This window comes from Mesocricetus auratus, unplaced genomic scaffold (genome assembly GCF_017639785.1).
Source record: "Mesocricetus auratus isolate SY011 unplaced genomic scaffold, BCM_Maur_2.0 Super-Scaffold_100003, whole genome shotgun sequence".
NCBI lineage: Eukaryota > Metazoa > Chordata > Mammalia > Rodentia > Cricetidae > Mesocricetus > Mesocricetus auratus.
Window position 1 is genome coordinate 52,601,567 of NW_024429188.1, and position 72,089 is coordinate 52,673,655.

General features: G+C 38.2%; 1 protein-coding gene and 1 non-coding gene across 2 annotated transcripts; both read right to left on the reverse strand.

The window, feature by feature from the left end:
* Positions 1-12,149: 12,149 nt before the first annotated feature.
* Positions 12,150-38,311, reverse strand: Cysltr1 (cysteinyl leukotriene receptor 1). Its single transcript, XM_005085945.4, has 3 exons — positions 37,848-38,311; positions 17,886-17,971; positions 12,150-14,523 (listed from the first exon to the last, which is right to left on the reverse strand). The coding sequence occupies exon 3, from the start codon at positions 14,495-14,497 to the stop codon at positions 13,475-13,477; it is 1,023 nt and encodes a 340-aa protein (XP_005086002.1). The 5' UTR covers positions 14,498-14,523; positions 17,886-17,971; positions 37,848-38,311; the 3' UTR covers positions 12,150-13,474.
* Positions 22,549-22,711, reverse strand: LOC121140116. The gene has a single exon (XR_005876948.1). It is a non-coding gene; the product is annotated as a U1 spliceosomal RNA (small nuclear RNA).
* Positions 38,312-72,089: the final 33,778 nt, after the last annotated feature.

Below are 72,089 nucleotides of genomic sequence, written 5' to 3' on the forward strand. Positions count from 1 at the left end.
ATTTTCATACATAAGAATTATTATGCTTTGTCCTTATTCATTCCTCTCTAACACTGATAACCTCCATGCTTCCTCTCCCTTCCAGCTAATTCTTCTCATTCCATCAGTTAGTTCAGACTTCTGCTTTCTTATTGTAGGTATTCTTTTTTTGACAAGTGTTCATTTATTGATTAGTGAGAATACAGCCCGTCAGAACACATGGCATGCATTTGGGGAAGAACTGAACCACCTGTGCGCTGTGGCCATTCAGTAAACCTGCTAGGACCCTGCGAGGCAGCGCAGCTGGGACTCAATGATGTGATAGGGGTGACTTAGTTGCCTATGGTGGTTAAGATTCCACGTGCAGATTCTTTTGGAACTATTTACTTTTTGTTACTCGGAATTACATCAGAAGAGGGAGGCTCGGCCTGAGCCCTGCTCTTAAACTGAAGGCTGAGGACTTCGTTGGAATCATTTAAATAACCATCATCCGAATCATGTTCACTGCAAATTTTAATCTAATTACCCTTCATAAATTTTTCTCTATCAATTCATACTCCCAGAATCAGAAGCATTGTGTGGATTTAGAAAAGATTAATAGTGAATGTAAAGGACTATGTATTCGATTCCAGTATCTACAACTGCTGTAATTAATACTAGATTTTTATGTCATATGGCCAATTTCTCTTTTGGACATTTGCTGTAACATGTATGTAATAAATTAAGTAATTACAGCGACATTTAAAAGGACAAAAATATAAAGTTGATGGAAAATCAGACTGTAAGTAAAAATTACATAATTATATGTGGTTGGTTTATTTAATACAGTGATTGTAACCTACAGTACGATAAAAGTCTCCCTTACTAAGGAGTGACATGCCATGTATTTTCTCAAAATTTTGTAATGAGTATTTTTATTAATGGGTCTTTGATGTCACTTGATGTTCAAGTCACATCTAGTGCTTTTTTATGGTAACAGGAAGAAAAAACATATAGACAAAAAAAGGCTACTACACCCAGTGGGGCATCAATGGATGGTTTCAGATTTTTGTTCTTTTGCAGAGGCATTCATATCTCATGATGACCTTCTTTATTTCCCACACCTTTAAGATTTCTTCATCCCCTCTCATAACCCACTTACAAGTACATACATATAAACACACATATATGGGATTTCCAATTTATGGTATATTCTTTGGAGAAAATATAAGGTATTTGTTTTTTTGGAGCCTTGTTTAAAGTAATTATTTCCAGTTGTATCTGCTTTCCTGAAAGTGCCATGATTTAATTTTTCTTAGCAGTTGCCAAAATTCCATCTTTTCCATTTACTTTTTGATGAATGTCTCAGTGGCTTCCACATTTGGCTACTCTGAATAGTGTAGCAGTAAACATGTGCATGCAAGTACTTCTGTGATGTGTTGGTTATATTCCTTTAGGTCTATATCTAAGAATGCTGTTGTTCATATAGTGGTTCTATCATTTTGTTTTTTGAGGAACTTCTATATTTATTTACATAGCAGCTAAACAAGTTTACATTCCCGTCAACAGTAAAGTTTCATCTTTCCCCACATCCTTGCTTGCATTAAGACAAATATTTGAAACAACTTTCTCCCTATTTTCAAATTATTTTTGAAGTAAACATACAATGTAATGGGTTTCATTATAGTACTTAAATTCATATATGTTATTATACTTTAAACAACGGTCTTTAAACTTCCAGAGCACTAAGAGAAAAAATACACAAAGCACTAAGAGAAAAAATATACAAAGTACTAAAGGAAATCAGGAGAATCAATTATGAGAAAAGGAAAATATAAAAATTACAAAGAAGAATCACATAAATTTTTGGAGCTGAAAATACAGTAACATAACTGAAAACACCCATAGAATTAAAAAATAGACAATAAAAATCTAACTTGAGGTACACACCAAGAAAGGAAGCTCTTGCTTGATACTGCCTAGATGTTCAGGAGCTGAAAGCTGCTTGGCCCTAGGGTAGAACCAATCATGACTGGCAAAAAAGTCAATGAAATGATTCCTAATGATATTGTGCTATACTCATAGATGTGTGTCTAGCCCAATTATTATTAGAGAGGCTTGCTCTCCCAGATGATGGGAGCAGATGCAGAGACCCACAGCCAAACATTAGGTGGAGCTATGAGAACCCCATGGAAGAGGTAGAAGGAGGAGCCAGAAGGGTCAAGGATACTAAAAGAACACAGCCCCAGAATCAGCTAAGCAGGGCTCATAGGTGCTCACAGAGACTGAAGCAGCAATCATGACATCTGCATGGGTCTGATTTAGGTCCTCTGTATGGATGTGTAGCATGGTTTTCTAGTGGGATTCCTAATAGTGAAAGTGGGGACTACTCCTAACTCTTTTGCCTGCTCTTGGGACCCTTTTCCTTCTCCTGAGTTGCCTCATTTAGCTTTGATATGAGGGCTAATGTCTAGTCTTATTGCATCTAGTCATGCTGTGTTCAGTTGATGTCCCTGGGAGGCCGGCTCTTTTCTGAGGGGAAATGCAGGAGTGGATCTGGGGGAGAAGGGAGATTGGAGGGCTGGGAGGGCTGGGAGGGCTGGGAGGGCTGGGAGGAGTGGAGCGAGGGGTGGTTGTGATCGGGATGCATTGCAGGAAAGAAGAATAATTAAAAAAAGAAGAAAAAAGCAATAAATAGGCAGTGTGAATAATTATTGAACTCAAGGTCAGATTATTTGAAACTATTATCTGAGGAGCAAAGGGTCTCTGAAGGAGAAAAAATGGACAAAGTAGTATTTGAAGCATAAGGGATGAAAATTTCCCCAATTTAAACAAATACTAACGTGTGATTTTTGCAGATTCTGGACATTCGTTTCCTCTCTGATATGTAGCTGGCAGTTTTTTTTCTTTTTTTCTATAGGCTGTCTCTTCACCTTTCTTTGTTGTGCAGCTCAGATTTCATGTAGTCTCATTTGTTAGTTCTTGGACCTATTTCCTATGCTGTTGGTGTCTTCTTCAGAAAGTCAATGCCTATGTCTGTGTCATGAAATGCTTTACTAATGGTTTTCTCTAGCAGTTTTACAGTTGAAGGTCCCCCATTAGGTGTTTGATCTGTTTTGAATTAAATTTCTGCAGTGTGAAATAAAATATACAGTTTAACTCTTGTATGTGTGAATAACCAGTTTTCTCAACACCATTTGCTGAAGAGGCTGCTTGTTTTCCAATTTGTGTTTTGATACATTTATTGAAAATCAGGTGGCCATATATGTATGGGTTGATTTCTGGGTTCTCTGTTCTATTATATTTTTCTGCATGTTTGTTTCTGTACCATAATCTCTCCTTTGATGTCTCTGTAATATAATTTGAGATGAAATATTCCTCTTTCCACTTAGATTGCTTTGGTTATTTGGAGTATTTTGAACTTCCACATGAACTTTTGTTTTTTTCTAGTTCTATAAAGAATGTAATTGGAATGTTGGTTGAGATTTCATCGAATCTGTTAGCTGTCTTTCATAACGTATCCATTTTCACTATATTATGTTTCCAGTTAATGAGCATGGTTGCTTTTTCTATCTTCTATTATTTTTATTTCTTTCCTTCTTCAGTGTCTTTTAGTATAAATTGTAGAGGTTTTTCAACCTCCTTTGTTAGGTTTATCATAGGTATTTCACTCTATTATTTTAAAAGACATATTGAAGTTTTAAAATCACTTGTATGTGTGCATGTGTAGGTGGGTGGGGCATGTACTTATGACTGTGGATGCCTATAGATGCCAGAAGAGGTCATTGGACTTCCTATAGTTAGGGTTAGAGGTGGCTTTGATCCACCAAACATGGGTGCTGGGAACTAAATTTGGGTCCTCTAGAAGAGCAATATACATTCCTAAACATGGAGCCATCTCTCCTGCCCTTTTATTGCATTTTTGAAGTTATAATGAGTAGAATTGTTTCCCCTAATTGAATGTTTGACAAATTCATTATTAGTATACAGTAAGACAACTGATTTACAACTGATTTTTGCATGTTGATCTTAAATTTACATTATTTATTTATTTGTGTATGCATGTATACATGTGCCACTGCTTACATGTGTGTGTTGGAGGACAGCTTGTGAAAGTTGGTACTGTTTTCTACTATGTAAATTCCAGGGATCAAATTCAGATCATCAAGCTTGGCAGCAGGCATCTTCACATACTTAGCTAGTTTGTATGTTGATACTGTATCCTGCTACTTTGATGTCACTATTTTCTTTTTGAAAAACAATATTTGTTTTATTTTATGTGTATGTGCGTGTGCCAGAGTGAATGTGTAGGTACCATGCATGTGTGTACAGGAGCCTGCAGAAGCCAGAGGAAGAACCAAATCCTGTGAAATTGGAGTTACTGATAATTGTGAGCCACAGTGTGGGTGCTGGGGACCAATCAGGCACTTTTAAAGAGCTGTCCTTTTTTTAAAAAATGTTTTTGCCTTTTGAATTAATTATTTTAATATTGTTAAATTGAAATAGACTTCTATTCCTTCCTTCTTTTCTTTCCTCCTTCTAGTTCTTCCCAATTTGCTTCCCTCAAACCCTTCATGTATTCCCCATCTCACATTAATATAGCCTCTTTTATTGCAATCATTATATGCATATGCACGTGTATACACAAATATATCTGTACATTCAGCCTGCTGAGTTAGCTTTTACTGTTTGTGTGCATATTTTTTCAAGGCTGACCACTCTGTATTGAATAACCAATAAGAGGACTCATCCCTGGAAAAGGCTAATTCTCCTCCTAGTAGTCATTGGTTGCCTATAGTTCTTTGTCTAGAAGTGCGATCTGGTAAAAATTTCACCCTTCCATATTAACATGTCCATTGATATTGACATTGCTCTGGTCTTATTTATGTGTCTGTTTCTAAGTTAGTCAGTTTCACAGTAGACTTTCAGATATTTTGACTCTTACAATTATAGATGCAGGAGCTATGATAAAGATGCATCCATTAGGACTGGGCTTCCCATGATCTGTTGACCAGCTGTGGTTTCCTGTGGTGGTTTACATTTGTTGTGAAGAGAGTGTGGTGGTTTGAATGAGAGAAACCCCCATAATCTCATATATTTGAATATTTGATCCCTAGCTGGTATTTGGGAAAGATTAAGAGATCTGGCTTTGTTGGATGAGGTGTGTTACTGAGGGGTGATATTTGAGACTTTAAAAAGACCATGACACTCTTAGTTAGCTCTCTGCCTCATGCTTGTGGATTAGATGTAGACTCCCAGCTACTGCTGCAACACACTTTCCTGCCTGCTACCATGCTCCCTGCCATGATGGTCATGGACTAATAACCCTTTTCCTTTATAAGTTGCCTTGGTCGTGGTGGTTTTTTTTTTTTACATCAATAGAAAAGAAACTAAGGCCGGGCGGTGGTGGCGCACGCCTTTAATCCCAGCACTCGGGAGGCAGAGGCAGGCGGGTCTCTGTGAGTTCGAGGCTGGGCTGGACTGACAGCCTCCAAAACAATACAGAGAAACCCTGTCTCATAAAAACCAAAAAAAAAAAGAAAAGTAACTAAGACAGAGAGACTTTTATGAGGGGTTGTGGCTACACTTATCAATGAGGAAAAGATTTGGAATGTGGCAAGGGGTTGTGCTGGTATAACAAATTGGAAGAGTAGATTCTTTTTTAAGGTCCATTATGCCATTAGGGTAGATAGTTGGATAACTTTGCAGTACTAGACATGCTCTTCCTCTTGTTGAGTGGGCCTTTAGTCCAATTAGATGCTATTGATTGCCACCAACATATGAGTGACACTCATTGAACTTTTATACATTTCTTATCATGCTTGTCATTATAGTTGTTCATAGGTGTTGCAGATGGGTAAGATAGCAAAAGCAACCCTGAGCAAAATGAAAAATACTGGAGAAATCACTATTATAGACATCAAGAAATGTACTAGAACTATAGTAATGAAGACAATATGGTACTGGCACAAAAACAGACATGTAAAACAGTGGAATTAAATAGAAGAACCTAATGTGAATACTTAGTAACCACAGTCATCTGATATTTGACAAAACCACAAAAACAATAACATATACTGTAGGAAAGATAGCATCTTCAACAAGTTGTACTTGGAAAACTGCATGTCCACATGTAAAAAATTAAATTAGATCCATATTCTATAACCTTACACAAAAATTAGATCCAAGTGGATTGAAGACCTCAATTTGAAACCTGAAACACTGAAACTGCTAGAAGAAGGCATAGGTAGTACTCCACAAGATGCAGATATAGGAAGGGACTTTATGAATAGGATTCCATTAGCCAAAGAGTTAAGGCCAACAACTGACAAATTGGCCTCCGTAAGTGCTCTTATCCTTTCTGTTAGAGTCTTTAGTCTTTTAAGCACAAGATCATGTCACCTTCAAGTAGGGATACTTCAGTTTCATTCTCACTTATTTGTATCTCTTTGGGAAAGAAAATTCTTTTTTCTTATTGATCTAGCTGAGGCCTTGAATAGTAAATTGTGTAAGAATGATGAGAGTGGGTACCTGTTTCTTGTTTCTGACTTTAAAGAAAGAGATTTTAATCCCCCCATTTATCATAAGGTTAGCTATTGATTTATAATTTATTATGTTGAGGCATATTTCATTTACTCTTAGTTTCTTCAGGGATTTCATCATGAAGTGATGGTGCAATTTGCCAGAGGCTTTTCTTGCATCTATGTAATTTCCATCCTTGACTATATGTATGTGTTATAATGCAGCAATTGATGTATTATGGTCCAAACTTGCATTCCTTTGATGAAAACAACTTAGTTAAGAGATTCCCAAAACAGTATAGGGGCTAATGCTATTACCCCTGGCTATCCACTAGAGATAGAGGATTAGTCCTAATTGCTGAAGACACCATGCACTTCAGATGTAGGTCTCATTTCCCTGAGGACTTCCAAATGAGGGGAGCAAATTACAGTCTTATACAGCTATGCCTATGAACCAAAACAACAACTAGCATAGCACTGTAACCCTAAGGGTACAGTAGTGTCACACATACCCTGTTGGTAACAAATAGCTAATTAATTGGATTTAGGACATGCTGAGCAAGAGGGAAATCATGCCTGCTTTTGGAAACCTAGTCAGCTACCCAGGGATACTGAAGAAGTCATGGATATTAGAAGAGAATCTATAACCATCACTTTAAGAAACCTGCATAATCCTTAACTACATTCTAAATACTTATCATTATATCCACAGATAAATGTAGTTCTTACCTCTCATCAAAGAAACTTCCTTTTCAACAGATGGAGACTATTAAATAAAACCACAATCAATCAAAATACAGAGCTGTAGAGCAAATCCCACACCTAAGGCTCAGGGGACATTGTGGAAGAGGGACCAGAAAGACTGTAAGATTGTAAGATCTAGGAGCTGCCTGTGAGATTATGTCTTCTAGGAATGTTAGAAGTTACACCCAGATAGTCTCATCAACATGACTCCCTAAGCATGAGCTGAACAAGGATGACAAGAGTAGACATGATAAAATAGAAAGGAGAAGGCCCATGCAAGGTCTCAAACATACCAGCAACTAAGGAATGGTGAGAGCAGTAGAAAAGTCTTCCCTAGGGAAGAGCACACCAGTTGGTTATTCAATACCAAATAGTAAGCTCTGAAAACATATATAGAAGTGACATTATACAGACTAATCAGGTTGCATTTATATGTGCATGCACATATGTGTGTGTATGTATGTATGTATGTATGTATTTATATCAACACATAATGAAAAAAGAGGCCATGAATTAGAAAGCAAACATGGAGAAATATTCAGGAAGGTTTGGAGAGAGGAAAGGGGTAGGGGAAGTGATGTAATTCTAATATCAAACCAAAAAGAAATCATTTAAAAACACAGGAAATAAAACTTTAGTGAGATGTGTCAGACTTTGTTGACTCCCCATAGGAAGCCTTACTCTCTCTCAGGATTGGATGGGGTGGGGTTGGGAGAAGGTGGGGAGAGTGGGAGGCGGGAGGGAGTGGGAACTGGGATTGGTATGTAAAATGAGAAAAGATTGCTTTAAAATAAAAAATGATGTAAAATAAAACCCCCAAATCTTTAGCATCTAAATCCCACACCAATAAACATAAAAAGAACCAAATCTCCTGACAAGTTATTATAACCTTCACCCTAGAAAAAGGAAAACTTGTTTGAAGAGTGAGAGCAGTTTTCTTTGTAATTGTTTGAAGCCATTTTTTAAAAAGAAAATTAAAAGTAGATATTAATTTGCATTGTTCTTTCTTAAAGTTGTAGAAGGCATAATCTGCTTTTATGGAATGGAAGATTTTATTTCTATGTTCAATGGTATTTTTAATAGTTAACATTCATGTCTGCCCATGTTATTTACAATCATTATTTAAAAAAACATGAAACCCACATAGTCATTGGTATTCAGGAAAGAGTATTATGAATTTTGTTTTCCTACAGTGCAGAGAAAGTGAGCAATAACAGATGCTAATATTTCCCATTCAGCCTTCAACAATATAATTTTCTGTATCAAAAGGCAACTTTGTATCAGGACAGTTAGATTGTATTAAATACTGAATTTCCAAGATAACAATAGTGACACGCAATGAATTTCCTAGATAAATTGACTAACTATTAGGAGAAATTATAAAGATCAGGTACTTGGAATTTAAATGTATTTTTATTGAGAAAAAAAACAACTTTTTGATATTTTCCCTCTCTCTCAAGTCCTCTTAGCTCCTTCTCACCTCTCTCCCCATCCAAACTTGTATTCTTTTTCTTTCTCTTAAAAACACGAACGAAAAAAAAATTCCCAAAACCCAAGAAACACACACACAAAACAGAATAAACAAAAAACTAAAATAAAAATAAACACGCAAAAGACAAATTCAACAAAAGACACTCTAGCAAAGCAAAATGAGACAAAAAGTCTACAAAAATGCCATTAAATTTGTTTTGTGTTGACCAACTACTCCTAGATGTGGGAAGTAGTTGATAATATACAAAGTGAGACCGCATCGGAAACATTGATTTTTCCTTTGCCAGTGGGTTTTCACTTGTAGATACCTCCTTGGTTAGGTATGAGAGTTTGCATCCACTTCCCCATCAAATGTTATCTTGAGAAGGTATTTTACATAAATCTCAATTAAAAAATTAGGTCATACCTTTGTTATTTGTGATAGCAATATATTCTTATGAGTTAGCATCATCAGATGGAAGAAGTTATATAAAGGGACTATATACAATGCAGAGAAAGTGAAACAATGAGCAAACAAATGAGAAGTTAGGAATTGTCTTTGGTTTTCACACTTGATCTTAGCCAAAAGATGGAGAACAATTTGTCTTTTGTTTTTTTATCTACAGTAACAGAGTTTTGGGATGTGTCAAAAGACACCTTTCTGTTTTTGTATTAGGCAAAGACAATAGAACCCAGGTTTTACACATGAAGTAGAATAGAATAATTTCCTACTGTCTAGTGTGATGATGCTTACTGAAATGTATCCCTTGAGTTTATATTGCTGTGATACCACCCTCACCTTTCTAGCATCTATATTTTCCACAGTTGAGTCACTAATGTTTTAGTAAGAGAAAGTTATTGAAAGATAAATTTTATCATCTTTAAAAGCCAATTAAAATGATAATTGCATAATCATTTTGCTTTCCTGTAAACTCAGGAGACTCCATAATCAAGAAAACCAGCCCACAGTCTAAGAGGAACACACAAAACGAATTATGTTTATTCTGAAAACTAAAACACAGAATATTTATTTAGGATCAGAAATGATTTTTAAGAATACAGTAGCGATACTTGATGAATGAAATAATAAGTATGTGTATAAAGAGAGCTAATATGGCTAGCTTATGAGATTTGAAAGGGTTACTGGTGGCCAAAGGGATGTGTGTGAAGACTGGAATGTTAATGGCACAGGTTATTATTATTTTGCCATTAGGATATGCAAATATGAATCTCTTTCTAATTTCAATATTCCAAGTGATTCTATAATATTCTCATGACATTTTCAGACTAAATTGCAGGCATGTGTTCATATCATTTATACACTTAAGTATATACTTCAATGTGTCATCTGTCAATCATCATCATCTCTCTCATTTGTCTACCATTTACCTCTCACCAATTTTTGGTAAGGGCATAACATACCTCTTCTATTAAAAAATTAAAGGCACAGCAATATTGTTAATTAAAGACATAGCTCTATATAATAAATCCCTCCTAGAGATTTGTCATGTGTATCTATTTGTCATGTATACCTGAAACTTTGTACCTGAAAGTGGTGGCACAGATATCTAGCAAATTAAGAACATGGATTCTGGCAACAGAATGCCTTGAGTTGAACCTTGGTTCTGAAACTTGCTGGCAAAATAAGGATGGTAATGGTACTTACTCTAAAGGGCATATATTAATGTATTTATACAAGTAAAGCATTTAAAAACAGAGTATAGTGATAGGGGTCTCCGTGATCTGCTTCGTTATCATCTAGAACCAAGCAGGCAAGATGCTCCTGGCCTAGTGATGATGAGAATCAGAAGGTGATCGAGATGGTGCATGCCGTGGACACCATTCCACTATTCGGGATACCAAGCACAACCACTTTGTTGAGCTCCGGAAGTTCAAGATCATCTACCTATGCTACTCTGACTTCTGCTTCTGCATCTGTGTGGAAATCAAGGTAAAAAATCTGGCCTAACTCGAGGTCATTCACAATTTTGTGGAAGTGTTAAATTAATATTTCCACAACGTCTGTGAACTTGACCTGGTGTTCAACTTCTATAACGTTTACACAATGTAGATAAGATGTTCCTGGCAGGTGAAATCTGAGAGATCAGCCAGATGAAGGTGTTGAAGCAGCTTCTGATGTTGCAGTCCCTGGAGTGAGGTGGCCTTTGCCCAGCCCAGTGTGCTGTACCAACTTACTTGCTCCCTCCCTGTTGGGGCTGGAGGACCACCCCAGCAGCCCTCTCCCTTCCTCAGCTGCCCCAGAAGAAGGACCCAGCAGGGTTTACGCTGCATGAGAGGAGGCTGCAACCCACTACCTCTGGGCCCTACTTTGATAGCAGAAGCCACTTTGATGTCCCAAGTAACTGTGCCATTGTGTGTTGATGTGAGTGCATGTGTGCAGCCTCCGATAAAACAAACAAAGAAACAAACAAACCCATTGAAAAAAACCAACAAAACAAAGTAAAAAAAAAGCAAAAAACCCCTCACATCAGAGTATAATACATAGAGTTCATTAAATGTTAGATACTTCCATGTAATGATGTAATTTGTAACCTCAAAGAGTTGATAAATATACACAGAGCACTTTCCTTTGGGAGAAAATACTGGGAAATACATGGAGAAAACTGGGAAAAGTAGTAAGAAGTGAGTTGTATGGTATAGCCAATTAAGACATAATTCACGAAAGAATAATACTGTGAGTTTGCAGGTGACTGAAGGCTTTGTGACATATCTATATGTTATTCATGGGTACAGATGTGAGTGTAATTGCCAACATAGACAAAAGCTTGGATGTAGGAATAAATAAGCAACATGGTTATTTATATGTAAAATAATTTAACTGTGGCCATATTTTGTTCTAATTATTCCAAAATTGAGAATTGATACAATAAATACGAATCAGCATACTTTAAAATGACATCTTACTATGTATTTTAGGATAAGATTTTAGCATATCCAGGTGTGTTTGAATCCCGAAAATGCCCACAAGAAAGGCAAAACAAGTGCCATTCTTATCATACAGCCGAGGAAGTTGAGGTTCTGTGTTTATGGGACTTGGTTAAAGTTGCATAACTACTTTTTTTTGTTTTTACGAGACAGGGTTTCTCTGTGTTGTTTTGGAGGCTATCAGTCCAGCCCAGCCTCGAACTCACAGAGTTCCGCCTGCCTCTGCCTCCCGAGTGCTGGGATTAAAGGCGTGCGCCACCACCGCCAGGCTAAAGTTACATAGCTATTAATAGAGTCATGCTTAGCATGCAGGTGTCCTGGCTTCCAGCGTTGTGTCCTTCTACTACACTATGCTGATTGTGCCAAAGCAGAGATGTATAAAATGAGACCTGATGCCATTTGACAAATATATTTGATATTTGTCTCAAGCAAGAGAAAACAATATAGAGCAAAAGTATAGGTATTGCTAGTTTTCAGATATGTTAAATAGAAATCAATGAGTTCCAGTTATTTCTGATCCTTAGAGGTCTCTCTTCATTGTGTACTTTTTTATTTCCCCAGGGGTTGTAGTAGTAGATGTGAACTAGAAAAGCTCACACATGGCAGATGCAGACAGAACTCCACTCATGATTTTCCTTTTTTCGATCTCTATTATTATTTATTTCTCCTGAGGTAATGTGAATTTTGAAACTCAGAGTTAAGAAAAGAACAAACTCCTGCAAAACTTTGCTGATGAGTATCATATTTTAGTCACAACCAAGCTGTTTTCAATGGTTTGTTTTAAGAACAAAGCTTCTGCTATAATATAAAAATCACTGCAAATAAATGCTATTATGTTCAACATGCTAATAAAAAACAGAAAATATAAAACAATAAATCTCATAATTGACTAACTATAAATGCATATCATAGAACAAGATAGATTACATATATTTATATACATATACATAAATGTACTTCTTAAGAGAATGATATAGATATTAAATTTTTTCCTCTGGTATCTTATACAGCAAATTTTGATCACAATAAAGCTCATATAGAGAAGAAGGCCTCTTTCCTTTTCTTCAGATGAATTTTGATTGTTTCTGTTCATACATGGGAATACCAATTGTCTTACTCATTAAGGAAGAATTATATTTTGGGTCAGGATGGAACTCCTAATAGGAACTTCAGTGAGCAAGAAAAACACTATTCTCTTTTGGGGACTTAAGTCAAGCAAGGGCAGAAGAGAACTGGAGACAAGCGGGCTTTTGAACATATTTACTTTCCTTAATTTCCAGATAGTAAATTGCATGCAGCCTATATGGCTATTTGGCTGAATACTGGTCTTTTCTAGCGCTTGAACATTGTCTTCCGGAAGATAGGGCTCTACTTTGCCTCGCTTGTCAGTACTACAAAGGAAAAGGCTGACAGTACATTTCTGTAGCTTCTGGGTCATCTCCAGGTTTCATCTGATGGCATGCATGCAAAGGCACATGTTGGGATGACTGATGGCTATTTGCTAATTCTAAAGCTATATTTAAAAGCTGGACTCAAAATCCTAGTTCATATCCTTTGTAACCCTTTTATTTGAAGAGGAAAAATCTTGATTTCACATTCAGTTTTGTAGTTTAGAACCACAAATACTTTCCACCTTCTGGTGAATAGTAAAAAAAACCCTCACAGTGATAAACTAAATGTTGAACACTTTACATTTTGAATGCTAGAATTTGTAAATGAGATATATTTAATAGTTTCCAAGATATTAATGGGAAACTTTATCTTTTAATTGTGATTTAGGAAAATACTTGTTAGGGAAATTCTTTTCATTGTTCTGCAATGGAGATGGATTTGAATTATTCTTTACATATTTCTTCTCCTTTCTCTGGCAAGGAAGCTTTCTTCTTGGGTATGTAAGTCATACTGGACAAAGAATGCTTTCTAAATGTGGACAGTCTTCTCCTAAAATTTCCGCCTGAAAAGAAATATAGCAGAGGGTCAAAGCAACAATTCAGTGCAGCTAGAGATAAGGTTATGACCACTGACTTCTGCATCCTTAGCACAGAATCACAGGGTCTATTTTCACTGTGTAGAAAGTGAAGGTGGATAGTTCGTTGAATATGATATGGCATGAAGCTAATTAAAAAGGCAGCTGTCACAACTATGATCATTCCTATAGCCTTCCTACGACTTGGCAGATTTTTCTTCATTGAATTTTTTAGTAAGGTCAAAATGATCATTGTGTAACAGACAATTATGATGACAAAAGGGATAATGAAGCCAAAGAGTAATGATACATAATGCAAGACCAAGACATACTTTTTACCTTGATTGTCCTGTGGAGGCTCAAAGCATTTAGTATTGTTTTTGTCATCTTGGTAAGATTTGGACATTAAAAATGGAGAACTAGTCAAAATCACAAAAATCCAAATTCCAATACACACAAACCTGGCTTTTTTCTGTGTAACCAAATTAATGTTCTGGACTGGAAAAACAATTGCAACACACCGAAAAAAGCTCATGGCTGTCATAAAAAAGATGCTACAATAGAGATTAACATACAAGGCATAGGTGGTGAGGCGGCACAAAATGTCACCAAAGAGCCACTTGCCTTTGTGAACATAATAGACCACACGGAGAGGTAATGTGCACACACACAGTAGATCTGCTATGGCTAGATTAATCATGTATACTTGGAAGGCTGATTTCTCATGATATGTTTTTATGAGGACATAGAGCACAAAGCTATTGCCAAAGAAACCCACAACAGAGATCATAGAATACATTGTGGAGTACACTTGATTGCGGAACTCGTCGATCGTATCATGGCATATGTTATTACTGGCAGAAGATACTGTCAGATTTTCAACGCCATCCATGTTCTCCAGGAATCCCTGCTTTATGCCTACAACATATGAAAAAGATCTTGTCAATTAAGCTAGACCTTTAAACTGTTGGGCACGTCAATTCATTTCCCATACTTTCATGTGTAATTAAAATATTGAATAGATTTTTATATTCTTTGAAAATTTCATACATATATGCAGTGTATTTTGATCATGCCCAGCCTTCACCTCATCCTCCAGGATCCTCTCAGCATGTCTCCTTTCAAACTTGATGTTCATTCTCTCTCTCTCTCTCTCTCTCTCTCTCTCTCTCTCTCTCTCTCTCTCTCTCTCCCTCCCTCCCTCCCTCCCTCCCTCCCTCCCTCCCTCTCTCTCTCTCTCTCTCTCTCTCTCTCTCTCTCTCTCTCTCTCTGTCTTTCTCTCTCTGTCTCTCTCTCCTCCCCTCTCTCTCGTAACCCACAGAGTCCAATTAGTGCTGCTCACATGCACATCCACCACAGCTGGAAGCAATTGTCAGGTTATGAGGAGAGAGTCAGTTGAACTTTGCCCCAGAAGGAAGGCTAGGTCCTCCAGACCTGAAGAAAACTTTTTCCTCCTTTCTCATCTATGTACCCTGAAAGAATTCTTAATTCCCAAGACCTAGGCAAAATATCCCCCTCATATGGTAAATTGTACTGCTGTAGTACTATTCCATAAAATTTCCCTTCAAATCAATTTGCTTTTTTACTTACAGAAAACAACTTTAAATATACTAGTTTTACATATGTGAGTGTTTATGTGTGTATCTATTATCAGTCATCATCATCTAATTCCCAATGTATTGCTTTACAAGAGCTTCAAGTTCAGTTAGTGGTTAAAATCTGCACAAACTTCTTGATTTTCTCTAAAAGAGAACTATGTAACATCTTCTGAATGCAAGTCATATCCAGGGAAAATAATTTAGTTCATTTTGGTAAAACTCACTCCTGTAGGAGAGATTCTTAATCTGGTACTAACTATTTAGAACCATACAACACCACAGCAGGAGAAACATAGTGGCTATAAAGTTATAATAATGATAAAAAAGTTCCAGAGTGGTGAAATTTACAGTTGAAAAATCTGTACCATAATTTAAGGCTTTGAGGAAAGATGTGGTATAATAAGTCTGAATACACTTGTCAGATGAGGAAATTGTTGTAGCTTTTTCATTCCTGTTCTCTTCTCAAACTTGTATTCAAAGCTTTGAGTTTAGAGATACAGAGTTCTTTCATAGCAAAAGATTATTATTTGGTCTATCCAATGGCATTCCAGCAGCTAGTAACCTGATTAGCAACAGCTAGAGATGAGATATCATAGACATAGTCATTTCGTCAATGTTCTTTTGCATACTTATCAAAGAGGAAGCAATTCAATACTTAGTCTTTTATTGATTTGTTGACTTTTATATAGCTCGTGCTCTCTGGTAAACAAGGTGTCTGGAAGAATGCTCAAGAATTCATGAACTACTAGTGTGGAATAGGATGAATCTTGTCTATATAGTGGAGATAAGAGAGCAGGCAGCTCTGGTACTTGCTGTAGGTGGATAGAACTTGACAGGTTCCTAGCCAGGAACAGTTTCATCTGCCGTTCGTCTGTCAATCTTGCCATTCATCTATTTATATTTTCTAGCATTTAAAATGCCATTTTCACCAAAAACTATTGATATAAGATTTTTAACAATGAAGAGGAATAATTCTAAGGCTATAGAGAAAAACAGCCCACCATTCCTAATGTCTGCATCAGTTTTCAATTTGTGCTCCAGGTTTTTTCCCTGTTGGTTCTCTGAATTCTGGTAAAGGAAAGGAGAGTTCCCCAAATTAATCCAGTCTTTTTTGCTGTACTGTTTTAGGTATTTTCTTCAAACTGAACCATTTTATGCTATGAGGCACTAGATGGTGCTATTGAGATTTTTGAGATAGTTTTCTCCTTTTTAGTTTTATTCACAATATTTGAAAAAAAAACAGCATGCTTTTAAATATGTGTCTATAGTACGATATACAACACCATGAATGATGATTTGATATCTGTATATACTGTAAAATGACTGCCACTACACTAGGAAGTTAGTTAACATTTCCCTCTTAAGCTCATCTTGGTGGCACATTTCTGTAATTCCGGCATTTGAAAAGCTGACTCAGGGAGATGGTGGATTTGAAATCAGCTTGGGCCACATAGGGAGACCTTGACTCAATCAATATGCAGACCAAATCAAAAACACACCCACCACCCCATTTCCATCCTGTTTTATTGTTCAGACTGAATTGCACCTTCTCTCATTGTCCATCTAAAGACATTTCTATCTTTGGAGAACTCCTAGAGAATTTTCTTTCTGTTTGCGTATCACCGATGTGTTATCTTCTCTTCCAGACTCTCTGGTTGATAAATAAAGCAGCACCTTATATGGGACCAGTTACTCATCTTTGTCCATAAAAGCTTAATGTTAACTGGAATGATAGAAACCTTACCATTTGAAAGTACAACTATCCATTTGAAATCGCTTAGCGTGACCACACATTGCACTACAATTTAAAGTATTTTCAACCTTACAGACTAAAGATGCTGATGTAGACAAATTGCTACCTAAAGTACTAAGATACCAAATTATAAAGCTTAATTATAAGGGTTAAAATACCCATACTGTGGATACATAAATTATTTGTTTGTCCATTGCACATTACAAATATGTTTGAAATTCTCAGCTGCTTGAACAAAAGATGCCAAATAGAGCTGATAACATTTAAGAGTACACAAAGAAATGAATGGCATTCAATTCCATTAATAACCAGCAGAGCTCTTTGAAACAGAATAAACTTATTTATAAATTTCAGTATTCTGGTTTGATTCTTTTATATATATATTATTTTTAAATTTAAATTTAAATTAGAAACAAGGTTGCTGGTTTGATTCTTATTTACATACAAATAAAGATAATTATAGACATTAAGCCATAAAAAGAAAATTGTGGAATCTTCAAACAAGGGGCAGAGATCATTTAGTGTAAAGCAGCCATTTCATATATAATGACATGAAATGTCAGAGCAGCATTTAATTAGGTTTTATATAATTTACTGTGATTTTCCTAATGATCTGACCCCCTAGGAGATGGGCACAGAAAGTTCCTTTGGAAGCCTATGATTTCTTAAGACCCAAGTCTGCCTTCAAACAGCTCACAGTTGGGGAAGGAAATGGGTGCTGAGGAGTAATAACTCAGTGTTTGGAGAGGTTGTGATAAGTTTAGTAAAAGCCACCTTAGCCCAAAGCAAATGAATCACAAATTGATTAATGGAAGAAAGCAGTAAGCACAAAAGGTGTCGACTTTTATTTCAGTACAGATGATGAGGAACATTACTTCCCTGAGAAAACTGAAAATTGAACAGGGTTCATTCTGAAACTGGAGCCATACCTCTTTCTGGCACCGCAGTACCTTCACAAAGTTTCCTTCTTATTGTGGCCACTGTTCTTATGTTGCAACGTCAGAGTATGCTCACGCTGAAATCATAGATTGCAAATAGGAGTTAGTGACCTCAAAAGCACTCCGGAAGGGTCATGGGAACTTAGCAGCCTTAAATACAGGTCCAGAGTGCACATCAAAGCTACACCGACAGATTTAGGGCTGCCCATTGGCTTCCATGGCTCCTTGTTTTCCCTTCATCCTTTTTACATTCCCAAGGGGAGGGGTACTTGGAATAGGGACCATGAGTGGTTACAGATGTTTGCTGATGTCTGCATTCACCTTTTGCACCTAAAGATGAACATAATGTTATAAAACATTTCTTCTTATGAAATCATATTTTCTCTATAAAGATTTAATTATAAAGTTCAAAGAGGGAATAATTTGAAAATTCTCATCCAAGGACTTAGTTTACTAGGAATAGGAGTTAGAATATTAAACAAAAATTTCTTAATTTGCTTGGAGCATAATGTTGTTTGAAAGAAATGGCTTAACGGAGCTTGAACTAGCTCCTCAGAGTCATAACAGTACTTGTATTTGGTCATTAACTTCACATATATACTTCTGGAGAGCAATAATTTTAGAGTCTTGAACACTTGAACTTTAGAGGTATGTGTCCTTTCCACATAATTACTGCTGCGAATCAAAGAGACACAACAAATATGTCATAAAGTAGTAAAGAAAGACTTTCCTGAGGAAGTAGCATCCTGACACTTCTCAATCTTTGTTGTGTTATAGTGACCCTTATTCTTGTCTGCTACTAAGATTCCCCAGAGGCTGTCACTTTTTCTTTATGTGTGGTCCCAGTGTTAATAAAATAAACACCTTCAATAAACACCTTCTTCCAGTTTATTTTTATAAAGTAGACACAGGCTGGAACTTTCCAAAGGAAATCTACTGACAAAAAAATGAAAGTAAAAAAATGGAAGTAAAACAGAAAATAAAGGAAATTCAAAGATATAAAATATGTTCACCCTGTACTTAGATAGCCACTTTTCAGAGCGTCTCCAGCTTTCTCTCCCTCTTCCATTGTCTCCGTTCTCCAGGTAAGGAATCAACCCTCGAACCTGCTATAGTCTAGGTCAAGTGTCTGTTGCTGATTGAGAATTACTTGGAGTTGGCTCTAAGATTTTGTTAATCAGGTGGTAACTGTTTTTTTTTCTTTTTTGTATTTTCCATGTCTTAACACACTGATAAAGATACACTAAATGAATGTTAAACATATAAAATAGTTTCTGTCCTAAAATTATGTAATTCCACTCACCTGATCTAGAAAGAAAATTAATTTCGATGCTATCAGATTTTTGTTTAAACAAATCTAGAGTTTCTCCTTAGATTGCTTCAAAAAGGAAGCTTATGAATTTCTAAAATGCATATATGAGAAGTATAATCTTACAAATCGAGCATATTAAGGAGTTATTCATTTCTGTAATGGTTGTGCAATTATAATCTAGCCTAGCATTTATATGCACAAATGAGTAAGTGTCACATTGTCTGGGACATAGTGTAGTTTTTTTCCCCTCAAGTTCACAATTGCGAGGCAATCCATGTTCTTTGAATCCCATAATTTAAAGAAACTGGAATTGCCTCAAAATTCTTTGCTTTGCATATAGCAGCCATTCGGTACTCAGTGACCCCACAACCTGCCACACTTTCCCTTTTAGTTTGCCTGCAGACTCCTGTTTCTGATAGCCAATATTAGATGCTGCCGTTTTTAACCATATGCAGGAGACGTGTTTAAGTAAAAGAATAATTGTGTGTGTGTGTGTGTGTGTGTGTGTGTGTGTGTGTGTGTGTGCTGGGTATTAAACTCAGGCCCTTATCAATGCTAGGCATGTATTCTACCAGCAACCTCAACAGTATCTCTCTCTCTCTCTCTCTCTCTCTCTCTCTCTCTCTCTCTCTCTCTCTCTCTCTCTCTCTCTCTCTCTCTCTCCTCTGTGTAGTATATACAAATGCTGTATGTGTGATGTATGTTTGGAGATCAGAGGAGGATACCAGGTGTCTTCTATCAATCTCTGCTTCATTCTGTTAAGGCAGGGTCTCTCACTGAACCTGGGGATGTCCTTTTTTGACTGTACTGACTGACCAGCAAACTCAGACAATCTTTATCCGTCTGTCCCCAGTGCTGGTGTTATAGACATGTGTGGCTATGCCTGAGGTTTTACATGGGTGCAGAGGATTTGAACTCAGGTTCTGATGGTTGTGTAAATGCTCTTACCCAATGAGCTGCACTTCCTAGCCCGGAATATATGATTCCAATCAAATAATTTAATTTTTTTACTTGTCTCATGTTTAGTCAACAAAATTTATGGAGCCCCTATTCTTATAAAGGAAAAGGTATTTTCCTACAAGGGAGAGAGTAATTGCTTGTTAGACTTTGAATACATTAAAAGCAAATAACAGAATAAATTAACAGAGTAAATAAGAGAGCTCAGAAATATTGAAGAATACAAGGGCCCAACTTACGGGCTTAGCATTTTGTAGATGTGACACACACACAGGGTGTGTGTGTGTGTGTGTGTGTGTGTGTGTGTGCGCGCACACGCGCGTGTGTGCATGTGTGTATGTATGAGTCAATTATGTATTATTTTGACCTAAGTAGTCCCGAGGGTGGTATTTTCTACTAAATGAAATGGGTGCCTTTTTTGTTTTTAGTAAAACAAAAAGTCATTGACCATCTTAACACAATCTAATATTTCTCTCCTCTGATGTGGGTATGATGCGATATGCGGTTTGTGCTTTTTTGATGAGATTTATTTATTGCTTTGTCTTAGTCATCTGTGATCACTCAATATAATTCTCATTATTATTCTTGCTTGAGTTCCACTAGCACAGAGCAGCACGCAAATCTTATTAATTTTATATTTCCTGCTGGACATAGTAGATAGTGCATTTTAAATATTGGTTGATTTGAGATAATACATTTTACATAAAATTTTATTATGAGTGTTGAAAATGAGAAGGAATTCTTGTATGGAGAAAGACCACGATTGGAAATTTGAAGGTCTGTGTGCTCACGGACCTGGATCATACCTCAGGCTCTGGTGGGTGATTAATTAGGTGAGCTTTGGAAAATCACTTCCTCTCTGTCAAAATGTTACTTGTTTGCAATACAATAGGGTTAGATTTTATGACCTCTAAAGTTCCTTCTAATTTATTATTCAATATATCTGTAAAGATCAGGGCTATTTTTTTCTGGAGAGCATGTAATATAAGTGATTTATAACTGCAATGAAGAACACGGACATGAATTGTTTGCAATCTTGGTTGTATTTAGAATGTACCAGCTTTCTAAAGTCATCACACTAGTTCTAGATATGTTGTGTTTTTTAGACTAAGCGATAACTATTATGATGAGAAGTTGCTCTACTTGCCAGGCCTCACAGATCCCCTCTCTGTGCTTACCCCTTTTAAAGTTACACTTCTGGTTCTGCTAGTATGAAAATAGCTTTAATAACTCGTACTTGTATATACGTTGTCTATGTCTATACACTGAGCTTTCTAAAATATACTGCAAGATTACATACATTCACTCTATAAACTTGAAGATAATTCTGTAAAGCAAATGTCATTGACAGCCCAGTTTCACAGTTGGGAATACCGAGGCAAGGAGAAAAAATTAGCTTTGGAGTTCATTAAGCTCTGAAGTTATTGTTGTTTGTTCCTTTTTATCATCTCCTGTATCAGGTGGCCATCTTGCTTAATAACATGGCTCCAGGGTTCTAGGACCAGTTATTTTATCTACCAAGATCTTAGCAGTTGCTTGAAATCTACTTTGCACAGTTTATAAGAAAGAGGTTTGGGTTTCTGGAAAAGTATGTCTTTTCATTAATGTGGGCAATATTTGTTCCTGGGCCTTTAAAACCTAGATAAACAAGTCATTTTCTTTCCATGTAAAAAAAAGGTTTTTTAATTTGTTTTATTTGAACTAAGTGGAATCAGTGATGTAAAGATCCAAAATTTCACTTAAGACAACTGTTATTTCCTGTGTGTTTCTGGAAAAATTCTTAATCTTCTGGGATCCAAAGTGCAGAATCAGGTCATCCTTTTTAGATAATTTTTGAGTTCACATGCTTAGAAGCAAGCAAACTTGCTCTTTTCTTCTGAGTGATCAAAGTTGCCTCTGACATCTTTGCTGGTTGTCAGCTGTATCTGACTACCTTTGGATATGTTTCTTATAAGAAAGCAAAACTACTTTGATGAAATAAATACGATCAAAATAAACATTTTTGTGTTAAAAATGGTCATGCAATGTATTTAGCTTGCTTAATTGAAACAATACATTTGTTGACTAGTATCTTCTTGTACCCCATTCCCCCATTCCATGACAATTTCTTTCTACCCTGTGAATGTGACTGTTTTTGGCAATTTGTGTAAGTGGAATGATACAGTGTTTGTTTTCTGTGACTAGCTTACTTTACTTAGCCTAATGTCCTCAGTATAGGTCCATGCTGTTAAAAGTTCCTTTTTTTCTAAGGCTGAAGTTTACTCTGTTTAATGTTTACACTGTCTTTTAGTTATCCATTCTTTTGTTAATGGAGGCTTTCAGTTATATTCTATATAACTGAAAAGTTCCTTGCTTTATGAAGGAAGGCTGTTCTTTTTATCCTTACTGGGAAGAATGCCAACACAGTCTCCCACTACCACAAATTATGCAGTTGAGTTTCCCATATTGGGGAAATCACAGGGGTCAGAACATCTGGACTGCAACGGATGAGTCTAGCCCTGGAAAGATAACCTTTTTGATCACTGTATCTTCCTTGTCAGGTAAGTATGAAGACTACTTCTTACAGATAAGACAAACCACTCTTTTTTCAAGAAAATAGAAAACAAACCTTAAATTTCTAAGTAGGTAAGACAAATAGGCATGGGGGTAAAATTATAGTAGTTTTTGCATAAGAATAGTTCTACATTTGAATCATAGTTGCATCTATGCTTAGTTGTGTGATCTTGGGAAAGTTATCTAATCTTTCTGATATCCTGTTGTTACTTATGCAAAAATAAGATAACATAACCAAAGACAAAGGATTCTCTCTCTCTCTCTCTCTCTCTCTCTCTCTCTGTGTGTGTGTGTGTGTGTAAATGAGTATAAGTTGGGTCAAGTCTAAGAAGCTAGGAAGGAGATCAAAAGTGTAAAATAGGCAATGAGGAAGCAGGGGAGATTGGCAAAAGGATATATGGAACATCATCAAAGAGACAGGGAGGAGGGACTACAATTAGCGAAGGGGTAGTGAGGGATATGAGTGGGAAGAGAATCACTGAAACACCCTTTGACAATGTCATAATGATATTTAATATCTTTTACAGTCATTAAAAATAAACATTTAAAATATGACAAAGGAGCCCAAATAGTAGCAAAACCTGAGAATGTAGCTGCAGGTTACAAGGTGAAGGCAAGGTTTTGTGGTGTTGAAAGAAGCTATTGATAAAAGTAACAAGGTTCCACTAAAGAAGAACCCAAGAGGGAAGCTCACCATCCCTGCTCATGACAAACAGGTCACTGCTCATCTGAAGAAGTGAACTGTGCCATATGTCCCCGAGCGTGACAAACAAAGTAGTACAAGTAATGTGTCTCTCAGGTACACTTAAAACCAGTTAGCTGTTCTTAGTGGATAGGGTAAATTGGAATTTAGCCCTGTGGCTATGTAAAGAAATGGCACATGAAAGTTAAAAATTGCATTAACATGCATTGGACTTGATTGGCTTTGCCCTCACAATTAAAACTGTGTGGTCTAATTATAAACAGAGTAAGATGAAATGCCTGTTGAAGCTTATCTAAATTACTCCAAACTACTAGTTTTATTAGTTTTACTAAATGTACTGAGATCCAACTAAGTTTATAATGGCTAGGGTTTGATACTGATTCTCTAAATTCAGCTTTATTCTAGAAAGAGGTTTATACATAGTCACAAGATAAGTTATGCTAAATGCTAAAGCGTCCTAACTAGAAATAAGTTTTATACAGACAAAGCAATTATCTTGGTTTAAAACTCTTCCTCTGCATAACAAAGCATTGATATCTGGTTCTTATTGGTCCAGGAATAACACAGCAACTGGGTTATCCCTAGCTACCTCTTGGATAAAAGAAAAGAAAGGAAATTACCTAGATGTTATCAACTGGTTGGTGGGGTTAGAATTCTGAATAACTTTGAAAAACTTAAATGAATTACTAAGACTGTTACTAAGACTACTAGCAAGCACATTTATGCAATTTGTTAAATAGTCAAGAATGTGCTGATTAGAGGAAGGAGGATAGGAAGGAAAAGGAAGAAAGACAGCGAAGAGGATATGAGGAGGAGGCAAGTGAGAGGAGAGAGGGGAAGGAGAGGAGCATGAGAAGGAGGCGGGTAGGTATGGAATGCAAACTTCAATTTGTTCATAAATCAGAAATTCAAAATTAGTTGTGATTAACACCATACTCATCACAGGTTCCCTAATATCAGAATCTTTTGATAGTCTACAGCAAGAGTATAAGTCTCCCTCGGTGATAATTTTTGAAAGAATTATAAATGTGTTATCATAATATCAAACTTGCTTCTCTAATGCATATTCTACTATAAAATTCTACTCAAAGAGTAACTGAATAGTGTGTCATGCTTTAGGAATTCATGAGAATACAAGACCAGACATGATCACAGAATGAAACACAAGGAACATAGCAATAGCAATAAAATGATCCCTAATGACATGTTGCTATACCTATAGACCAGTGCATTGCTCAACGTTCATGAAAGAAACTTCTTTCAACTAGATAGCGACAGAGGGTGAGAGACTTTGAGAAACTCAGCCTTAAAAGGATATCTTTATCAAAACCTCCTTTTCAAGGGTTAAAGATCTGTGCAAAAGAGATTATAAGCATGTAAGAGCCAGTAATGCCTGGGAATCCAGCATGGGACTGATCAAGACCCCCTGAATGTGGGTGTCAGTGAGGAGGCCTAGGTAATCTATTGAGCCTTGGGTAGTAGATCAGTATTTATCCCGGGTATACAAATGGACTTTGGACTCCCATCCAACAATGAGAGATGCACTCTCACCCTGGACCCTTGTGGGAGGGTCCAGGCCCTGCCCTGGATGAAATGACAGACTATGGACACCCCCATGGAGGGCCTCACCCTCCCTGGGGAAATGAGGGGATATTGGAGGGGTTGGTGGGAGGGCACGGGAGGAGGGGAGGGAAAGGGAGAGTGACCTGGAATTGACATGTGAAGCAACCTTGTTTCTAATTTAAATTTAAATTTAAAAATAAAAAAAGAGGGGCTGGAGAGATGGCTCAGAGGTTAAGAGCACTGACTGCTCTTCCAGAGGTCCTGAGTTCAATTCCCAGCACCCACATGGTGGCTCACAACCATCTACAATTCAATCTGGTGCCCTCTTCTGGTATGCAGGCAGAATACACACATATGTATGTAATAAATAAATAAATCTTAAAAAAAAATAAAAAAATAAAAAAGAATGTAAAAGCCAGAAGTGGTGGATGACTCCAAGGACACAACTTTTCGAGACAGAACAGGACAGATACACATATGAACTTGCAGAAACTATGACAACATGCACAGGACCTGCACAGTTCAAATCAGAAAAAGTCCCATCCCTGAGAAAGGGAAGTGGACACAAAATCACACCCATAGCCAAGGAACTATTTGGAATTGATGCCTGCTGGGAAAGGGGAGATCAGTTTTGTCCAATGGAGTGTCACTGTGATGTCAACCATAACCAGGAGTAGCACAAAACAGACTTGGTTTAGTTTTTAGCCAACTTCCTGATTTACATTGGTATTTTAACCCCCCAAAGAACATTAAAGTTAACAGAAAGGGTCTGTAAGGAGTTATGGGAGAGGGAAGAATATGATATGACAATATTGTGTGAAAAATTTTAAACAGAAAAGAAAAGGCATGAAAATTATGTTTCCACACATTGCAAGGTGAATGAGATCACTAAAAAGCCAAAGAAAAAGAAACACATGTTAGAATATTGAAAATAATCTCAGCTACTGAGTGAAAAGGAAGCTACTGGAAGAGGCTGTAAAAGATGATTTGATATCTATGAATGTGGAAAAGAGACTGGAGTGGGGGAGTTACAAGTGGGGGACTCAGAGTAGTAGTAGGGTGGGGGGAGATATGTGGAGGGAAAGGAGGATCACTAATTTATAGTTTGTTCCAAAATGTCATAATAATATTTAAAACTTTATATGGTAATTAAAAATTAACAATTAAAATTGTTTGTTTGGAATTATGTGGCCAGAGAGTCTAAATTGGGTTCCTTCCCTAGGAGTTTGGGGAGTCCTGTGGAAGATGGGGAGGAACATTGTTGGTGTCAGAGGGGATGGAGGACACCAAGAGAACATGGCCCACCGTATCAACTACGCAGGGCTCATATGGGCCCACAGAGACTGAGTTGGCAAGCATGGGACCTGCATGGGTCTGCTCTAGGCTCTCTGGGATGTATTGTGGCTGTTAGCTTGGTGTACGGTGGGACTTAACAGTGAGACTGCATGTGACAATGACTCTTTTGCCTGCTCTTGGGAGTCTTCCTCCTGTTGGGCTGTCTTGTCCTGCCTCAATATGAAGGCTTTGCCATGTCTTATTGTATCTTGCTTTGTCATACTTGGTTGTTGTCTCTTGGAGGCCTGCTTTTTTTTCAGATGGGAGACAGAGGGGGGGTGAATCTGGGGAGGAGCAGAGAAAGGGGAAACCGTGGTTGAGGTGTATTGTATGAGAGAAGAATCTATTTTCAATTAAAAACATCTGTTTGGAATGAATTCATTTTTATTCTTGATTAGAGATAGAAGAGCATCCAGAGAACATCTAATTGAACCCCATTTTCTTTTTATTTATTTATTTGTTTATTTATTTTTCAGTTTAAAGTTAGATAAGAAACAAGGTTGCTTCACAAGTCAGTTCCAGGTCCCTCTCCCTTTCCCTCCCTTCCTCCTGTGCCCTCCCCCCAACCCCCCCATTATCCCCTCATTTCCCCAGGGAGGGTGAGGCCCTCCATGGGGGTGTCCATAGTCTGTCATTTCATATAGGGCAGGGCCTAGACCCTTCCCCAAGAGTTCAGGGTGAGAGTCCACCTCACATTGTTGGATGGGAGTCCAAAGTCCGTGTGTATACTCGGGATGGGTACTGATCTGCTGCCCAAGGCTCAATAGATTACCTAGGCCTCCTCACTGACACCCAGATTCAGGGGGTCTTGATCAGTCCCATGCTGGATTCCCATCCATCAGTCTGGGATTCAAGAGCTAACCCTTGTCAGGTCAGCTGTTTCTGGGGGTTAAACCAGCCCAGCCTTAACCACTTTGGTTATCAGTCCTCCCTCTCTGTTACTGGTTTTCTTGAGTTCAGCTCAGTACTTAGCCGAGGGAGTCTGCCTCTTCTTCGATCAGCCACTAAATGAAGTTTCTGTTTCCCAGATTCTCTGGCCATAGGATTGTAGGCTGGCACTCTCCAGATCTATGTCTAAAATCCATTTATGTGAGAGTACATGCCATGTTTCTCTTTTTGTGACTGGAACCCCATTTTCTTTATGTCCCAGAAAGACAAAAGCATTTCTGGAAGTAGCAGAAAGAATTAGTCACTAAATGTGGACACCAGAATGGTCTGGTGATCCTCTATGGCAGCACATGGTAATGTTTCAGATGCCTCAAGGTGTTGCACTAAGCACTTATGCATAAGACAAAGCCAGTACTTATCCTTTCAAGGGTGTCCACTGAGCTCTCAATTCAATTTGAAGAACTATTGAGTAGTACAAAAATATTCCATTTTAGCCTCATAGCCACTTTCCCAGTGTTTGTTATATGGACAGCTTATAAGCATGGTCTTGTGACTAGCTCCACTTGTCTTCGGATTTCTTTTCCTTTGCTCATGCCACATTGCCATATGTGAAGTATTCTTTGTCCACATCTGCATCAGATGTAATTCAAACTGCCTTTAAGCCAATCTCTTACATCATATCCTCTATAACATACTTCTCTATCCTTTGTGGTGATACACTAGTTATATTAAAAGATACTTTAAGCCTCCAAAACAATACAGAGAAACCCTGTCTCGAAAAACCAAAAAAAAAGATACTTTAATAGCCACTTAATATATATACATTCTCTGTTAGGTCTTTCAATGGAAGTATATAGATACACAGATAAACAGGGCATGCCTAAAATCCTAAAACTTGAAAAAGTGAGGAGGATTGTGAGTTCAACTCCAACATGAGCTACATAGTGACTTCCAGGCCAACCCAGGCTACATAGGAAGTCTCTGTCATAGAAGAACAAAACCCAAACAAAAGAAAATGAAACATAATAGAATACTTTATGAGCAGTGAATGCATGTTAGAAAAGGCCTTCTAAAAGAGAATGGGAGGGCAAGCAATGAAGAGAAGGTAGGACGAGTGAGGCACAACTTGTGAACCAGCCTGGCATGTTTAGAGGATATGAAAATTTGATTGAGCTGAATTGTAAGGTGGCAGGTTATTTGTATGTATGTGTGTATATTTGGAAGTATGTGGCTGTGCTCAACTGGAGTATGAGGATCAAAAGTGAGAAATCAATTTGGGGAATAATGCAGGAACTAGGTCACAGAAAATTGATAAAGGTCCTGTATACTATTCTAGAAAAGTTGAGTTCATCTTGTAGGTAATGAGAAGCTACAACGGGATGCAGACTGAAAAAGGAGTACCGACAAAAGAAAAAAATGTCTAAGTATGGCAGTTGAATTATGACTTACTGTAGCTGAAAGTGAGGCCAGTAGGTTCAACCATATTGCAAGTTCCTTAGAAACAGGGGTTGCATCTTCACATTTCCTCTTTCAACTGCTAAATTTCTCATTCTACTTCCCCAGTTTCTCTCTTGAGTGGTTAGCAAAATCCTTTGCATTTACAAAAGAAACAATGAATGGCTGCTAAGCTTCTATGCTATACCTTCAAAAGAAACGCATGTTATTATTATTATTATTATTATTATTATTATTTTGGTTTTTTGAGATAGGGTTTCTCTGTATTGCTTTGGAGCCTATCCTGGCACTCACTCTGTAGACCAGGCTGGCCTTGAACTCACGGAGATTTGCCTGCCTCTGCTTCCAGAGTGCTGGGATTAAAGGCATGAGTCACCAATGCCCGGCCCAGAAGTGTATATTATTAACTCATTTATAGACAATATACCCGTTGTTATTCTAAGAATTGTTACTAGTTTGAGTCGAAGTGGTTTTTGAGATCATGTTCCAGTGGAACATGTAGCAAAACTGAAATTTGGAGTTGGAAATAGTGTGGTGATGGTTTGCTCAAGAACACACAATTAGCCCAATGTAGTGGCACACACCTATCACCCCCAGCACTCAGGAGGCAGAGAAAGGTTGGTATATGTAGAGAGATCCAGGCCAGCCAGGGGTTACTGTAGTTTCTTTCCCACCAGGTACCGCAAATGCCTTGCTCCAACTCTGTCTTAATTATTAACCCAATACCCTGTTTCAACAAGCAATCAATCAATCAATCAAGCAAGCAACTAATGAGAAAGCCAGCATACAATGGATCAGAATCCAATGACAACCAGAGAAATTCCGCTTCCAAACTACTGCATCCATCTTTATTGTTTCTCTTAATCTCATCAGCAAAGGGTTTTGCAGATGGTCTATTGAGGTTATCACTGTGGTTAAGATCCGCAAAATGCCAACATTTGTTTTTCTGTTCTTTTTGTTTTGTTTTTGAGACAGGGTCTCACTATGTAGCCCAGGTTGGACTCAACAATCCTTCCATTTTAGCATTCTGAGTGTTGGAATTACAGGTATGCTCCACTATGCCTGGCTCAGTTTTCTGGTTTGTTTTTTTCTCCTGTGTTATTTATCAACTTTCATGTGGATGACAGAAATTTCTAAGCAGCAAACTACTTTTTTAAACTCTGGTCTCTCATTTTCAGCTGCCTATTCAGCTACTATGCATGGATCATTTGACTTTTAAAAATTTCAACCATCTCCCCTCTCAAGTTACCTCTCCAAGTGACTTTTCTGTTGTCTTTTTTCTTTATTGTATAAGTTGCTTTCTAATTATGGGTGCATAGAATCTAGTAGTCATAGTTGATACCGCCCCACCCTTATCTTTCATCAAGTCCTGTTGAGTTTTATTTTGAAATACTTGATTCTGTTTTATCACCTTGATTCAAAACATTACTCCTTGTCTCCTTGAAGACACTTGAACATTGGATCTTTTTGTATTTCCATACAGCCAGAGATGATCCTGGGAGTTTGAGACATCATTGCTTATACTTCAAGGTTTAGTTTGAAGTTGTCCCCTATGAATGCATCCATGTACATGTTCATGTATGTCATCTATCACTGTGTGATAATTATTTTTTTCTGAGTACTCTTATTTGCATGACTACTTAGGCAGATAATGAGCCCAACAATGAGAGTGAGTGTGCTTTATTCAATTTTGCTCCTTTTCCTCCCAATTGGCCAGTTTCAGAGGGGTAACTAAAGTTTTGAGTTATTTTTTCATATTAGAGTACTTAGCTTCTAAAGGTGGTATCCAGGGTTAGAGCAAGAGTCATATTTTTGGAGTGGAAAGTGGGTGACATTGTGCAGGAATATAAATAATTGTGCAACGTGGAGATGAAGTTTGGATGCCTCTAAAGGGGCAGGGGCTATTAAAATATTTGAAAATATTTAAAAACTTCAGAGAACCATGAGTTCAAAAATTGGCTAGGTCTGAGGCTGATAAGAATCTAAAGATCCAACGATGTGTTTGACTATGAGCTTGGGTGAGGCTGATGATGTGTGTTTTAAAATAAAAAACAGAAGAGATCAAAAGATTAAATCAGTAGCTGGATGCAGTTTTGTAATTGTTTTGAGTTCAATGTTTCCTCAAGACTTCCTTTACCTTTCTAGTAAATGATGGTCTGTGTGTGTGCTGTTGGAGGGTTGCCAGTGGGGTGGGGTGGCTAGGCTAGGGACAAAAGAGAAGGGGAAGTAGGGGAGGCTGGGACTCAGGGCTTAGTCCCTCAACAGATACTTCCTTCATTTCTGCTGGGCAGTTGCAAGGTCTAGGTATTATATTCTGTGAAGGTGCAGCTCAGTGCAGCCCCAATTTGTTTGAGCAAGTTCCACATGCCCTCTTCTTCTCCATGTAGCTTATTACTGTGACATGAAAAATACTGTAGTGTTGTTGAACTTGTAGATATGAGGTTAGGGATTGCAGGGATCCTGGTGTATTATTCTTTTGATAGAGCAGCCGCTCACTAATATTTGTTGGATGGATATACAAACTAATAGGAAGACCAACAAATATGAGTGTTTTATAAACTGAAAACACTATAGAAATAAAAGTCTTATTTTTTCTAATCATACAAGAATAAATTCAGGTTTTACCTTCTGATACTGATTTTGACTGCCTAACTCTCAATTCTTGCATTTTGTACTTATGTAATTATGCCTATTGTTGTAATTATTATTATTGTAACTATGCCTATTATCTACACCAATAATATAGCCATCAATATTTTAATATCACACATTTAATAATATAGGAATCTTGTGTTTCTAGTGAAATCTTCTTGGGCCGGAGAAGAAAAACAAGTTATTGTTTTCCTAAGCACTATGAGCTCAAATCCTCATTCTAGTGTTTGCATATATAAAAGTATGTAATAAAAATGCCTATTGATTGTTTGGAGCAAGATAACCCATCTTTCGTAAGGGTTTATCTACATAAAATCAAGCTATAGCTTACGATTCCATGGCTTTTCCCTGTGATAATAAAAGATCTTGTGTCAGGGACAGAATTCCAATAAGTAGTTTTTTTCCTCTTTGTATTTCCAAGGTTATAGTTAGTAGCATTTTTGCTGCTATTGAAAGCTCCAGGTATGCTGAGACTGCACTGGTGACAGCTCTCAGATGTTGCTTTAGCAAGAGCTTTTTTTCTTTAAGAAGATAGGCAGCTCTACTGATGGATAGTTGGAATGCAAACACAGGGCCCTAGGAAGCTCCAAAGAACCTTAGGTCGGGCATTCAGAGCTGAAGATACTGTGTGTCTCATTGCATACCGTAGTCAGATCATAGCTGTATGTAAGACTTAACCAGAAGGAAAATGCAAGACACAGAAAGGTTATAGAAATCTTGATGAGTGTGTAAGTGTGGGTATGTGATGGTAGTGGTGGGTACTTCTATCCCTTGAATGAATGCTAGAAATATGTTACAGAAAATCTGCATGCTTTTAAACATTTTGCCAGGACTTAAATTGTTCTGTGCCAATTAACAATAATTTGGAATCCCTTAATGCTGTGGCTACTGCTCACAGTTAGTTCTTAGTCATGCTCTTAACCTCTTAGTATTTGGACCTCTGAGTCTTGGAAGCAAAACTGTCTGTTATCACGGAAATCATTTGCGTTAAATAAAAATTCAAGTTAAGACTAAGCGTAAAGGATAATCAGCTTGGAACAAAAAGCTGCTTTTACTCGTGCACAAAACCCAGAAACTTCGTAGGAACATTGGAACAAGAACATAGGATGTGTCAGAGTTGTGTGAGTATTGTTATTGCTAGCTCAGCTTCGTTTAGCCTGTTTTCATTCATGACAGCACAAGCATAATCCTATGCAAAAACAAAGGCTGCTGATCTGATAGATGAGAAAGCTTATTCAGTCTTAGGCTTTAAAACTAAAAATTTTGATGCCAAATTATAGTTTTTACTCCTTTTTATAGATTGGGATTTTATGAAAAATCAAAAATCAAAACCCAACCAACCAAAGAAACAGAAAATTAAACAGACGAAAAAGCCCCAAGTGAACCCGAGACTCCTTAAGTCTGTATTTCAATTCCTTTTCTGCCAATTATGTTAAAGTGGAACCTCAAATGTTTGGAATATATTCATTCCGCAAGCATTAAAATAAAATAAAAAAATGACATTCTGTTCATCAGAAGGGAAACCAACCATGTTGTGATAGCATGAGGTGGAACACAACGAATAAGACTTAGTTGCAGTGCAAACTATGTTTAAATAAGAGCCCTCTACCAATCTATGAAGATTTCTGAAAAGTAAAAGTAAATGTAATTTGAGGATGTTTTAGGACTATGATTGTAATATGGATTAAAGTACTCATGATGTCTGTATTTATCTAACTGGATTAAATGGCTTCCTTTATTCCTCTATTGGATTTTTCTGGGGACAAGGATATGCCAGTACTTGCAAGGAATCTGCCAGACTTTACAGTAGTTGAATTTCCTTACTAAAGACCAACAAAGTGGCACTCTGCCTTGTAAATCAATCTCTTTTGTAAGACTGGGTAGTATGATTGTCTCAGGTGTTTGCTCATGCTAGAAAACTTTTTCTCATCAGTTCTTGAATCACACTACATAGGTGTTCACATGGCCAGAAACCCAGATGACATTGAGGCAAGGAGTAAAAGCAGCTGTAAGGTGTTTGCATTTTACTATGCAATATATTATATATATATACATATATATATATTGTATGTATTTACTTTTAGAAAATGTTTTGTATTATGACTAAATGTGGGGACACCAGACCTTGAGCAGAAACCCACTTCCCCTTCGGCCTGGGAACAGGCAGCTGTGAGATAATGTTTACTGAAAACAATTCAGTGCTATAAAGCTCTTGATAGGGCTCAGATAAGGGCTCCCTCACTGAAACACCATGACTTTGACACCCCCTACGGCTAGATGCTTCTTCCTGTCCCCCCTGCTGTTTCTCCCCCCCCCCATTCTGGGGCCGGAGATTAAACCACCAGCCAGGAGGGTGAGAAGTCTTGGAGAGTTGTTGGAGAATTGTATGTAGATGGATGGCAGAAGTCCTTAAAAAGGGAAGCGTTTTTTTTCTTGGAGAGAACTCTCCTCCTAAACTGACTTGGAAAGCATAAAGTTTTCTTAAAGCAACTGACCAGTCTCTGTGTCATCTATCCCGACCACCCCGCTACATTCTCGGATGCAGGCTGCACAGCAGGTGCGACAACTAAACTACTAGTTATACAGATGTTTTTAGGACACAGTAGTGGAGTACTTGTGTTACATTCTGAACTTAATGTAAATTTTGATACTTAGCTACTTTTTGAGACAGGGTTTCTCTGTGTAGCTTTGGATCCTATCCTGGAACTTGCTCTGTAGACCAGACTGGCCTTGAACTCACAGAGATCTGCCTACTTCTGCCTCCTGAGTGCTGGGATTAAAGTGCGTGTCACTACTACCCGGTGATACTTAGCTTTTGATTGTAAGAATCAGCAGGGTTTTTAATTTTAATTTTTTCTTTTAATTAGAAACAAGCTTGTTTTACATATCAATCCCAGTTCCTCTCCCTCCCCTCATCCTCTGCCCCCCAGCCCTCCCCTATCCCATTCCCTTTCTGCTCTCCAGGGAGGGTGAGGCCTTCCGTGGGGGATCCTTAAGACTCAGCAGGTTTAATGAAGGCAGGTTAATAAAAAGTAGTATTATCAAACAAATACTTCTTAAATGCTATTTTATTCTCAGAATTCACTCTGAAGCATACAGTTACTGGCATGAACTGCTAGTGGCAAGCCTGGGGACAGATCACACCAACAGGCCTTTGCCCTGCAGGTGTTGTATAGAGAATAGAAAGTAACTAGCTCTACACTCTCCCACATGCATTCAGTTGTGTAATGTGTTTCTGTTTCTGAATTGAATGAACTTTAAGCAAAACTTTTGGATGATGACTGGAATTGTGAAGTTGCTATCACTTTTGTCATTGTAACAGATTTGGAAAAAATACCCCTGTCTTTATCATAGGGCATTTTATACACAAAGAAACCAAGATGTGATGATATTCAGTAACTTGTTAGAAAGAACACAACTGGCTGAAAGACAAAGTCAAAGCTAGGATGAACTTTCAATTCTCTGGCCTCGATTTCCTCCTATTGAGGTTTGCCATGGGACAGTTTGGAGAATGCAAAGAACTTATGAATTCAAGCTGGATAAGACCTTGAGGCAGACATTCCCAATGTTTGTTTATGTTAGAGTATTTAATGGTCATTTTTGTGTTCATAATGTGTATGAGGCAATATGCTAGTTATTGCTGGGTGGCAGAGTTAAAAATAGACTTGTTAGGGAAGAGAGAGAGAGAGAGAGAGAGAGAGAGAGAGAGAGAGAGAGAGAGAGAGAGAGAGAGAGAGAGAGAGAGAGAGAGAAAGAGAGAGAGAGAACAATGAAGGACATATTTGAGGGGCTGCAAGGAGGAAAGGGAAATGACGTAATTTGAATTTAAAAAATAAATAAATAAACAAAAAATAACCTAGTACCTTCCCTTAAGAATCTTGCATTTTTGGGAAAAGGATAATGTTCTTTTTGTAGGTCACATTCCTGTGGACTCTCTTCTTTCTTTTGCCTGAAGATGTAGACACTGCCTATTGCAGTCTTTGACTTACTCACTGAAAATATATTTTGAGTTTTTATTACTCTTTCTTATCATACTTTATAGATTTAACATTGGGTCCCTTCTCTTTTATCTGTCATTAACATCCTGGGGCCATTAATTTCTAATAACCCATAAGACATTTCTCCTTGGATTCTTGCCATCACTTCAAACTTAAACGTCAATACAAGAACTCATCATGCCCTACATTCCCATATTTATCCCAGGTTACCTTTTGCTACAAATAGCATTAACACCAGTGCCTGCTTTCTACAGTATTAATATTTTGGAGTTGCTTCTCAGTTACTATAACAATGTCTGTAATCTAATCTCTTCCCAAGTTCCATTTAGTCTTTCTTTTACAGCGCGATTGAGTTCTTAGTCATCTCATTTTCAGTATCACCAACCTAACCTTGAACTCTTACTCAAAGTTCCTTCCTGTTATTTTCCAACCCAGTCAGTTCACTGTAGCCAGGTTAAGATTCTTGGTGCATCCCATAGGTATTAATCTCACTCCTGATGCTATTTTTGGTACCAGAATTCAGACACTGTAGTATTTTAGCCATTTACCACAGGCAAACTTATTCAGCATAGTCTCAAGTTTTGTCTTCTTTCTAAAGCTTTCTCCATGCAGTTTATATTTTACCTCTGTACTTACTGGTTTAATCATCTCACAATGTTACATCCTTTGTGTTTTATAGTCATAGTAGCATTGTAATTTCTCCTAAGCACAGGGGCTATATCTTACCTGCTTTTGATATATAGGTCTTTGTTTCTATTAGTTTGAACAATACTTGATTTATAGGATTATAATAAATTTGAGATATTTTTATAGGAACATAAGAAATAGTAAAATAGGTTAAAGTAACTTAGGAATGTAGCTCAATGGTAAAGTAGTTGCTTAAGCATGTTCAGAAGCCTGGGTTCAATTCCCAGCATTGCCCTCCCAAATACAAAAGCAGAAAGCAAGAGAGCTATGCTAATTGAGAAATTATTACAGTTGCCATTAATGTCATCAAGGCCCCAAAGTTGGGCATGTCCCTTGAGTATCAGTGTTTTTCCTTTAGAATTTCTCATTGTCAGTCCATGGTACCCCAAAGGCCATTTGTAAATCTGCGGGTCATAGACGAATTTTTCTTTCTTCTTTAGATAGAGAGTTTATAAGTGCATCAAAAGTTTGACTAAAGCTAGGAGGGAGCAGGTAATGGGGATTGAAAATGGGTAACAGTAAATTAGGAAGACATTGATATGGCAGGTTCAACCTTGCCCCAATCTGTAAAGTTTAGGTTTTGATTGGTTGGATCATGGCTTAGATTATTTTTGTAAGAACTGAATGACCAGCATAATTAGGATTTTCAGAGAATGGGAAACAGTATTTTTAAAAGAGATAGATGTAAATATATATTTAATTTGGTTTATTTCCTACATAGGCACAGATAGCTTTTAGTCACAATTGATGTATTAATTGTAAAATAATGACAGGAAATGAAATAATTTTTCAGTGATTTAAACTTGATGGCACAGATATGATAAACTTAAAATTGTGTAGGCACAAATTTTAGTTAAAATACACTGTGGTCATGGTACTTTATAAAACATTGTAGAATGTTTTGCTATCATTCTTAAAACACTCTACAAACAAATCCAAGTTATCTGCCCTCTAAATATATGGTAGCTTGGCCTCCTTGATTCCAAAACAATTGTAGAGACAGGGATTTAGATCCACTGAATTTAAAGAGGCCGTGTCTGCCTGCCTATTCAGATACCATTGAAACTGCTAAGAAGAAAAATGCTCTTGCCCCAAGTGTTTGATTAAATCCTATGATTTCTTAGCTCTGTTTTAACCTAGTGTGTTTTATTCTAAGTTACAAAGTAGATCATAAGCATTTCTTCTATTTATCTGCAGCTGAGAGTGCTTTCTTCTTGTAGTCTTCAGTCAACCTGCCAATTTCTAGCAGTGCAGTCTGCTTCAAAGAAATTTCTTAACCTATTTGAGTTTCTTTTTTCATTATTCAAAGTGAGGGGGCTGGAGGAGGGGAGAATGAGAACCAGAGTGAGACTGAGGGAGAGGAGGGAGAGGGGGAAACATCCTGCCTCAATTACAGGATACTAAAAAGTTCATAAACTTGTGAAGGTTCCTTGTGAAAAGTCTAGGTCAGCCTTCAACTGTTCTGTTTATCTGCAGCAGTCTCTGTACTCTTTCATTCCACATTAAAGGCAGCTACTACTGCACTAAGAGAAGCTCCAGTGTAGCCTTAAAATGGGAGCTTAAGGTCTATTTGCACTTCTGGCTGAAGCGTAAAAGGTGCTGGAGGCTTGGGGAGTGTTGCCTCAACAGTTTGACAGTTTGCCTTACTGCGCCAGCAGCAGAGGCAGTGAGCGACTTGTTGACAGGCTGATTCGATGATCAGATCTCTGGCCAAGAACCAAAAGCAGAAAGAATTCATATTAGCAGCCTAATTTAAAGCAGATAAGGCAGGGCAGTTACCCCCAAACTCTGAGGTGTTAGGTAGAATCTGCCATCAGTTGAACTTTACTCCAGACACCCAATTTCCTTACCTGCTGATTCCAAGCGTCACAGTTGGAGGCCCTTTCGAGTTTGCTCCCTGAAACTAGAGGCAAATCTTGAGAAAAATCCACCCTGTTAGTCCTCTGGAGAGCTAGCCCTGGATAGGGAGCTGCAGAAGAAATCTGGAGACTCTGGATGCTCCACTCCATTCACAGGGCGCCTGCTCTTCAGGAAAGTTTCTTTCAAGAGGAGAGAGGTCAGGGCATGGCACGTTTGCTAGCCAATATATACCGATTCTTCTTCCTCTTTCTGATTAGTCCTCAAACTGCTTAAACCACGCCAGAGTTTAGCTTCCCTGGTGAAAAGTGGGGGCAGGGAAGGAACAGAGAGGGAGGAAGAATAGAAACTGGAGACTTGCAGGTTATACGTATAAATGAGTGTTTATCTCTAGCCACTGCAATAGAATCCTCAGGAAGTCATGCAGCAGCTCTGAGGTGGGAAGTAAGGAGGAGGGTGTGCTGTTGAGCTTAGTTCTCTCTGATTTTTATGACTGGAGGGTGGTTAGGCTATTTGTAGGCGGGGAAAGATAATCCTAGCAGTATATGCTAATATAACTGTCATTATGTGAAACTCGATCTTTAGATAAGACATATTTCCTCTCTCTCTCCCTTTCTCTCTCTCTCTTTCCCATTCTCCCTCCCACTTTTCTTCCCTCCCTCCCTCTCTCTCTCTCTGTGTTTCCCTCCTTCATGACATTTGTGATTCTATAAAAAATTTTAAAAGTCCATTTATTTTTAGTGCCTTATGTCCTAGGAGAAAAAGGACATGCCAAACTAGTATGTGCTTATTAGAGCCTGAGGCAAGATTTTGATGTTGCAAACAAATTGATAAGACTATGAAGTAAACCAGGTAAACGAACTACTTTGAATTTTATTATGAAAGTCCTGTGTTGTAAACATAGCCTCATAATTAATAATTAGTTTGAAGGATTTGTAAATGTCTGGAAAATAGTCATAACATAACATAACATAACAGTCCCACAATGGCTTTCTGGCCTAATATTATGGGCCACAAGAAAAAAAATATCACTTAAATTTTGTCTCTTTATAGTAACTCTTCATCCTCTTCCACACAATCTTCAGATGTGGAGGTAATGATGATGCTTGAGAGAAAAGGTCATTCAAGTACATTTAAAAGAAAAGATAATATTTGGATTCAAGTCCAGGCTCTAGTCCTATCCTTGGGAAGTTTACTGACTGGTATTTTAATTAGTATTTCTTCAATGTAGTTGGGCTCCCCAGAGATTTATAAGAAATTTTGTAAGAGACATAAAATATGTACTTTTGCTTTTCCTCTAGTGTGAGTTGTTTACAAGCATTTGACATATGGCAGAAGGGGAATTTGTATTTAGGTAGTGAAGAAAAGAGCTTTAAGATAGCAAGCACCATTGTAGGTGTGGCGGTAAGGGGGTGCTCCCCTACTTGTTTCCTTCTTTAGTTGGGTCTCTGTACTTGGGTGATGGGAAGAACAGTGTTACACTCAGTCCCATGGGGCCTTACATAACTACTTGACTCCTACCGTGTTCTCTATAGTTGACTGGATTCCATTTCTCCTTTCCTCCCCTCACAATCGTTTGCTTTCTTCTCCATCCAATTTCGTCACTTCTATCTCCCTACATTGTCTGAAAATGGTGATCTGGGTAAATTGACACTTCTCTGCTGTTTTCTCCCCACTTTTTCTCATTTTCCTAGATCTTTTCAGTTCTGCCTTAAAAAATAGTAGAGAAGACCAAGTAAGGAGTGCCGAGGAAAATGGGGGCTCCCATATGTGTTATATGTGGAATCTGTTAGTAAAGCTGCACTTGGGTAGAAGGTTAAGTGGTTTTAAGTCATGTGGTATTCACCAGATCTTCTATGGAGATTACCCAAATTCAGAGCTGAGAGGGGTCTTAAGGTGATCTTGTTTAGATTTTATATTAATTTAAATTCAAACAGACATGGTGTACCTGTTTTATTATTGATTTCTTCAGGTATTAGCTCATTGCTTTGTTTGGTTTGTTTAATAAGTTATACAGTTCAGCTTTTTTCTATTGCAGATAAGAAAATAGGCCAAAGGAAAAGTGGTTCTCACAAGATGTCTCCCATAGGATCAGTTATTTTCATGCAATATATTATGATGACTGTTTCTCCTCCCCCATCTTCTTCCAGATCCTCCACAACCCCTTGTGCTTCTAAATCCATTCCTTCTTTCTCCCTTTCTTAAGAAAACAGACTAATAAAAATGACAAACAAGGATAAAAGAGAACCAAAAAAGCTAACAAAAAGAGAAAAGAAACAGAAAAAGAGCATGAGAAGTGCACATAAACATATACTATGAAGAAAATAAAAGATATCTGTGCCCCTTGCAATTTAGTTTGTCCTCCTAGTTACTTGTCCTGTGACATTGCCAACAGATTCCCTAACACACACACACACACACACACACACACACACACAGTGGGAAGGCATGATGCATCTGTGCATTTTGTTTACAGAAAATGGGAAAAATCAGTCTGGCTTTTGAAACACGGTAGCCACCAATTAAATTCTTCTTTCTGCTCCAGTACCTAGCCTGTAAGTAAACAGCAGTGTTAAATTGTTATTTCTAGTGAGTTAAGTAAGGATACTGTGACTGCATTAGAGTAAGTGAAACTGAAAATCTTGAAGAACAGAATAGCATAGACCATTAGGACAGATGATGCTGATCATCCAAACTAATTCTCCACACATTTTCTATTCTCTTCAATGTGATAGTTGCGAGCCACACGCAGTTATTTAAACTTCAATGTAAATTAATAAAACATAAAAACCTATCTTTTATCTCCCCACCCCAGCTACACTTCAGGTTCTCAGTAGCATAGCCACATGTGAATGTGACTACTGTATCTTAAAACAATAATTTAGAATAGGTGTTATAACAAATACCTGGTTTGTGGTAGAAGATATCACTAGTGTGATGTCATATATAAATAATTGGCAAAATTTCCCAAAGAACTCTGATCTTCTCCTTTCAGTCAAGTGTAAACAATTTTATTTTTAACTCACTACATATTTATTTCTATCTCAGTCCATATCTGTGAGCACTACTCAGGGCGAAGTTCGTATGAGCTTTGAAGGTTTTGATTTAGTGTGGGGAAGAGGAAGGTATTTGGGCTAGCATGATGATGGAGGTCCTTTGTATAGTTCTTTTTCTTCTCTGATAGGCCCAAAGGAAGAAATACACATTGTACTACAAAGAACAAGTTATATGAAATAGAAACTGTATTAATTATGATCTATATAATTTTACCTTCCCTTACAAAATGCTTTGTCCTTGTGTCTAGCTAGTGATCAGTAGGGGTCACAGAAATGAGCTGGTTTGTTGGGTCATTTTGGTATCTCAGTCTGTTGGGTGTATGTGGTCAGGAAACTTGCAAATAACCACCAGATTAGGAACGAGGGTGTCTTAGTTAGGGATACTGTTGCTGTGATGAAACATAACGACCAAAACCACTGGGGAGAAAAGGGTTTGTTTCATTCACAGTTCCATATCATCAAAAACAGTGAGGGCAGGCATTTAAATAGGGCAGGAACCTGGAGGCAGGAGCTGATGCAGAGACCATGGAGAATGTTGCTTACTGGCTTGGTACTCCTTGCTTTCTCAGTTTATTTTCTTATAGAACCCAGGACCACCAGCCCAGAGACTGCACCACCCACAATGCGATAGACCCTCCCACACCTATCACTAATTAAGAAAATGCCCTTCAGGCTTACGTACACCCCAATCTTAAGGAGGCATTTTCTCATTTGAGGGTCCCTCACCTCAGTTGCCTCTAGCTTTGTGTTAAGTTGACATAAAACTAGCCAGCACACAGGGCCAATTTGGACTTGTTTACATCTTAGCCTTTGCTCCAAGGGGTGACTGTAGAGCTGGAATTAGCCAAAGACTGTCTAATGACTGGGGATTTTTCTTTAACTAGAGGGATTATCTGCCGGATAACCATTTAAATTTTTGTTAAGTTTGGTTTTTTTTAAGAAAATGAAAGGAGAAAAAAGATAAATCATCCTGCTACAAATTCCTATTGAGAGTTATTTTAGGAGATTCTAAGTCTGTAACTCCTCAAATCTCTTGATATCCAACATGACTTGGCATTACTTAGATATTCCTTTTATATGTGCTTCATGGCAAAAGTCCTTTCCTAGATACCTTTAAATTCACATCCACTGAATAGAAGAAGCAGGACTGACTTTCACAGGCAACGTCACCCACTCTAGGTGGACACACTGTATGTAAAAATCGGGCTTTGGATTATGCAGTGATGGGCTGGGGAAACTGACAAGTTTATCTTCCTGGAAAGGTGGGCTCATCAAGGGGATGCAGAGAGGGAATTGTGAGGTTTCAAAGTATGTTTCCCATGGTGAATCAGCAGCTAGGTTTAGGAAACACAGAACTTGGATCTGGGTTTAACTTTCCCTGTAACTCATGAATTGTGGTCATATAAATTCCTTCGAATTGAATGCTGGTGGTACATAGAACCATAGAGGAAAGTATAATGCAAATTAGCTGTATGGTTACCTTGTCTGATTGCAGACTAAATCTAGCTCAGTGTTCTTATATGGCAGATGAAGAAATGGAGTCCTTGCATTCCCAAAATGAATTTTGTTATCCTTGGATAAGCTATTCCATCAATGCGAGTCTTAGTGTTCTTATTAGAAAAAAGGATGCTACCACTAGTTATGCCTACTTCACAGAATTTAAAATTCAACCAAGGGAGGCATGGATCTGGTAGAATGCTTACCTACCATGCTTGAAGCCCTAAGTTTGATCCTCAGCACTACATGTATGGGTGTGGTGGCATATATCTGTAATGTCAACACTGCAGAGGCAGAAGCAGAGGCAGAGGCAGAGAGAGAGAGACAGGCGGACAGGCAGAGGCGGACAGGCAGAGGCAGACAGGCAGAGGCAGAGGCAGAGGCAGAGGCAGAGGCAGAGGCAGAGGCAGAGGCAGAGGCAGAGGCAGAGGCAGAGGCAGAGGCAGAGGCAGAGGCAGAGGCAGAGGCAGAGGCAGACAGGCAGAGGCAGAGGCAGACAGGCAGAGGCAGAGGCAGAGAGGCAGAGGCAGACAGGCAGAGGCAGAGGCAGACAGGCAGAGGCAGAGGCAGACAGGCAGAGGCAGAGGCAGACAGGCAGAGGCAGAGGCAGACAGGCAGAGGCAGAGGCAGAGGCAGAGAGGCAGAGCAGAGGCAGAGAGGCAGAGGCAGAGGCAGAGGCAACAAAGTCATCCTTGGCAACATAGCAAGTTTGTGGCCAGCCTGGACTGTGTGTCTGTCTGTGTGTCTGTGTGTCTGTGTGTCTGTCTGTCTCTTCCCCAAAGGAAACAAGAGCCAGAAAGTAAAGTGCAAATAAATTTTCTTTATTTAAAAAATGTTCATCATCTTCCTACAAGGTGTCTTCTTTAACTCCAAATGTCACGTGACTTGTTATAAGGTTTTTGAAATGAGATGACTTTGGAACATGGAGAACATTACGCTGACATGGAAGGGACTGAAGAACTACTTTATCACTGCAACTATGTTTACCACAGTGTCAGCGTCTGCCAGGTGTATTTGTATATTCTCTGTCTTTCTTTGTCTCTGTCCCTCTCTCTGTCCTCTCTTCTTTGAAACTGTAGCTTAAGGACTACTGAAGCATTATTGGTAAAATTAGTGTACAAAGGTGAAATAAAGCCATTCAGTTGAGTCAAAGCTTGAGTTAAGATCAAGTTTTATTTTATCCGTTTTGTTTACCTAGGACATAATAAATAACTTAAATGGTATGATTATCAATTTCCAAATTATATGAGTAAAACTAAGGCGGAGGTAATGGTACTTCATCACTAGTATGAGAACCAAAGTGGGATAATGCATGTTAAAGGCCTCATGAACTCTAAATAGCTATAAAAATAATCTCATGATTATTTCCTAGTAGCCGGGGGAATCCCCCAGGGACGTGTTCATAAATTATCTTTGGCCTCTTTCCTTTATCTCATCAGTAACCAGTAAATTCTTTAGAAAACAAGCAACATTTGTTTAACATTTGATTTGTGGTTTAGTTCTTAACCTAGCTTCACCTCTCTTGTTAAGAAGCCCCGACTTTCAAAAAAAAATACCAACAGGATGTGATCCACTCTGTAAGGCATGGGGTTCAATTATTATGCTTGCAATTAAAAGCTTATAGTATTTTTAAAAAGAAAACCTATGCATCTACATCTTAGAGCTGGCTTTGTAGCTCCCTGTAGAATGCTTGCTTAGCATACACAACTTCTTTGTACCATCTCTAGCACCAAAATGGATACATAACTAGATTTGAGCAAAATTTTGAATTAAATCATTTTTTTCGGTGACTGTATCTTTTTTCCTTTTTAGAACTGCTCCCCCAGAGCATGGAACAGGAGATAGTAGGAAAAGAAATTATATTCCAAGAGGTTGGTTACCTTAGTGCGTGGTTAACAACTTAAACTCTGGAGGTAAATCTGGGCTGAGTTTTCTTTCCATCATTGACCGTTGACTAGCTCTGATTTTGGATAACTGACTCAACTTCTTGGCCCCTCAGATCCCTGGCTTTCAAAGTGAAGCCACCATCTTATGTTATGAGGCCTAACTGTAATAGTTTTGGTCACAAATTATATTTTGAGTAAATGTAATTTTTGGTTCACATTATGGTTCTTGCTCTATCACAATTATTTATATTCTAAAATTATCAGTCCACAATTAGATAGTGTGTTAAAGAATGACTTGTGGTTACAAGTCCTAAGATTTTTTTCACATTTTGGGCCTGCTGGCTTGGTGGTTTGAACGGGTGAACTCTCAGATAATATTGGGTATCAATTTGAATACAAAATAGGATTCTGATTTTTAGGAATATTTCCACAGTCACTTGATTTTTCAGAATATAGTTTGATTTTTGCTTGCAGATGGTCAGCAATGAGTTTTCTTTGCCATTATCTTTTAATAAATATGTGAATCTATTTTCAGAGGCATCTTACTCTTGGCCAGTTGGAGTCTAGATTGCATGACTGAGGTTTTCACCTTAATTAAAGAAAAAACCCACAAACAAAACTTGTTCTTCTTTTAGAGAACAGAAAACATGATGTGTGGCTCGAGGGGCTCAGTTGGATCTCTAGATGTATAATTGACATATGTATGAAATCTGAACCCTGTCTAGTTTCATTTTGTCTGACTTAGGACATGCCACTGTGCACCAATCTCAAATGTATTTAGTTTACAAGCTGGGTAAAACCATTTGGGTAACTGTGGTAGTTTGAAAGAAAATGGCCTCTAAATGGACTGACACTTTTAGGAGGTGTGACCTTGTTGGAGTAGGTGTGGTCTTGTTGGAGCAAGTGTGTCACTGTGGGTGTGGGATTCGAGGTCTTTTTTGCTCAAGCTTCCCTCAGTGTGGCAGTTGGTTGACTTCCTGCTGCCTTTGGGTCAAGATGTAGTTAGAACCACATCTGCCTGCATGCTACTCTCCCTGTCATGATGATAATGGACTGAACCTCTGAAACTGTAATCCACCAACTCAATTCAATGTCTTCTTTGTAAGAGTTGCTGTAGTCATGGTGTCTCTTCACAAGAATAAAAGACTCTAAGACAGTAACTAACAGATAACTAGTTTGTAGTTGAACATGTTCCTAATGAGACTAGGAAAAAAGAAAGTGAATAATGCCCAATAAGAAGTGGAAGTTTACCTGGCTGTATTTGTTAAATCTCTTGACACGGAGTCTGAACTATAACTTGTTTCTTTCTCATTGTTAACCAAATGAGGTTTGTGAAAATGTTTTGAAACTAGGAGCATATAATTCTGAGATTATTGTTTGCTGTCATCTTAGTATTGGCTATGGTAGTTTTGAACTTTCTCTTATGCACCAAAATGGCATGGGTATCTCCCTCTTCTGAAATGGTTCTTATCTGATTTGGTTTCTAAATGAAATATGTTCTTGTTTCTAATAACTATTCATTCTGTAGATTTTCTTGAGTCCAATATAATTTAAACAAGCAAACAAACAAATGAACTACAGCCATGAGCAGTCAAAATGGATGCTGTAACAGCTTGCCTTTTTGTTTCCAAGATAAAAACACCCTCTAATTAGACTCCTTTTGGGTTTTTAGCTGTCAGTCCTTCCCTTCCTTCCTGTTTTACTTGTTAAGTGCTGAGCATTCTATATAAATAAGTATCCCACATTGCATAACTGTTGCCTCCTTTCTGAGTTTGGAGAAGGCTGCAGAGAGCCTTGCTGCTGTTAGAACCCAGGCGAGCCCATGTGAATGCTTTCTTACACAAAGAAGAAAGGGAGCTAGGGCATTGCTTCCATCTGTTTGTCTGCTGGAGGGTATGTTTTGTCTAACTGCCTGACATTAACTCTAAACTCACTGGTCCAACAGGGGCAGTCCTGAGGAATTCGAGAATAAAAAGATTCTTTCTTGACTTCAATTACATATAGAGCAATCTTTTCTTTTTTTTCTCTTTTCGAATTTCCAACTATGCAGTGCTTATACTGCTTTTAATTTCGATCACTTTCAGCAATAAATATTTATTAGAAAATTACTTTTTGTGCTTAATTTACAAACTCACATTTGAAAAAAACTTTAATAATTGTTATTGAATAAATTGCACTGTTCAAGTTCAAATTTCACTTTTCATTTTGGCACATCAGAAATGAATGCAATCATTAGCTTCAATTTGTGCAATTTATTTTCTTTAGAACACTAATGCTGTATTTTACCTCTGTGATGTTGCTTATTTAAATGTTCCTTAATGCCCTTCAATAGCTCAGTTAATTGAGCAGAGTATTGTAGAGATGATACCTTAATTATTCACTGAAGCTTTAATCCCAGCACTCAGGAGTCAGAGACAGGCAGATTTCTGTGAGTTTGAAGTCAGCCTGGTCTACAAAGCAAGTTCTAGGACAGTTAAGGCTGTTACACAGAGAAACCCTGTCTTGAAAAACCAAAAAGAATTCATTGAAGGTAATAATTTATAATTTATAACAATAATAAAATTTATGCACATTAATTTAAAATGTTTTATGATAAGTTTTTACATGAACATTGAAATGATATTTTTATGTGATGGGGGAAGTCCTGTACATTTGTTAATAAAGCACTGTTGGCCAATAGGAATCTAGATGGGTGGGACTAGGAGTACAGGAGGATTCTGGGAAGGAGAAGCACAGAGAGTTCGAGATGTAACGCCATGGGGTAGGAGCCCGGAACTATTCTCCGGTAAGAGACATACTTAGATTAACAATTATGGGGTAATTATTTAAGTCAGAGCTAGCCAGTAAGAAACAAGCAAGGCCAACAGCTTCATAATTAATACAGCGTCTTGTATGTTTATTTGGGGACTACAATGCGGCAGAGCCCAGGTGGCTGGCGGGGGGGATAAACCAAAGCGGCTAGCAAAGAAAAAGCTTCTCTTTACATTTATGACTACTGATTGAAATATCCAAAAGTAAAAGAAGAGGAGGAGGAAAATAGCCAAATAGTTATGTCATATGTGTATGTAAACTGCTGTACTTTTAACTTTGGGTTATTAGAAATTTAAAAAGATAACTCTTTAAGAATATAAAACATTCTGTCTTAAAAATTTTATTTTACACACAATTAAGCACAGATCTGAACCCAAGGAACCCAGTGACAGAGGGAGAGGAGTGATGAGCAAATTGGCAAAGAATGGGCTGGCAAAACCAGCAGAGACAGCTGATCTGAACAGGGGAGAGCTCTTGGACCCCAGACTGACAGCGGGGGGAGGCCAGCATGGGACTGATCTGGACCCCCGAATGTGAGTGTCAGTGAGAAGGCCTGGGCAACCTATGGGGCCCTGAACAGTGGATCAGTGTCTATCCCTGGAATACAAACAGTCATCGTGTGCCCATAGCACAAAGAGGGATGCTCTCTCAGCCTGGACTCTTAGGGGAGTGCCTGGACCCTACCCGGAGTGAAATGACAAACTCTAGATATCCCCTATGTGGAAGGAATTGGCAATAGGGTGGGAGGCTGGGGGGGGAAGGGGAATGTGGGAGGAGGGGAGGGAGAGGGAACTGGGATTGACATGTAAAACAAGCTATTTAAAATTAAAATAAAAAATTACAAAAAAGGAAAGAGTTGCATGTGGTGCTATTTAAAATTAAAATTAAAAATTGAAAAAATTATTTTACATCTCAGTCACAGTTTCTCTTCCCTCCTCTTCTCCAAGTCCTTTCTCCCTACCACTCTCTTTTGCCACCCCACCCCCAATCCACTCCTCCTTTGTTTCTGCTCAGGAAATGGCTGGTCTTTCATGGATGTCAACAAAACATGGCTTATCAAGTTGCAGGAAGACTAAGCATCCCCCATGTATTAAGACTAAGCAAGATGACCCACTATGAGGAGTAGGGTCCCAAAAGCTAGTAAAAGAGTCAGAGACAACCCCTAATGTATTCTCTTTTCATCATGCTCCCCCTAATTCCTCCAAGATCCACACCTCATTCCAAATTTTCTTTTAAATAAAATAATAATGCTTACAAGATTGACTCCTTTCCTGAGGCTAATGGTATATATAGTTATATGAGATTTTGTATCATATTCATTAAGTTATAATTTACAATGTATTCTAATACAATATTACTGTTTAACATTAAATAGTAATAATTTAAACATTGATCAAAACAAGAAAACATGACAATATAATTTTTAGACTATTTTCTTTTTATGGCTTAAATTGTTCTTATTTCTATTTCCAAAATATTGCTTAAAAAGTAAATAAAAATTTCAAAAAATCTAGTTGAATCTTGCTTTTATTTTGTTTTGTGCAACATATTTACAATTTCTATGCTTTATTTTCAAATGTGGGCTTTCTAATTCTTCACAAACAAGTCTTATTGTCTTAACTAGTAGTTCTTCTCTTAGGCTGAATGAAATTCCAACTAAATGAAATTTGATCTGGTAAGTTACTAACTCTTCAGTGTAAATGCATATTTCAACTGTTTTTATCTGAAATGAATTCATTTTACTTCAATTATATAAAATCCTGGGAGATCATGAAAAAAATTAATAAAAACCTCCATGAGTCTACCACATTGAATTAACCCACTCTTTCGTTCTTTTTCTTTTCTTATTGAAGATAGGCTTTTTTTCATACAATATATTCTGATTTTGGTTTCTTCTCCCCCAACTCCTCCCGCATCCTTCCCAGCTCCCCTCCCATCTTACTCTCCCCTTAACAAGAGTTTAAAATTATAATAAAATAAGATAAAAGAAAACAAATTGGAATATGACATAGAACAAAACAAACAAGCAAACAAGAAAAAGAGCCAAAGAAAAAACACAAGAAACACATGTAGATACAGAGACACATACGCTTGCACACAAAGAAATCCCATAAAAACACAAAGCCTATGTGACTTCCTTAGTGAAAACAAAGTTTTCCTTTGTGAGAAATTATCAATTGTTAGATTCTGGGTTAGGGACAGGGACTTGTGTTCACTTTCCCTTTTAGCACTAGAACCCTCCTGGCTCAGTTCCATGCAAGCCCTGTGCATGCTGCCATAGTCTCTGAGTTCATATGTGCATCAGTCCTCTTGATTTAGAAGGCATGTTTCCTTGGTGTCTTTAATCCCCTCTGTCTCTTGCACTTTTTCTGCCTCCTCCTCCACATGGTTCCCTGAGCCCTGAGGGAAGGGGATTGATGAAGACTCTTATTTAAGACTGAGTACACCAAAGTCTCCCGCTCTCTGCACATTGTCCAGTTGTGGGTCTCTGTGTTTCCATCTGTTGCAGGAGAAAGATCTCTGGTGATGGCTGAGGAGGACACAGTGATCAATGAGTAGAGCAGAAGGTTGTTTGGAATCATTAGTAGAGAGCAGTAGTATTTTTTTTCTTCTAGGTCCACGCTCTATCCAGTCTCAGGTCCTTGGCCATATGGACAGTGTTGAGGATTGTTGTGGGATATTTGATTGCACTGTGAAACCCTGAGACTGTGTTAAAACCAACCTTGGATCAGAAGCACTGAGAAGCAACCAGTTGATCTTCCTTTTTGGCTGGAGACCCAGCAAAAGAGCATCTCTCCACTCCTCCCAAACCAAACAAGACCTTAAATCTTTACTCCCCCTCTACTCCTTCCTATGCATTTTCTATGAGCATTTCTGGTTCCTTTGTACTCTATAAGTCTAATTCCTGTCACCTAGTCACTGGTTCCACCCCCTGATCGAAGGTTTATTTTATTAACACAGTCTCAGGGTTTCACAGTGCGATCAAATATCCTGCAGCAGGGAATGCGTTCCATCTCATAGAATGGGCCTTACATCCAATCAGACAGTGATTAGTTACTCTCACAATCTTTGTGCCAGTACTGTACCAGCATATCTTGGAGGCAGTTCACCATTGTAGATCACAGGGTTTGTAGCTGGATTGGTGTTTTCCGTTATCAATTGGTAGTATGCAGAGTACCTTCCAGTGACATTAGTACTAGTCAGTAGGGCTGAAGACTATAGGTTGGCATCAGCTTGACTTTTCTGTGTTCAGTGAGTTATGTAGCTATGATCTTCAGCAATAGGGCCTCACCATCAGTTTGTGGAGAGTCACCAATAGCCTTGGCAATGCCCTGTGTTGTTTAAGGTGTTTCAATGGAGCCCTTTGGACAATAACTTAATTAGATGTAACCTATTCCGGGCATTGGAGGCTTCATTGGGTGATGAGAGATGTCTTGTTGGGCCTTTGTCTCTCTCATTATTTAATTACTTTATTTAGATTTCTTCCACATCTGTAAATATTTTAAGAAGCTTCTGCTGTATTAGGTTTCCATGTAACCCCTTAAATGCCCCTTAGTTTGAGCTATCTTTCCCTCTCCCCATTTGATCTATTCTAGTCCCATCATATTCATCCATAACTACCTATTTCATTTCCCTTTCCTGGGGAGCCCCATCACTTCCTCCTACTCCCTTACTCTATACCTAACCTCGGTGGTTATGTGGATTGTAGTCTGCTCATCAAAGATTTAACAGCTAACAATTATACATCGGTAACTATATACCATGCCATATTTGTTGTTTTGTAACTTCTTAGCCTTTATGTGTATAGTCTTTCATGTTTTTTCTTATATTTAAACATAGATGCATTAATCAAGTGGGATTATCTTGTACACAATGCTTTCTTATTTGACTTTAAAACATTATACTGTCAGTTTCTTACTGTAATAGTTGTTTATACTTTTTCTGTATGTCTTAATTTATTTCTTTTAAAATATTTATTTATTCTTTGTGCATGTATGTGTACCCAAATGTAGGATTGTGCATCACATGTGTAAGAACTTGCAGAAGTAGGAAGAGGATATCAGATTCCCTGGAACTGGCTGTTGGTTGCCATGTGGGGGATGGAAATTGGACCTGAATCTTCTGCAAGAACAGTATGTGCTTTTAATTCATGAGCCATTTCTCCAGGACAGACTTGCTTCCTTATTAAAAGTTTATGGTTTTTATTGTAGTAGTTTTAAGAAATAACCCAAAGTGCATACCTCATAAAGTTTATCTAATTGGTAGCATCTGAAAGTTTATAATACAATATGACAATCAGAATATTGACATTGATACAGTCAAATACACAAGATTTTTAAATTTAACTCCAGACTTTGGTTAATTGATTACTTATATGTGTATTAAACCTTAAGTGTTAATAGATCTTTTTGTTGCTTTCTGTTATTCATTTCTAGTTTGAAACCACTGTGACCAGCGGTCCTTCTATTACTTGAATTATTTTAAGTTAGCTGAAGTTTGTCCCTTTAAAATTTTTATTGTATTTTTTCGTTCAATATATTTTGATCATATTTACTCTCCCTCAACTTCTCCCAGATCCTTCCTACCTCCCTACCCACCCCACTCTGTGTTCTTTCTCTTCCTTGATCTCAAAAATCAAAAACAGGAACAACAATTCCTCGAAAAAACCTAAAAATTACCAAAAATCAAAACAGACAAACTGGGGAAAAATGAAAGTCAGTAAGATAGAAGACAAATACCAAAATAAAACAAACCACACACACACACACACACACACACACACACACACACACACACAAAACCCCTCAAAACATGGAGTCTGTTTCTGTTGGCCATCTACTCCTGGGCATGAGGCCTGCCATGGAATATGGTTGATGAATCCAGCCACACTCCGCTGGGGAAAACTGTTTTTTTTTTCTTCCTTGCAACTATCAAGGCAAATAGCTTCTTGGTTAAAGGTTGGTGCCTGTGTCTACTTCCCTTTCTCAGTATGGCTTGAACCTGTGCAGGCTCTATTCATGCTGCCACATCCTCTAAGTTCATGATTATCAGTCCTGCTATGTCCGGAGGAAGCTTTTTCCTTGAAGTCATCAACCATCTCTGTCTCTTATAGTGTTTCCACCCTCTCTTTTGTATAGATTCCTGAGCCTTGGCTGGAAGGGTTTGACAAAGACATTTCCTGTAAGACTAGTCCAAATTCTCTCACTCTCTGCCACTGTCCAGTTGTGAATCTCTTTGTTAATTACCATTTATTGCACGAAGAAACTTCTCTGTTGCAGACTGAACAATGCTTTGTTCTATAGGTGTAACAATGTCATTAGAAGTCATTTTATTATTAAGTTCCTTTAGCAGAATAACAGTAGGTTTTCCTGTATGTCTGTGAGTTATCTAGTCTCAGGTTCTTGGACAATTTAGTGATGTTACATATGGGCTTTATTTCTTGGAGTGGGCCTTAAGTCCAATAAAAATTAACTACTGGCCCTCAACAGAAGAACTATTAAAAATGTGGTACATTTGCACAAGGGAATATAACTCAGCTGTTAAAAAATGACATCGTGTAATTTGCATGTGAATGGAACTAGAAAAAAATCATCCTAAATTAGGTAATCTAGACCCAGAAAAAGAAGTATGGTATGCATTCACTTATAAGTGGATATTAATCATTAAATAAATAATAATCATAGTATAGTCCACACACTCAGAGAGGTTAGCTATAAAGGGAGGGAGTAGGGGGGACATATGGATCTCCCTGGGAGGGGGAAATAAAGTAGATTTTATGTGGTCAAGGGAGGACTGAAATGGAAGGATCATGTAGGGAGAGGAAGGGAGAGAGAGTGGTTGAAGGCAAGGATGTGGGGAGAGAAAACTGGTATTCACTTTTGAGGGATGATACAGAAATCTAGTGCAGTGGAAACTTTCTAAAATATATGAAGGCCATCCTGATGATGTCTCCTAGTAACGGGGAATATGGAATCCTAACTGGTCACTTTTCATCACCTAATGAGGCTCCTATAAGTAGGGTTGTGTTTCAATCAATTGAGTTGACCCAGGGGGTCCCATTGACATCCCTAAACAACCCAGGTTGTTGCTAAGACAATGGGTTGCTCTCTGCAACCTGACAGTGGAGTCCCATTGCTAAGAACAACACACATGTAACTCATTGGACATGGAGAAGTTGAGGTTGTGCCTGTATAGGGCCTTCACTCCAGTGTCTTTGATTTCGGAAGATATTTTGTAGGCTACCAAAGAAGAAATGTAAACATCAACCCAGTCACAAGACATATGACCTACGATCTGTCCTCCCTGCAAGTTATGTTAGAGCAACAGTGGCATAGAACTTGTGGGAGTAGCCAACCAATGTCTGATTTGACTTAAGGCCCACACAGTAAGATGGAACCCATATCCAGTACTGCTTGGGTGATTAAGAACCAGAGGTTGGATACCTTAGAGACCTAGGGTAAAATTAAAAGCCATTGGTATAAAAAAGTATCAATAAGATGATTTCTAATGATATTCTGCTATATTCATTGATCAGTGTCTTGTCCAGTCATCATAAGAGAAGAAATATGTCAACTCTTTCAGCTTCATGAACTACATAACTTTCACATATCAAACAACTAGAGAGGAAGGAGTTAAGCTGTTTTTCTTATCAAATGAGAACTAAAAGTTATTTTTCCAAAACGTGTGTTGAACCCACTAAATGTGTCTATTTTATGACTATCTTTTTGTTAAAAGTAATATTCACTCTGTTTCATTTTGCAACTCAAAGACTATTATGAGATGATCTTTCATTTGTTCACCCATTTAAAAATGGCTCAGTTTCTACTTTTCAATTATATTTGAAATAAAAGTTGTGGCCATTAACTACACATTTTGCTGTTGCTGTCTCTTAGTTTGTGCACTGGTACATACTATAGAGAGAAAGAAATACTGATTGAAATGGAGTTTTCTGCCCATTTCTGTTCAGTCACTTATAAGCTGGTGCTAATGATCATGTGGAGCCATGCGCAAAACTCCAGACTTGGAAGCTGTTCAGCTTTTCCTCAGACTCAGGTAACTGTTGGCTACTGATGTGAACAAAGGCACACTTTAATGAGCCATTCTTTTTCAAGTTCAAAGAACGATTATTTGAAGGGTCTCTTTTAAGCCTTTGCTTTCAGAAGTTCAAATATTTTTTCTGTCCCTTATAACCTGTTGCTTGTCTGTTTCAATGGTCCCTCATTACTGCTGCCTTTTCAGTTGTCTAGTCAGCATGTTCTCGTAACTCCTTTTGATTAAGTTCCAAGTGCTTGATTTGCCCTGATTAGCTTCCAGTCTATGTTTATGTGCTTCAAGGAAGACTCCTTTGGAGTTGTTACTGTATGCCATGTCAGTCTTGGATTGCTGTTATTTTAACTTCATTATTTTTTCCTTTAATTTTTAAAGTATAATTAAAAAATTTGATATGATAATTACTTCATTATTATACCTGGATCATCCTTTTTCACAGCCATTAGCAATATAGTTTAGTTATATTTATTTTTAGTTTTTTCTTATTTATTTTGTGATTATGTGTGTGTTCATATGTGCACGTGTGTGTGTGCGTGTGTGTGTGTGTGTGTGTGTGTTTGTGTGTGCATTCCTCTGTGCCACAGTATGCCTTGGAGGTCAGAAGACAACTTGTGGGAGTCAGTTATTTCCTTCCATCACATGAATTCTGAGGACTGAACTCAGGTCATCAGGTTTAGTGGCAAGCACCCTTACATCTGGAACCATCTCACCAGTCTGCCATGAATAATTTAACATTTGTCTTTGATATAGGCACAGCATCTTACAGAGGTTATACAACTCTTTGACACCCTGTTGCAATTTGTTGACTCATTTGTCTGTAGCTAATGTGGAGCATGGTTGGTATTTCATGTTTATTAAGTTTTTAGATTTCTTCTAGATACTACTTCAATGCCCTTCCTTTTTGAGTTCTGAGAGCTTTGTTCTGTTCTGAGACTCCACTGCACTGTCACTACCTCTCAGCCTTTCAAGGCAGTCTTTAGTACCAGCAATGAAGGCCCAGACCCTCTGCAAACAGGGATCTATGTACCCAAATGGAGGATGATTTGTGCCTTTGTTCCACATCCTCACTGAGCAGACACAGAGACTCAGACACAGCGGCTTTAGCTCTGTATGATCACCACCCCTTACTCAGTGATTGGCATACAGTACATTCTTAGTATGAAACTTAAATGAACAAAAGGCAGCAAAGAGGGATGCAGTTGATAAAGAACTTAGCATTTGTCCACCAAAGGCTTATATACTAAAATAAATCCAGTAACTTTGCAATACAAAAATAGAAAAGAATGCCTGCCTTGAAGGTACCATAGGAGTTGGCAAGACCACACTCATCAAAGGCGAGCTCAAAGCTCTCAGGATGAAAATTTGTTGTAGGGATTTTCATGTGTGAAGACGGCTCTGAGACATATACTCACACAGGAACTTTCAGAGAATGCCCCGTGTGCTGCCAGAGAGACACTCAGAGGCTTCAAACATCCTCAGGTATAGCTTATAAGAGCAAACCTAGACACCTTCCATGTAATGATCATTTGCAGATCTGCAAAATGATGTAGGAGTTATGGGATCATGGAAACTTCCACTAATATTTCAAAGAAAAGCCTGGCATGCCAGGTGTGTATGGCTGGATTAGAGTCCCTGAAGGAGCACGTGACAACATGATGGTGTAGCTGTGATAGTGAAGCCAAAGAAGAAGTAACTACATCCTGGGAAGCAGAGATAGAAGGAATTTGGATAATATGCTGAGGGAATATGTAGACATCACTCACAGTCAACCCGATAGAGTGTCCATATAAGCTGTACTCAGCAGTCATTGGCAGGTTGTGCAAACTCTTGGTGTTTACTTTTCCCTGCTATGGTGTTTTATAGGCATAGAGACCTAGGATTTCATGTTTTTCCTTCTGGATTTAGTCTCATATGGGTTTGGTGTCACCTTTCTATGCTTCTATTTCTCCCTTTTGTACTAGAATGTTTACTCTGGCCATTGTAGCCTGTAAATAAGGAATTTGATCTCTTAATTTCATAGGGGCTCCCAGTTGTACTTGCCTTGTGTCTGAGAGGATTGTAGTTTAGATTTGTGCTTTTGAGCAATACTGGAATAGATAAGACTGGGATTCTCAGACATGGACCAAATGAATGTTGCATTATGAGGCAAACAGGAACAGAGGGGGCCAGGATCAGAATACTGTAGTTGAGACCTGAAATGTTCCCAGTGAAAGGGAGATTGTCGAGCTTGCTCCTTCCACTTTTCCTTACTTCCTGTCCCCTTGAAGTAAGCAAATTTATTCTTTTGTGTTCCCCAGGCCTGATGTGCTGATTTGTCATAGGCAATGTCCTTCACCAGAGTGATACTTTAATTGCAGTTGTCAAACTTGGACTCATATGCCATTATCCAACATTTATAGTTTATCTTACGATTATTTTTGGAATCTGATATTCTATGGTTTGACACAAATATATAGACATTTTTCCATCATCATAATTCAATACAATGTTTTCATTATCCTGAAAATTTTCAGAGCTGTACTACCTCTTGGCAACTGCTGGTCTTTCTATTTGTGTAGTTTCTGTCTTCCAAAGTGATACACAGTTGGAATCATATCATATATAGATCATTTTGTATTGGCTTTTTTCACTTAATAATGCGATCTCAATAGTAGTGTTCTTAGCTCAAAACGCTCCTTGGATTCTTTTACAAATAACATTAGCATGCAAGTGAGTGTGGGTGTAGTATATGGGAGTATGTACATGTGTGTATACATATCAATGCATATGAATACCAGAGGTTGGTTTTGGGTGTCTTCCTTTGTTGTTTTCCTCTTGATTTTTTTTGAGACAAGGTCTCTCATTGAATCTGGAGATCACTGATTGGCTAGATACACTGGTGAGAAAACCACCCAGGATCTTCCTGTCACCATCTCCCAGCACTGGGATCACAGGTATGTGCTGCTGATCTTGGCTTATTACCTGGGTCCTAAGGATCTGGACTCAGGTCTTTGTGCTTGTAACACAAACACTTTACCCACTGAGCCATATTCTTAACCCTTACATTTTTTATACAACAGAATTAGACACATCTTAGTGTGTCTAATAAAACCAACAGCCATAAATAAACCTAACAAAACCAAAATCACAAAAATTCTCTGCTCTCACTTTTATCCTTTTAAACACAATCACACAAATACTTGTTTTCTTGTACAATTAACACAATATTTCTCTAACCTGATTTTTACTTATAAATATGCCAGGACAATTTATAATGATTTTAATTTAATAGTTTGAATGCATAACAGAGTTGCGTAGTTCAAATTCAAATGCTGTAAAATGTTGAATGTTTGGGAGACGTATCTTCTCTTTTTATCAGTGTTCCCCTAGTCACTTAGTTTCTAGTCTTTGCTTTACCTAAGGTAACTGACTACTACTTTTGTGCACATTTCCACAGATTTAAAACAAATACAAGTGCAAATATTACAAATTTACATTTTAATTTCACATTCTCTTACCTTTTAAAAAGCAAAATATGGCATTCTACATGTGTAGTTTTTTGTTTTTTTTTTGTTCACTTCACAGTAAACCTTGTGGATCTTTGTGTAGCAACAGCAGGATGGTTGCTTATAGGTGCTCACAGAACCTTTTAGTTTAGTGAATGAGTGAATGGTTATTTGACTAGTCTTTGACTGGTAAACAATTAATTATTTTTAATCTTCAAATATTAGAAATATGCTACATAATGTAATTTTAATAGTACTGTTTTATTTTGTGTTATTGATATACAATGTTTTATTTAAATAGTACCATGCTGTCCAACATTAGCTCTTTCCAATATTTTATTAAACACCATGCTGCAATGAAAATGTTTTCAGTATTATTATGCATATATCTATTGTCCTAGAATGGGTCCCTACAAGTTGTTGTATTTTATAGTATCAATTCTATTAGAACTCATGCACTGTAATCATAATTTAATTGTATATTCCTCTGAGGAAGGAAGCTTTTGCTAATACCCCAAGGATAAATTCATATTTGTGTTGCCTTATATTATTATGGGAATCAAAGAGAATTATACTTCTTAACACAGGGATGTTCAAGAAACTTCTAACTCTGAGGTAGATAAAAATGGCCAGGCACTCTTCTAAAAGTAGCAAAGAACACAGAAGAGCCAAGGGTACAGGAAGTCAGTGGAGAGAATTAAGATGGTGCTTTCCTCATGTCTTCCAAGAGCACCACAATGACACTGGCACTAAAGAAGAGAAATCATGGCCTCTATCGGGAATCTAGACAAAAAACCACACACTGATACACACATATTGTAATTTATTTAGAGTTATTTCTTCAGTTATAAAAATGATATATGCCATGTCCCTTTTGTAAATCATGAATTTTCTTAAGAAGGCGCTTGTCCAGTTATAATGCTGATGCCTGGATTACAGCAAGTCCTATAATCTTCATCACCACAGCATAGCAATAAAAATGAACTAGGGAGAAAGGTAGCATGCCAGAAATATTCTAGAATATTCTCAGAAGAAGGTAAAGACAATGAGTGTTTCTGTGGCCAAGATTTTCTTAAACCTCTGAGTCCGGATGCCTTACATGATAGATGCATAATAACATACAGAAGCTTATCCTAGAAAACTCACCAAACAGAGTGAACAAGTTTGAGAGCAGCTTGTGTAAGAAAACGTGATGTTTCTTGTAGATTTTTGTACTAAATGTTCTTGCTGGTAACACATTATGTACTGGAAATGTCAAAATGCCATTGTAGCTTTGAGTGGCAGAGAAACTAAGACTGATTTTTTTTACCAGGGGCATATGGCCAAATTTCATTTGTGAAATTTTTTATCAATATTTCCTTCATTATTTGTGAAGTCAGAGAAATGTGGAAGCCACATGTTTCTTCACAACTGCTTAAATCTCTATAGTGCTCTATGAATGCACTTCACACACACTACTTGGGAAAGGGTGGGGCAGGATGCTGATAAATTTCAGAAGAGCATTCATTGTTGAATATCCCTTCAGGTGCCCATTGTTTGAAGATATCCTAAGGTCTCTACCAAGGTTAGAAATTACTTCAGCACTTGACAGACAGAGATTCTTTCAGGTCACACAATGTTCTTTCAGATACCTTAGGGATAATTCATAATCAAATCTATTCAAATGTTTGCTATTCTTTAACAACGAAAAAAAGCCCAACCCAATTTAAGTGGTTCTGGCAAGCTCATTTTTCTTGTAAATGCTGTTGAGAGGAAGCTGGAATGTTGCCATTGGCTCTTTAACCTTAATCAAGATTGTATAATATGTAAATCCATGAGGGGTTACAAAATAACATTATAGCCTCTTGGCTTTCTGTGGGACTTATTTCTTACTACAGTTGCTCATTTATCTCAGTTGCTGATTAACAGTGGGTATTTTCTTAAAACTCAATATCCCATTTTATCTTCTTCATCAAGGACCCTTAAGCTTTCTTGATCTCCACTGTCTCTGTATGGTTACTGAATCAGTCTTCATGTTTCACTATTCTAGTCTCTATTACTGTATTTCCCACCTTTTTCTGTTTTTGCTTGGAATACCATTCAAGTTCTTTCCCTAGGCCTCACTGTTATATTAGAGTTTGATAAGGATCCTAACATATTCAAATCAACCATATAGCGATATTATTTCTTCAGTAAACACTTGACACTTAGGAAGGGAGCAAAAAAAAAAAAAAAAAAGATCCAGCAGATATCTGAGACTCTATCTCACTTCCCACCAGACTGACACTGCCATTAGTCCATGTGTAGCCTATGCCTATGATATGTGTCTGAGGTTACATTGGTCATTGACATCTTCAGGGGAAGAAGGAAAGATAAATTCAATGTACTTAATTAAGCATATGCATTTCTTGATATTTCATATCATTGTGTGTATTTTACCATCCAAATTCTTAATGCTTTCTATATTTTTTTTAAAAAGCATTTCTTATGGAAACCTACCCAAAGTCTGTTGTAGGCTTTGATATGGTAAGAATGAACCAAGACAGACTCAATTTTGTACTTCGGGTTATGGGAGGGTTGCTTGCTTTTGAGATAGTCTCCCAATTTAGTCCATGCTGGCTTGGAAATTGCTATAAAGCTTCGACTTAACTCAAACTCACACAATACCTCCTACTTTATCCTCCTGATAAAGACATTTGTCACCACTCACCAGGTACTATGGTCTGTTTTGAGAAATGAGTTGCAGATGGGAGTTTTCTTAATATTTGAAGGATCATTTTTGGATTGACTAAACAAGTAAGCATTAGTGTGGAAAATACCTTTTAGAAACTACACTGTACTATGTCTCTACTGTCAGGGAGTCATCTGAGTAGACAATAATAACAATATAGTCAATGCCATGAGATTGTGCTGTGGCTGCACAGACCTGAGAAACCTAACCTCGTTCACAGTGATAGTGATCAGAGCTAGTTTCCAGTTACTCTACACATCTCAGAAGTTACTGAGAATATGCTTTTAATTATAAGAAAGAGTAAATTGTTTACTGCATCCTTAGTTTAAGAAGTATGTAAGAATGAAAGCAGAGGTTAGAAAAAGATTGCATCTAAATTTTTCAAAAGATTATCAAAAAATTTTTTCATCACCAGGAGCCATGAATATGTAAGTATGAGCCACAATATCTAGTAAAAAGAATGTATGTGAAAAATTACAAAGATTTTACTATTGGTGACATGGTAGTAAAATGTTTGATCTGAATTGTGCTACTTGTCTGCTGTACTTCCTTTCCTCATATTCAGGTACTTTGTGATTGCTAAGAAGAATATAATTACATTTTCTTTTGTTAAGTTCTTGGAACTGAGACAAAGATGTAGGTTATTGTAGATTATGAAGGTGGGCATAGATCTTCCTTAATGCTGGTGCCATTCTCAGTGGTTAGTTGGGATAATGGCTTGGATAAACTGTAGGTGTGTCTTGTGGATTTTTAAACTCAGAGTATGTTAGAATAAAATTTGACCACGTATGTGAAAGTACTAATCTTAGTTTGCTTTCTTTTGCTGTGATAAACACTGTTACCAAAAGCAATGTGGAAAGGAAAGGGTTTAATCTCAGCTTACAATTTACAGTTCCATCATCATTAGAAGTGAGGGCAGGAACTCAGGAAAGAACCAGGAGGCTGGAACTGAAATAGAGGCCATGGAGGAATGCTGCTTACTCTACATGGTTTGCTCAGCATGCTTTCTTATACAACTCAGGCCCACCTGTTCAGGGGCAGCACAATCCAGAGTGGGCTGGATCTTCCCACAGCACTTATTAATAAAGAAAATGGCCAACACAGACTTGCCTAGAGGCCAGTATAATGGAGGAATTTTCTTAATTGAGGTTTCCTTTTCCTAGATAACTCTAGCTGTGTTAAGTCATCAAAACAAACAAACAAGCAAACAACCTAACCAGCCCAGTACTTTACAGAGTTTAATGTAAACTATTTGTTATTATTATTATTATTGCTATTTTAGTAGAAATATTTAGCAGGAATTTTTTATGTTTTTGCTGGTGTACTTTTTTCCCATATATTTATGCATGACACTTTCAGTTCCCTCTCCCTCCCCTCCTCCCCCACCCCCAATCCTCCCAAGCCATCACCCCAACTCCACCCCCCCTCTACTCCCCAGGGAGGGTAAGGGCCTCGATGAGGGATTTTCCGGGTCTGTAACATCATCCCGGGAAGGGCCCAGGTTCTTCCTCATGTGTTTAGGCTGAGAGAGCATCCCTCCACGTGGTATGGGCTCTCAGAGTCCTTCTGTATGCCAGGAATAAATACTGCTCCACTCTCTCAGGTCCCACAGATTGCCAAGGCCTCCTCTCTGTCACCCAGGTTCGGTGGGAGGGTGTCTGGATCAGTCCCATACTGGCCCCTCAGTCATCAGTCTGGGGTCCATGTGTTCCCCCTTGTTTAGGTCACCTGCCTCTGTGGGTTTGCCAGCCTGATCTTGATTCCTTTGGTCATCACTCTTCTTTGCAACTGGGTTCCAGGAGTTCAATTCGGTTCACAGCTGTGGGTGTCTGCCTCTGCCTCCGTCAGCAATTGGATGAGAGTTCTAGGATGGTATATAAGGTAGTCATCATTCTCATTATCATGGGAGGGCATTTAAGGTAGCCTTAATGCCAGTTGGTGTCATTTTTGTAAATCTGTAAAGATCTCACTAGTGCCAGATCTCTCCTCCAACTTATACTGGCTCCCTCTTTTCTGGTATCTCCCATCCTTTTCTCCTCTATTCTTACCCTGGCTCAACCTTCCTGCTCTCCCATGTCCTCTTCTCCCCTCCTCTTTTCTCTCTTTCTCCCATCTCCTACCCTCTCCTTCTCCCCCCCCCAGTCCAATTAGGAGATCACATCCCCTATCCCTTCTCTGGGTTACCATGCATATCTTTCTTAGGGTCCTTCCTGCACCCCAGAAGCTCTGGTGGTGGGGTTGTGGTCTGGCAATGCCCTGCTCCATGTCTAAAATCCATATATGAGTGAGTACATACCATGCTTATCTTTTTATGACTTGGTTACCTCACTCAGGATGGTTTCTTCCAGTGCCATCCATTTGCCTGTAAATTTCAAGATTCCATTTTTTTCTGCTGAGTAGTACTCCATTGTGCAAATGTACCACATTTTCTCTATCCACTCTTCAGTTGAGGAGCATCTAGGTTGCTTCCAAGTTCTGGCTATTGCAAATAATGCTGCTATGAACATAGTGGAGCAGATGCCCTTGCTGTATGAATTTGCCTCTTTTGGGTATATGCCTAAGAGTAGAATTGCTAGATCTTGTGGTAGACTGATTTCCATTTTCCCAAGGAATCTCCATACTGATCTCCAAAGTGGCTGCACTAGTTGGCATTCCCACCAGTAGTGGAGGAGTGTTCCTCTTTCTCCACATCCTCTCCAGCATAAACTGTCATTAGTGTTTTTGATTTTAGCCATTATGACGGGAGTGAGATGGTATCTCAGAGTTGTTTTGATTTGCATTTCCCTAATGGCTAAAGATGTTGAACACTTTCTCAAGTGTTTCTTGGCCATTTTGGAGTCCTCTATTGAGAATTCTCTATTTAGTTCTGTACCCCATTTTTTAAATTGGATCCTTTGGTGTTCTGGAGTCTTGCTTCTTGAGTTCTTCGTAGATTTTGGAGATCAGCCCTCTGTCAGATGTGGGGTTTGTGAATATCTTTTTCCATTCTGTGGACTGTCATTTTGTCTTGTTGACTGTGTCCTTTGCCTCCTTTCAGGAGGTCCCGTTTGTTAATTGTCGATCTCAGTGTCTGTGCTACTGGTGTTGTGTTCAGGAAGCGGTCTCCTGTACCAATTCGGTCAAGGGTCCTTCCCACTTTCTCCTCTAAGAAATTCAGTGTTGAGGTCTTTGATCCATTTGGACTTAAGGTTTGTGCATTGTGATAGATATGGATCTATCTGTTGTCTTTTACATGCCAGCATACAGTTACTCCAGCACCATTTATTGAAGATGCTTTCTTTTTTCCATTGTATAGTTTTAGCTTCTTTGTCAAAGATCCGGTGTCAGGTGGTCAAAGGTGTGTGGGTTGATATCAGGGTGTTTGATTCGATTCCATTGGTCTACCTGTCTGCTTTTGTGCCAATACCAAACTGTTTTCAGGACTATAGCTCTATAATAGAGCTTGAAGTCAGGGATGGTGTTGCCTCCGGAGGTTGCTTTATTGTATAGGGTTGCCTTGGCTATCTTGGGTCTTTTGTTTTTCCATATAAAGTTAAGGATTGTCCTTTCGAGGCCAGTGAAAAATTGTGCTGGTATTTTGACAGAGATTGCATTGAGTCTGTGGATTGCTTTTGGAAAGATTGCCATTTTCACTACGTTGATCCTACCTATCCAAGAGCATGGGAGATCTTTTCAATTTCTGGTATCTTCTTTAGTTTCTTTTTTTAAGGACTCAAAGTTCTTGTTATACAGGTCTTTCACTTGTTTGGTTAAAGTTACCCCAAGATATTTTATGGTGTTTGTGGCTATTGTAAAGGGTGATGTTTCTCTGATTTCTTTCTCGTCCCCTTTATTGTCTATATACAGTAGGGCTACTGACTTTTTTAGTTAATTTTGTATCCTGGCACTTTGCTGAAGGTGTTTATCAGCTGTAGGAGTTTCCTGGTAGAATTCTTTAGGTCGCTTACGTAGACGATCATATCATCTGCAAATAGTGAAAGTTTGACTTCTTCCTTTCCAATTTATATCCCCTTGATCTCCTTTTGTTGTGTTATTGCTCTAGCTAGAACTTCAAGTAAAATGTTGAAGAGATATGGAGAGAGTGGACGTCCTTGTCTTGTTCCTGATTTTAAAGGAATCGCCTTTAGCTTCTCTCCATTTAGCTTGATACTGGCTGTTGGTTTGCTTAGCAGGAATTTTGAAACGAATTACATCTTAGGTGACATTACATGATTACCAATAGATATCTAAATTACCCACACAGAGGAGATAATTAGAATCATTTTAATAGCCCAAATGAAAACTACACCAAAAATAAGAATTCTTCCTCTTCCTCCTCTAGTTTACCAGTGGCTACGTTTCTAGAGAAAATGACACTTGCCTCCTCCATCAAACACTAATAGTCATTAGCTCCTCAGGAAGAGATGGAGCCTCATAGTTATCTTCTCTATCCATGATGGAAAGTTTCCATAGCTGCTATGTGCTCATGGTTCCAAAGGCAATATCGTATCAGGAAAGTAGCATTTCATGACACCCTTCCCCATCTTCTGGCTATTAAATTCCTCTTCACTCTCTTCTGTGGTGTTTCCTGTGCCTTTGTAGGGACGGATGATAGAGATATCCTATGATATGTGTCTATATTAACTGTCACCTTCTGCAAAAAGAAACTTCTCTGCTTCAGTACTTGTCTATGTATGTAACACAAACATTTAGAAGGCAGTTCATTCACTGAACAATGCTACTGTGTTACTCCCTTGAGCCAATGCATCCCCCAGCTATGGACTTTTAACTGGATTTCCAGTACTTCCATAGAGCAGGTCTCTAATTCAATCACAATGTTGTTGAAAATAAGGTAGTGGGGGTTGGAGAGATGGCTCAGCAATTAGGAGTGCTTATTCCTGAGGAAGACATGAGTTCAATTCAATCATCGACATGATGATTCCCAACTATCATAATTCCAGGTCCAGGAGATCTGGCACCCTCTTCTGACCTATGAAGACACCATGTATGCATGTGATCTACAGAAGTACTTGTCAATAAAACACTCTCACACATAAAATGAATAAATATAAAAAATAAAATATTTTTATTTTAGAAATAATCTTATTTTACACAGCAATCCCTCTCATTCCCTCCATTGATCCCCCCACCCAACCCGCATCCACTCCCCAGGGATAGTGAGTCCTTCCATGGGGGATCATCATAGTCTGTCACATCATTTAGGGGAGGGCCTAGGCCCTCCTCCATGTATCTGGGCTGCAATAGCATCCCTCCATAGGGAATGGGCTCTCAAAGTCCATTTGTGCACTAGGGACAAACACTGGCTCCACTGTTAGAAGTTCCATAGACTGCCCAGGCCTCCTAGCTGGCACCCACATCAGAGGGCTTGGTTGGGTCCAATGCTGGGTCCCCAGCTTTACGACTGGGGACCCTGTGCTCTCACTATGTCAGGTCTACTGTTTCCGTGGGTTTCTCCAGCACGGTCTTGGCTCATTTACTCATACCTCCTCCCTCTCTACGACTGGATTCTGGGAGTATGGTTAAGTTCTTAGTTGTGGGTGCCTGCCTCTTTTATGATCAGCTACAGGAAAAAGGCTCCCGGATGGCAACTAAGGTAGTCATCAATCTTGTTATAGGGGAAGGGCATCAAAGGCAGCCTCTCCATTACTGCCTAGATAGTTGGGGTCATCATTGTGGATATCTGAACATATCCCTAGTGCCAGTTTTCTCTTTAAACCTATTATGGCTCCCTCTACTAAGGTATTACCCTTGTTGCTCTCCTCTATTCCTCCCCTGTCTCAGGCTTTCTGATCCCTTTTGTTCTTTTTGTTCTCTTCCCCCCTCCTGTCTGCCCCCCCCCATGTTCCCAATTGGCTTAGGGGTTCCTATCCCTTTCCCCTTCTTTGGGTTGCCATGTGTTTCTCTCTTAAGCTCCTCCTTGTTTTCTAGTTTTTCTGGTGGTGTGGAGTGTAGGCTGGTAGTCTTTTGCTCTATGTCTAATATCCATATATGAGTGAGTACATACCATGTTTGTCTTTCTGTGACTGGGTTACCTCACTCATGTTGGCTTCTTCCAGTTTCATCCATTTACCTGCAAATTTCAAGATTTCATTTTTTTCTGCTGAGTAATAAATACTCCATTGTATAAATGTACCACATTTTCACCATCCATTCTTTTCGGTTGAGGAGCATCTAGGTTGTTTCCAGGTTCTATTACAAACATCACTGCTATGAACATAGCTAAACATATGTTCTTGTTGTATGAATATGTATTCTTTGGGTATATGCCCAAGAGTGGAATTTCTGGATCTTTAGGTAGACTGACTCTCATTTTCCTGAGAAACTACCCCACTGATTTCCAAAGTGGTCGCACAAGTTTGCACTCCCACAAGCAATGGAGGAGTTTCCCCTTTCTCTACATCCTTTCCAGCCTAAACTGTCATTAGTGTTTTTTGGTTTTAGCCATTCTGGCCAGTGTAAGATGGTATTTCAGAGTTGTTCTGAGTTACATTTCCCTGATGGTTAAGCATGTTGAGCATTTTCTTAAGTGTCTTTCAGTCATTTTAGATTCCTTTGTTGAGAATTCTCTATTTAGTTCTATACCCCATTTTTAAATTGGATTATTTGGTGTTTTGTTAGCTAGTTTCTTGAGTTCTTTGTATACTTTGGAAATCAGCCCTCTGTCAGATGTGCAGTTAGTGAATATCTTTTCCCAAACTGTGGGTTGCCTTTTTGTCTTGCTGACTGTGTCCTTTGCCTTACAGAAGTTACTCAGTTCCAGATCCCATTTATTAATTGTCGATCTGAGTGCCTGTGTTACTGGTGTTATATTCAGGAAGTGGTCTCCTGTACCAATTCATTCAAGGGTACCTCCCACTTTCACTTCTAACAGGCTCAGTGTGGCTATATTTATTTTGAGGTCTTTGATCCATTTGGACTTAAGTTTTGTGCATGGGTTAGACATGGATCTATCTGCAGTCTTCTACATGCCATATCCAGTTATGCCAGCACCATTTGTTGAAGATGCTATCTTTTTTCCATTGTATAATTTAGCTCCTTTGTCGAAAATCAGCTGTTCACAGGCTTGTGGATTAATCTCAGTCGATTCCATTGGTCTTCCTGTCTATTTTTGTGCCAATACTAAGCTGTATCAGTACTATATCTTTATAATAGAGCTTGAAGTCAGGAATGGTGATACTTCCAGATGTTGCTTTGTTGAGCAGGGTTGTCTTGGCTATCCTGGGTTTTTTGTTTTTCCATATACAGTTGAATATTGTTCTTTCAAGGTCTGTGAAGAATTGTGTTGGGATTTTGATGGGGATTTCATTGAATCTGTATATTGTTTCTGGTAAGATTGCCATTTTTACTATGTTGATCCTGCTTATCCAAGAGTGTGGGAGATCTTTTCATTTTCTGGTATCTTCTTTAATATCTTTCTTTAAAGAAATTCAAAGTTCTCACTATGCAGGTCTTTCACTTGTTTGGTTAGCATTGCCTGTAGAATATAGTATTTTCCTTGCCACCCACTTTGGTTCAACCCCCTCACCAGCCTCCTGGGCTCTGCCACAGTTGCAGTCCCCAAATAACACACAAGACACTGTATTAATTATGAAGCTGTTGGCCATTTTCTTGGTTTCTTACTGGTTATCTCTGACCTAAGTATTTACCCCATAATTGTAAATCTAAGTATTTCTCTTACTGGAGAAAGGGTCCGGACCTTTTACTCCTCTGGAGGCTACGTTGTGACTTACTCCGTGTTTCTCTTTCACAGAATCCTTCTCAACTCCTAGTCCCACCTATCTTGCTTCCCTATTGGCCAATAGTGCTTTATTGACATATACACAGGACTTCCCCATGTTGTTTGGGGCTATTGTAAAGGGTGATGTTTCTCTGATTTTTTTCTCAGACCATTTATCGTCTCTATATAGTAGGGTTACTGATGTTTTTTAGTTAATCTTGTATCCTGCCACTTTGCTGAAGGTGCTTATCAGGTGTAGGAGTTCTCTGGCAGAGTTTTTTGGGTCACTTATGGAAACTATCATATCATCTGAAAATAGTGAAAGTTTGACTTCTTCCTTTCCAATTTGTATGCCCTTTATCTCCTTTTGTTTTCTTATTGCTCTAGCTAGAACTTCAACTGCAATATTGAAGAGATATGGAGAGAGTGGACAGCCTTGTCTTGGTCCTGATTTTAGAGGAATCACTTTGAGTTTCTCTCCATTTAGTTTGTTGTTGGCTGGTGGTTTGCTGTATACTGCTTTTATTATGTTCAGGTATGTTCCTGTTAGCCCTGATCTCTCCAGGACCTTTATCATGAAGGGGTGTTGGATTTTTGTCAAAGGCTTTTTCAGCATCTAGTTAGATGATCATGTGGTTTTTCTTTTTCATTTTGTTTATATGGTGGATTACATTAATGGATTTTCATATGTTAAAGTATCCTTGCATCCCTGGAATGAAGCCTACTTGACCCAAGAAGTTCCAAAGAGAGGATGGGGGGAGTTGGGCCTGAATGAAGCAACACTCACCTCAAATGGAGGGAGGAGGGTATAGCTATTTTGTTGTTTTAAAGACAGGGTCTTACATAGTGTTGGCTGTCCTGGTACTCACTATATGGAACAGGCTTGTCTCAAACTCACAGAGATGTCCCTGCCTCTGCCACTTGAAGGTATGTGTCATATCCAGCTGTTTTCGGAGACAAGGTCTTTGCTGTGCATCCAGGTTGGCCTTGAATGCCTGATTATTCTGCTTCAACTTCCCAAGGACAGGGAATGAAGATTGTCACTGCATCTGGTACCAACATTTTTCTAATATATACAGGAGAATTTAATCATTAAGAAATATCTTTAAATTTTAGAAAGCTTGATAATGCTCTTTTCCTAAAGCAATCTATCTTACATGAAATAGTTTAAGATTTATTTGTTATTGTTTCTTCAAGTTTTTGAAGTACAGCACCCTGGATTGATTTTTAAAAGTCAACTACATATCAGGCTCTGACTGCGAAGGTAGGGGCAGGTTTGGAGAGTGGGAAGTAATAATAAGGAGTCCTGTTTCTGATGTAAAATAACCCCAAACATTAAAGATTTTGTGTAGTCAGTTCAAAGAAGCGAAAGTGTCATATTAGAATAGCTCAGTGATAATTTATTCTCTATAGGAACAGATTATCTCACAGTATTCATGAAAGATGATTAACAGATTAGAATTTTAACTATTGTACCTTCTCAATAAACGTTGGAAGGCAAGACTAAAAACTGGTGTTTCTTTTTCTATCTTACTTTGTGTCTTAATAAATAAGGCATGTTTTGAGATTGTATCTGTGAAAACCAACTTACCTTTGTCTTCTAAATTATGTCCTTATGAACAGTGTTGATTCTTATACTTGAAATCATTAAAATATTCAAGCAAGTAAACTTGAATTGTATGTAATGTTATATTTATGTATCTATATTAGTATAAATGAATTTACCTATTTGTAAAAAAATTATCCTTCATTTTATTTTCCCTGCTACGTTTCTCTTCATGCCTTTTTCTTCAGTGAAATTTCTGCTCATTATTTACACCTCTTAAAAATTTTCAAGTTCCTGCATAAGCCCTGCACCTTCAACTGGGTACTTCCTAAACACCCCAGGCCACATGGATCTCTTTTTTTATGATTGCCTATCATTTTAGAAGTAACACTGCAGAGTACATAGCTGTCAAATAGCCAGATTCTAGAAGGCCATGAAATATAGATTTGAATTCCAGACCTACCATTTTGACACTTCAAGTTGCTGATCATTGTTTTCTTTTTTGACCTCTGAGAGTATCAGAAACACACATGCTACACATAAACACATTAAGACACTCACTCACGCACATAAAATATAAATGAAATGAATCTAAAACAAACTAAACAAAGTAAAGTAGTTAGTATCATGGCAATTCGTTTTTATCTTTGTTCTCCCACTACTCAGTTCTCACTGTTCAGTTACCACTAATAAAAGTGTGTCTTTGCTGTTAATGTAAGCATGAGCAAATGTGCTTTTATTATTTATTTTAGCCTTCATAGGGTAGTCTCGTAGATGGAGTTTCTACTGCTGCAATAAAAAATACAACCAAAGTCATCTCATAGCTTGTAGTCTGCCATCCAAGGAAGTCAGGACAGGAACTCAAGGTACAAATCTGGAGACAGGAATTAATGAAGATGCCATTCCATGGAGGAGGGCTGCTTACTGGCTTGTTTAGCTCACTTTCTTATAGCACCCAGCACCATGAGCCCAGTTGTGGTACTATCTACAGTGAGCTGGGTTCTCCCACATCAATCAAAAAAAATACCCCACAAGGTTGCCCAGATGTTGGGAGCACAAAGATCCTCAAACTCACAGATAAGTACTAGGGAAACTAGGAGTGTTAAACACACAATGTTGTCTCTGCAACAGATGAGATGCTTAGCCTGTCTTCTGTCCAGAAGGCTGGGAATTGAGATAACTAATAATAGCCTAAGTAACCTTTCCATTTTCTGTAGGACCAGGTTATACCTAGCTCCTGCAAGCTCCCCTAAGCAGGACCAAAGGTGGCTAATAGTCTAGGTGACCTCTGTGCTATCTGTATGGCCAGGGGTTCCCCCAGGCTCACTACCACAAGCAGGACTTGAGATAGTTAATAGTCTCAGTGTCCTTTACACTATCTGCATGGTCAGGGGATCCCATAAACAGGATGGAGGTAGTTAATAGTCTAGGTGACCTCTGTGCTATCTGTATGACCAAGACCACACCAGATCCTCCCCTGCTAGGCCCTTAAGATAATACATATAGCGTATCTTTAGAATTCACCTTCATGGAAGAAATGGCATGTACTTTGAGAAAAGTTTGGATGCAATTATGCCTCCTTGTACACATGGGCTTGTGTTAGACCAGGAAACCTTTTTCCAAATTGTACTGAACTTACCTATACCTAAAATTAACTGCCTAGACTTTAGAAGCCCAACTTCCTTCTTTCCTCACACCTAACACTGCTATGCTGGCCATAACATTTGCGGAGACCCCACAGACACCCAGAGACCAATGTGGTGGGGACCAGTTCCCTAGTGTTGGTAAATTAACTGTTCATGCCCTTGATTTCAGGATCTCCCATCACCACATCATGGCATGTCTCAACTTACTCTTTATTAGGAAACAAAGGTTTAGGGCTGTCAGCTTTTAAAGCCAACCTCAGAATGTCTCCTGAAATTATCTTAGATGTACAGATAGATGTCCTACAGATTATTCACTGAGAAAATAGTTCTCATTGGCTAGTGGGGAAGTAGATAAGTGATTTGGCCCAAGGATATTTATCCCTGGCATAAAAATAGTCAGTGATATTTTATTTTACAAAAAAATCAGCTAAGAAATTAACAAAATACTGAGCATTCTACTTCTGCTGCTTAGTATTATAATTCTCATTTTTTTCTCCTTTTTTCCAGATGAGGAAACAGGCCTATTATAGTGTTCTTAGTTGCATAATGGGGTCTTAATCTATCAGAGAATCCATGATTTATAGTTGTTGATGGTTGTTTTCTCCCAATTTTATGACCCCTCAAAGCTTTATGAGGTGTTAAAGCTTGTTTAGTCTTACACCTGTATCAAATACTTTCTGAAGGGGGTTCCATCCTAAATTATGATTATCTAATATTTTACATATGTATTGACAACTTGGTGGGACCAAGGGCTATTAGATATGAGACACAGACTACAGGACCCAGGCCAGGTGTGTGTGTGTGTGTGTGTGTGTGTGTGTGTGTGCTCAT

Excerpts from the sequence above, each read along its gene's own strand:
- Cysltr1 (XM_005085945.4), bottom strand. The coding sequence starts at position 14,497 with ATGGATGGCGTTGAAAATCTGACAGTATCTTCTGCCAGTAATAACATA.